Here is a 72089-nt window from a genome sequence, read left to right on the forward strand (position 1 = left end):
ATTTTTTATGTGATATTAACATGTTAAACACAAGCCTCATGCCAAAAATTAAGTCCAGAAGGTAATAAATGACATGTGTATAAAAATGAACAAAGGCAGCATCCAAATGTGTGACACACATTGTCACACCATATATTCATGTGTCTAAAACAGAGATGAAAAATGCTAAAAATGCCAAACAAAAGCCAAAAGATCATGTTATGTGTCATGAATGAGCATGTTAAATTTCATGGCAATTGGACAATTAATGAGCATTTCACAATTAATTGAATGAAGCATGGTAGATTTGCATACATGTTCAAACATCAGTTCACATTCAAAAATCCAGAAATGATAAAATCACACAAATGACATCTAAAAATAAAAGACATCAATACAATCAAGTGAAAAAAAATTGGGAGCAATTTGGATTTATTTCCTATTTTTTATGATTTTTGAAGGTTGAATGAAAATATTGAAATATTATGAAATAATGCATGGCAATTTAGAGGGAAAGAAAAGATTTGAATTAAAAATGGCAATGTGCATCAACCAGATTCGAACTCAGGCCAGGCAAGTACACAAAGTAGCGCTAAAAAATAAATCACAAAACAACATTGCGCTGGAATCGAACTCGCGTGGCCAAGGATACCAAGCGCTCCACAACAAATTAATTCAAAAGCGCGCTAGGACAGAATCGAACCCGCTCGCTGGAGGTGCAAAGCGCGCAAGGCCAAGACTCGAACCCGCTCGGCCAAGGTCTTGACACAACATGAAACGCAGCGTTTTGCTGCATAACCCTAGCCACCGCACCAGACGCCGGAACTTTTTTTTCCAGAATTTTACAAACTATATACCGTTGGAAAGGTCTTTCAATGTACATTCCAGATCCATGATTATCTAAGCCTAATTCCTAATATATTTTCTGGATCGAAGCAAAGAAGTTTCATGTGCAAAACTTTAAATCAACATATCTCATTCAATATTCATCCAAATTCAACAAAATTCATATCAGAATCATCAGCATTCAAAGACCTACAAGATCATGGCAATAGAATGAAGAATTATGAGATTCGAATTTTCATCAACCTGAACTTGCAGTGACCAAATGCTTGTGGTTAAGCCTTCTCCAGCTCCAGATCTCCTTCTTCACTCTTGCTATGAAGCTTTGAACAGGAATCAGCACTTGAATCCTCTTGAATCTTGTTGAACTTCAAACTTCCATTGACATGTGAGTGCTTGAATCTACACGAAGTCTTGCTCAAATGCCACGAAAAATGGATGAATCATACTTCAAACTCCATGAGGATGAAGGATTTATGAAGAAATTGTGTGCTTGTGTGGAGAATTTTTGAATTTCAATGAGAGAGAATTTTGGAGGGAAAAGAAAATTCTAGATCTAGAATGTGAAAACTGATCCAATTCTGTTATGATTAGCCTTATATACTCCTCCTTAATCATGTTGTAATTAAGTTTAAGCATGGCTAATGAAAAATTAACAAAATATGGAGTGTGATGCAAAATTGGTAAGTGCACCTTATGCATGGCAAAATGGACGTGAACAGTACACATGCATGGTTCAAATACACTTAAAATCATCTCATGAACACAATTGGATTGGAATTAAGCATGTATGATGCACCAAATTTAAATTCTTCATTTTCCCTCCAAAAAGCTCATGTATGCACCAATGGTCATGTGAGATTTTTTCATGCAATGCAATGATAGATTTGGAAAATATAGGTCATGAGAAGCATTTTGCAAAAAGAGTGGCTCAATTTGGAGTTATGAATCAAAAGTTATGGCACTTTGAAGTTTCATGCACACTTGGTGATCATTTGTTCATAACTCCTCAACCCTTCATCAGATGCTCATGATCTTGGACTTTTTGGAAATGTGAGAGAAAGATCTTCAACTTTCATGATGACCAAAATTTCATTTGAATCTTCTTTGATGTTGGAAAGTCAAGTTGAAAGTGGACCAAAAACTTACCATTTTTGGAAACTTGAAATTACAGGTCACTTTCCATTTCGGGAAACTTTTGATCTGACTTCAAAATCTTCAAGGTAGATGTTTGACATGATGAATAAGCCTCTTTTGGAAATGAATGAAGTGTCTCAAACCATTTCTCCACCTCAAAGCCCTCAGTTGACTGCAAAGTTGACTTGTGTAGGTCCTCATATGACCTGAATATGCACTGATCAGCTTGAGCCTCAACCACTTGGGGAATTTGCACAGAAATGAAACCCTTGGTGATGATAGAACCATGATGATGGTGATATACCCTTGCCAACAATATGATACTCAACCTTTGAAGAATCAAGAAACCCTGATTGAAGTGCACACCCTCAGATGGCTGATCATCAATCCATGAAAACCCTTAGGCCTGAATCTTTTAACCTCTCTATCTTCTGAAAAAGACTTTGGAGGATGACTTTATTGTTTCCACATGATATGCAATATGCAAATGCCTAATGTCCTAAAACATGAAATGCAATATGCTAAACTAGTCCCAAGAAGAGGAGGGCAAATTTTGAGGTGTTATAGCTGCCCCTATTCAATCCACTGTGAACCTGTCGATATGAACAACCTCGGCTTTCAGATGATCAGGGTGAAAAGTGGTTGAATACCAAGAACAGACGAACAATTTGTGCTCCGCTGGGGATTATTATTATTTTTTTTTGCTTTTCTCGAACCCCACAACTTTTCAATTTTTTTTCTTTTTTTTCTCGCGCAGATGATCCCTGATCGCCGCATTTGGACCCCGATAACTTCATGCCAATCTTGCTGCCAAACAATGAACCTCGTTCTCCATTTTCTTGTGATAATTCCGCTGGCAACGTCGGAAATAACACCAAACACCACTCTGATGGCGACATATCAGAGGGTACACCTCCACAACAGGAAGGTAATCATGCGCATTTCTTACTCCGAAGACACCCATAACGACTTCTCTTGGCCTCGCCAAAGTCTAAGGTGACACATGATCAGAAGACAATCCTGAGGACCTCATCCCGGATACCATCTTCAACTCCAATCTCCAGTTGAACCCCGTTCTCCAGAAAATGCCCCGCACTTCCCTTTCTCCATTTGAACCTCACTCTCCAGAAAATGCCCTGCACTTCCCTTTCTCCCTTTGAACCTCGCTCTCCAGAAAATGCCCTGCACTTCCCTTTCTCCATTTGAACCTCGCTCTCCAGAAAATGCCCAGCACTTCCCTTTCTCCATTTGAACCTCGCTCTCCATTTTCCATGCTAATTTCGTTGGCAATGCTGGAAATAACACCAACCACCACTCTGATGGCGACATATCAGAGGGTATTCGACCAGACATTTACCAATGACTGGGAAGAAACTCGACGTTTACTGACATCGAACAATGATGTTTACTGACACCAAAGAAAAGATACTCGACCAGACATTTACCAATGACTGGGAAGGAACTCGACGTTTACTGACATCGAACAATGATGTTTACTGACACCAAAGAAAAGATACTCGACCAGACATTTACCAATGACTGGGAAGGAACTCGACGTTTACTGACATCGAACAATGATGTTTACTGACATCGAACAATGATGTTTACTGACATCGAACAATGATGTTTACTAACACCAAAGAAGGGATATTCGACCAGACATTTACCAATGACTGGGAAGGAACTCGACGTTTACTGACATCGAACAATGATGTTTACTGACATCGAACAATGATGTTTACTGACATCGAACAATGATGTTTACTGACATCGAACAATGATGTTTACTGACATCGAACGATGATGTTTACTGACATCGAACAATGATGTTTACTGACATCGAACAATGATGTTTACTGACATCGAACAATGATGTTTACTGACATCGAACAATGATGTTTACTGACACCAAAGAAAAGATACTCGACCAGACATTTACCAATGACTGGGAAGGAACTCGACGTTTACTGACATCGAACAATGATGTTTACTGACACCAAAGAAAAGATACTCGACCAGACATTTACCAATGACTGGGAAGGAAATCGACGTTTACTGACATCGAGTTGAAAGTGGACCAAAAACTTGCCATTTTTGGAAACTTGAAATTACAGGTCATTTTCCATTTTGGGAAACTTTTGATCTGACTTCAAAATCTTCAAGGTAGATGTTTGACATGATGAATAAGCCTCTTTTGGACATGAATGAAGTGTCTTAAACCATTTCTCCACCTCAAAGCCCTCAGTTGACTGCACAGTTGACTTGTATAGGTCCTCAGATGACCTGAATATGCACTGATCAGCTTGAGCCTCAACCACTTGGGGAATTTGCACAGAAATGAAACCCTTGGTGATGATAGAACCATGATGATGGTGATATACCCTTGCCAACAAGATGATACTCAACCTTTGAAGAATCAAGAAACCCTGATTGAAGTGCACACCCTCAGATGGCTGATCATCAATCCATGAAAACCCTAAGGCCTGAATCTTTTAACCTCTCTATCTTCTGAAAAAGACTTTGGAGGATGACTTTATTGTTTCCACATGATATGCAATATGCAAATGCCTAATGTCCTAAAACATGAAATGCAATATGCTAAACTAGTCCCAAGAAGAGGAAGGCAAATTTTGAGGTGTTACAAAGGGTTAGTGAAACACGATAAGCATTTTTTTCATGGATAACAGTATGGTTTCAGAAACCTCAAACCCTGTGGCATACACTTCAGAAATTAAACGATTAGGCATTCAAGGCATTATTTATACATTCATACATAATTATGAACCCGTGGGCAAAAACCTAATGAAATTCATCCATCATACCTCAAACATTCAGAGTATTCAACTTCAAAACACAAAGGTAATGGGAATAAGGGCAAACCTGATTGGAGAGCTTGATTGAAATTGAGTTGCACCCGTGAGGTTTACAAAACAATCTTTAGGGTTTATGTGAGGCAGAGGTGATTCTGTGCAGTTGAGTTCCCTTCAGGGTTTGGAGGCTGCTCTGAGTTCTCTGTCAGGTTTCTCTCCAGGTTTTGTCCAGGGTTTTGTTTCAAGGAAACCTCAGAGTATTTTGCTTCTCTTCCTTTTTCTGTCTCTTTTGTTTCAATGAAACTCTAGTATTTATAGGCTAAAATTGGTAGCTTAGTGGGCTTTTGAGAGAGGTCCAAGTTTGAGATTTTTTCTTTTATTTATTTAATTATTTAATTATTTATTTATTTATTTAAAAAAAAAAATCGTTTTTTTTTTCGTTTTTTTTTTTTTTAAAATAAAGTTTCTTGTATCTGATTCTGATTGACATGATGAAATACAATATGAAATGTTAAATGACCTAAAAATGAATGCATGAATGAGGAGGGCAAATTTTGGGGTGTTACAGCTGCCCTTATTCAGTCATCAGCTAACCCGAGCAGGATGAAAGCGAACAGCTTATCAGACAAACAGGGTGAGCTGTGATTGAATACCAAAGACAGACCGAAAATTTGCGCTCCGAGAACACCACAAAAATGCTGAAATACACCGCACTGTTTCTCTTCCGATCCTCTGGCTGAATCTGAATCAGTCTTTTGACTTAATCTGGAGTTTCGATCCTCTGGCTGAATCTATACTCAATTTAGTCCTCTGGTTGGATGTTAATTTTGATCCTCGGGATGGATACGATTTTGATCCTCGGGCTGGATACGATTTTGTTTCGATTCTCTGGCTGAATCCATGATCTTTGATTCTCTGGCTGAATCTTCTTCGATCTTCTGGCTAGATCTGAATTGTTTCGATTCTCTGGCTGAATCTATTTCTGGTCTTCGGGCTAGACCTGACTTCGATCTTCTGGCTAGATCTGGATTGATTTGATGATAAATTCCCATCATCAGGATCTCGCATCTGGGGCATGCGCTGATTGACCCTCTTTCGAAATCTACAGTCTTCATGTTAGATATGCAGCTTCGAGAATATCCCACTTTTGGGCTTCGTACATATTCTTCAGGCTAGAACATGTTATAATGACTCTTCGATTAGACTTTGTTTTTTAAATGCGATCCGCGGGCTGGATCCTCTTGTAGGTTGATTTTCTGTTGAGCTGTCAATCTATTCCTCCAGCTGGCTTGCTGGGGAAATAACGCTCGTAGTCGATTCTCTGGCCGAATCTTCGAAATGACCCTCAGGCTGGATCTCTGGAAAACGATTCTCAGGCTGAATCTTCGAAATGACCCTCAGGCTGGATCTCTGGAACAACGATTCTCAGGCTGAATCTTCGAAATGACCCTCAGGCTGGATCTCTGGAACAACGATTCTCAGGCTGAATCTTCAAAAATGACCCTCAGGTTGGATCACTGGAAAACGATTCTCAGGCTGAATCTTCAAAATGACCCTCAGGCTGGATCACTCACACTTGATCCTCTGGCTGGATCTCATGACTTTGGTTGTAAAGTAATTCTTCAGTCTGCTTGGAAGAACCTGTTTATCAGCTTATGTGTATGCTTGATATGATATGCATGCAAATGCAAATGTTATGCATGGTGTAAAAAGAAATCTGCTTGGGGAAGCAAACTCCAGTAGGGAACGGATCATTGTATCAATCCTTGAATGCTCTGTGGGGAACGATCCGTCTGCCGGGACCGGGGAGCCACCGAAAATAAATCGGCCTTTTTTGAAAAGTTGACCTTGCTGGGGAAGTATCAACTATGGAAACTTTGCTTGGCGAGGCTCTGCGAGGAAAGCACTTCCTGGGGAAATGTCGTAGGAATCGACCTTTGCTTGGGATATGAACTTGCTAATCGTCCTCAGGCTGGGGATTAAAACAAATCTGTTAAAAAAATAATCTGCTGGGGACGAGATGAACACTGGGAACACCACCCTCTTGTCTGTTGGGTATGCGACTACTCCGCTGTTGCTGGGAAGATACAGTCTGGCACTGTCGACTCCGCTGGGGATATACAGTCTGGATACTGTCAACTCTACTGGGGATATACAGTCTGGATACTGTCAACTCTACTGGGGAACCTGCTCTGCAGAGGAGAGGCTTTGTCAACCGCTTGGGGGTGAGGATTCATGACTTGGCATCCGGTTCCTGTGACCTGTAACCAAAAAAATACACGTATGCCCCGGGGAATTACTCGTTTTGAATTCACCGTCCGGGATTAAGCACATTCAAAGCAATTTTGACTGTTTTCCTGTGCAAATCATCTGCAAAAGCCACCATTACATTCAGATGCAATATGTTTCCTCAAGAATTCAGACATCTTTTGCAAACAAACTGATAAATGAAAAGTAAAGAGGCTTTTTAACTGAATTATTCGACTTTTGTTGGTTGAAAAATTTGTGCCAGGAATAGGCGAGTACATCAGGAAGCTGATCCCTGGAAAGAGGCGATCGCTATAAATTGAACAAAAGAAAACTATCCTAATGGCAATGTGGATACGGGGTCCCACTGAGTTTCAACTCTGCTATGGCTCGTATGTCCTCAAGACGCTCTGCTCATCTTGCTTTCTGAAGTGGATGGTTAGACGATCTTTAACCTTCGAAGATTGCCGGATTGAATGAAACGGTGATATAACACAGGTGAACTCAGGTTACAATCATTCGCTTATTCCCTAACTTTTGCGTGGACCGCCCTTTTGGGTTTTCAATCCACCGGGATACCCTTTTTTGCCTGAGCCACCCTTCCGGGTTTTCGACTCACCGGGTGTACATTTTTTTATTATTTTTTATATCCCTAATTTTCGCCCGAACCTCTTTGTTCTCTTTTTTTGGTTCGTCGGGATGCCCTTTTTTGCCTGGACTCTTCTTTTTAATGTCCAGCGGGTCTATTTTATGCGAAGTATTTTTTAACTGCGTCTGAGTTGACAGTGGATGGGAAGTCTTTGCCATCCATGGTTGTTAGCATCAAAGCTCCGTCAGAGAAAAACTCTTTTAACCACGTATGGACCCTCATAGTTCGGTGTCCATTTGCCCCTGTGATCTGTGTTGGGAGGAAGAATTCTTTTGAGTACCAATTCACCGACTTGATACTCCCGAGGGCGCACTTTCTGATCAAATGCTCTCTTCATTCGTCTCCGATATAGTTTGCCATGGCATATAGCTGCTAGTCTCTTTTCCTTAACTAGGCTTAGCTGATTGTATCGAGAACGAACCCATTCTGCTTCGTCTGGCTTCATTGTTGGTGTAGGGAAGAGTTATTCTGGCACAAAATGGCATATGAACCCCCTCCGGCGTGATCAACACTGCACCAACTCCGCGACCATAGACGTTGACCGCCCCATCAAACATCATAATCCATTTGGATTCAGGGTCAGGCCCCTCCTCCGGGAGTGGTTCCTCGCAACCTTTCGATTTGAGAAACATGATGTCCTCATCAGGAAAGTCGAACCTCATAGGTTGGTAATCATCAATCGGTTACTCGGCAAGATAGTCTGACAAGACACTTCCTTTGATGGCTTTTTGTGAAGTGTATTGGATGTCATACTCTATTAGCATCATTTGCCACCTAGCAACCCTTCCGGTAAACGCTGGCTCTTCAAAAATATACTTGACTTGATCCATCTTTGATATCAATAGAGTCGTGTGAGTCAACATATACTGTCTTAGTCGGCGAGCAGCCCATGCCCAAGCGCAGCAAGTTTTCTCGAGCAGTGAGTATCTTTGTTCACAGTCGGTAAACTTTTTGCTAAGGTAGTATATTGCATGCTCTTTTCGACCTGACTCGTCATGCTGACCGAGCGCACAACCCATTGACCTTTCTAACACAGTTAAGTACATGATCAACGGTCTTCCCTCTACTGGAGGCATTAGAATCGGGGCTCCTGCAAATACTCTTTTATTCTTTCAAAGGCTTTCTGACAATCATCATTCCAACTGACCTCTTGCTCTTTTCTCAGCATTTTGAACAATGGCTCGCATGTGGCTGTAAGATTAGATATGAACCTTGAAATGTAGTTCAATCTGCCCAGGAGGCCACGAACCTCTCTTTCTGTTTTAGGTGCAGGCATTTCTTGAAACCTGGCATATCTTGATAGGACTGATCAATCGTTCTTTCACCTCGGCCTGTAGACTGGCCCCGATCTTGATTTCTTTCTTGTCGTCTTCGGTACCAATGTTGACGGTCTCAATCACCTCCTGATAAGGTGTAATAGCTCGGTCCTCCTGTTTCAACAACCTGGCTAACTCTTCAGGCAATTCACAATCTTCCTCAACCTCTTCTTCGGCTTGATAGATAGGATTGTCGAAGTCATACTTGGCCATAGCAGTGTCGTTAGCAGTGAGATCCGGGTGATCAGTTTTACGAGGTGTTTTTTGGAAAGAAAAACGAAAAAGAAACATGAAAAAGAAACATTGCCGTTTTTATAAAAGTAAAAATAATTGAAAGAAAGAGAACACAACATTGTTTGCAAAAGCTGTCCTTTATTGATGATGAAAATAATTGCAAAATGTAACTAAATGGGTGGCCCTACAGATGAGTCATTACACCTTGGTCAAAGTGTAAGACTTTATTATGCATGTGATAAAAGGAAAACAATAAAAATTACTCCTTCAGTAGAGTAAACCGGACGACTTTTTCAGACGACCAATTGTCGAGCTTTTCTCCTGGGACACACGGGCGAATCCAGCTATCTAAGTCACAGTCGCTGTCAGCTTTGTCTTCATCTGCAGCATTGACGGTGTGGGGAGAAACCAAACCCCCGCTGGAGAAAGTACCGGCTTCATTCTTCTGAGACCCCGGAGTATACCCCAATCCAAACTTGTCTTCTTTTATGATTGGCTCCACAAATTTGCCCCAGCCTGTTGGTGTAAGCCCTAGAGGCCAATACATTTTGGTACTTGTATCGAATAATAAAAGGCATTCTCTTTATTATGGTTGATTAATAAAGTCCCTGGAATAGATAGTCCGTTTAATGTATTAAGTGTGACTTAATCATGAGAACACATTAAACATAAGGACACTATTTCTAAAGTATCCGTAGTCGAGCTTTAGTGTGAAGTGGGATAACATTAAAGCATTAAGACTATTATGTTTGTAGACTGATGATTACATCTCATGGATCATGGATAAAGAGTTATCAAGTCTTAAACGTAGGTATGAATATTAGGAGTAATATTTATACCGGATCGACCCGCTATGAGAATACTATATAGAAAGTTATGCAAGGTGTCATAAGTTATTCTCATGGTGATAATAGTGTATTCCACTCTTCGACCTGAAACCACTATGGATCCTAGATGTAGAGTCGAGTGCTTTATTGCTGATCCAACGTTGTCCGTAACTGGATAACCATAAAGACAGTTGATGGGTACTCCACGAAGCATGCTGAGGGACATGAGTGACCTAGATGGAATTTGCCCATCCTGCATAACAGGATAAATGTCTATGGGCCCAATATTGAACTGGACAAGGATGACACGGTCTATGCCTTGTGTTCAATATAGACATAGGGGCAAAAGGGTAATTATACACATAATTATTATCACAGATGGTTTTGTCAGATCACATGACATTTTCGTGTCTTGGGTAGCAGTGATGTGTTGCTAGATACCGCTCACTGTTTATTATATTAAATGCGTGATTTAATATAATTGCCAACGCCGCGAAAACCTACAGGGTCACACACAAAGGACGGATTGATGAGAGATAGAGTAACTAAGGAATACCGTAAGGTACAGTGCCCTTAAGTGGATTATAGAACATCGTAAGGTACGGTGTACTTGAGTAGAATACGAAATATGGTAAGGTACCATGGGCTTAAGTGATTTTGGGCATATTATAAGATATGGGCCAAAATACACTTAAGTGGGCTTTTAGCTTGAAGCCCACACAAGTGGTTCTATAAATAGAACCCTTGTGCAGAAGCACAAAGTGAGGTTGCATTATTTTCGTTTTCTCATTTTCTCTCTCTCTCACTCAAAGCCTTCATTCGTACCAGCTAGCACTGAGATTGAAGGAATCCGTTCGTGTGGACTGAGTAGAGACGTTGTCATCGTTCAACGTTCGTGATCGCTTCGTGGATCTGCATCAAAGGTTTTGATCGTCACAAGAGATCTGCACCAAAGGTTTCAACCGTCACAAGAGGTAAATATTCTATCACTGATCATGACCATTCGTAAGGATCTCTAAAGGAGAAAATTTTAATTTCCGCTGCGCTTTGGGTCGCAATTCTCCTTCACAGCCTTGGGCATTACCAACCTTAACCACTTCAACAGCTTGCTTGTATGAAGAGATAGAAGTCCCGACCTTCTCAGACTCAGGTGAAAAGACAGCTTCGGGCGCGACCTCACTGATGTTTATGGCTTCGAAGCCCTGACACAACATCTCATGCATCTCGCCATCCATCTCCACATACTTAAATGTAGACAGGTGGCTAACAAAAATATCCTCTTCACCACAGACGGTGACGATCTGACCTTCTAGTCCATATTTGAGCTTCTGGTGGAGAGTAGAAGTAACAGCACCGACAACATGAATCCAGGGCCGACCTAGCAGACAGCTATAGGCAGGCTGGATATCCATCACATAAAAGGTACTCTTGAATACCTGTGGTCCAATCTTAACTGGCAACTCAACTTCGCCACAGACAGCTCGCTTAGAGCCATCAAAAGCCCTCACAACTAAATTACTTGGCTTCAGGGTGGCGTCATCACAATCCAACTTCATCAAGGCTTTCTTTGGAAGAACATTCAGAGAAGAGCATGTATCAACCAAAACATGGGAAAGCACCGTCCCTTTGCATTCCATTGTGATATGCAAGGCTTTGTTGTGATTCCTGCCCTCAGACGTCAGGTCATAATCGGTGAAACCTAGCGCATGGCTAGTGTGTACATTTGAAACTACCGACTCCAGCTGGTTAACAGTTATCTCTGGTGGAACATAGGCCATATTCAGTACTTTTAACAAGGCTGCTCTGTGTGCCTCAGAGCACATCAATAGTGAGAGAATGGAGATCTTTGAGGGTGTCTGATTTAGCTGGTCGACTACCTTGTAGTCACTTTTCTTGATAATCCTCATAAACTCATCCACTTCCTTCTCGAATGCGGTCTTAGGAGGAGCTTCCTCGGTAGTAACCTCTTTGGTGGATACCTGTTTTCCTTTAGCCTTGGCAGTTGTCTCAGCTTCAGCATTCGTGCGCAATGTTGATGGTGCAAATAGGCGTCCACTGCGAGTGAAGCCACCAATTCCTCCAACATTGTCTACAACGGAGCTACCAATGTCAATGTCTTCTTCGTTAACTTTCTGCCCCTGGCAGTAGATATCAGCCCCATAGTGCCACGGGATAGCACTGTCTTTCTCATACGGAACAGGTCCTGGTACCGTGATGGTGACCGGACCAACCAAAACCGGTTGAGGGTTGTCAGAGTAAATTGGTGCTGGACTTTCTGGGAAATATATTGTCATCGGAGCGGGTCTCTCGGGAACATATATTTCTTCAGGAGTGAAATAAAACGTTACTGTCGACACATCATTCTTCACTGGACGAGTCTGATCGAACTGAAGACAACCTTCATCCATCAGTTGCTGAATACCCTTTCTCAAACTATCACATCCGTTCTCGGCAGCTTGACAATTTCCGCACTCTTCCCCACAGCCCGAGAAAATCTGTCCTTTCAAAAGTCAGTCTTTAACTACCGATAGCGAAGTCTTCACTTTAGCCACATCAGAAACCAAATTCAAAGTTTCCCCACTATCAACAACATTAATCCTCTACCCGCCGTGAGTTGGCATCGGGTTTTGGATAACATTAGGCACCGGAGAAAAATTGATAGCCTGGGCATCTCTCAAATCTTGTACCTTTAGCTAGAGAGCCTTGCAATTATCTGTAGTATGGCCAGGCGCGTTGGAGTGAAAAGCACATCTGGCGTTGACATCATAACCTCTAGGCAAATTATAGGGATCGTTTGGTGGAGCCAGAGTTCTCAACGTAACCAGATTCATGTCAATCAGCTTGGGAAGTAACACAGAATAAGGCATTGGGATTGGTTCAATGACCCGGTCCATCTGCCTCGGACGTTGTTGATAGTGTCTCTGCTGACCCGGATTACCTCCTTGTTGTTGATTGTTGTACCTGGGTTGCTGTTGCGGATGACACTGCGGTTGAGGAACAGGTGTTGGAATAGTGACTGCGGCCACTTGATCTTGATAATAATTAGGGCGTCCTCTGCCCCTGCCTCTGCCGGCATATACAACGCTCGTCTCACCTTCTCTTCTTCACTGACCGTTACCAGCAAACGGTTTCTTGGGAACTGATGAGTTGGAAGCACTGTTGTCTTGAATTCGGCCCATCTTCAACAGACTCTCGATCCTTTCTCCAGCAATCACTATCTCTGCAAAGCTGATTGCCGGGCAAGCAGCCAATCTCTCGATATAATTGCCTTGAAGAGTGTTCATGAACATGTCCGCCATCTCCCTTTCAGACATAGGGGGTTGGACGGATGCAGCAATCTGTCTCCAACGCTGAGCATATTCTCTAATGGTTTCCTTGGCAGTCTGAGACATTCCTTGCAACAAGGTCCGATTTGGAGCCATGTCCAAGTTGTATTGATATTGCTTGACAAAAGCCTCTGCCAAGTCTTTCCAGCTCTTGATGGTAGTGCGAGACAAATGAGAATACCATTCACGAGAAGCTCCAGTTAGACTATCTTCAAAATAGTACATCCACAGCTTTTCATCTTCCGTGTGAGCTCCCAACCTTCCCAGATAAGATTGGAGATGAGTGCGTGGGCAAGAAGCCCCGTTGTATTTCTCAAAAGTAGGGGGTTTGAACTTGTGAGGGATCCTTACTCCCTGAACCAGACCAAGATTGGTGACATCAAAACCTAAGGAATTTTGAGACTCCAAAGATTTGAGCTTCTCATCAAGCTCATCCATACGGCGAGTGGTCTCGAGGGCCTCGTCGTGTAAAGAAAATTGATCATACTGACTGTTGATTCTAAGAGTTGGCAGCAATTTTGGTAAAACAAAGAGTGTTCACAAGATGTCATGTGTGATGTCTTAACATGAGATATCCTATGTACCTGCTGGAGTTGAAGAACATATGCAAGCAGGATTGTTTCAGAATGCCATATACATTGACAAGGCTTCTGATATTGGTTGTACCTGCTAGAGCTTAAATGGAAGACATATGCTGCAGGATTGTTTCAGTTGACATACTCATTGTCATGGTAACTGATATGGCTGTACCTGCTATAAAAGGAAACTGGATTATGCAGGATTTTTCCAGATGTCAGACCCGATGTCTTGACATCTTGTACACAGAACATTCAGTATGAATGTCTGGTGTTTTGTGATTGCACAATTGGTGGCAATCATTGGTTGATTGAAGATATGGCTAGCTGGCGCATTCTTTCAGGGATATCAACCAGATTTGTTTATTTTCCAAGGAGATCTTTACAGCTGATATGAAAAGATTTGATTGGAAAATATATCTAGGGTTTTCAAGGTGTCCTTTTCTTCTATAAAAAGGGACTTAGAAAACCTGATTGTACACACAACCAAGACTGAGCGAAATTTAGAGAGAGAGCTAGGGTTTGTGTCTGTAGGTCATTCAAGTCATCCATTGATGATTGAATTGGACTGATTTGTCTTCTTGATCAAAGCTTTGAAGCAAGATCAAGAGTGTGTCTTCTGATTGAAACTGTGAAGTAAAATCAAGAATATTGTAATTGAAAAGTATTTTCTTTTCACAAGGGATTACTGTTTTCAATCACGGGTATGTGATTGTAAGGGAAGTGAGTGGGTTCTCATATCTAAGAGTGCTTAGGTAGAAATTGCACGGGTAGAGATTAGGTGAGAAAGACTGTAACTTGGTGAAGTGTACGGATAGTCTTTGAACTAATTCTATTATAGTGGATTTCCTTCCTGGCTTGGTAGCCCCCAGACGTAGGTGAGTTGCACCGAACTGGGTTAACAATTGCTCGTGTTATTTGCTTTACCATTCTGTTTTTGTTTATCCATTGTGTATAACCAGATATCAGTGTCGTAACATTATCTTCGACATCTTATATCTGATACCAGAATTTCAATTGGTATCAGAGCAGGCATCCTGCTCTGGTTCTGGGTGAGATCTAGGGGCAATACTTTCTGGTACAGTGGAAAGAGATGGAGGATCTGTTCATAGGCCACCAATTTTGGATGGTTCTAACTATGACTATTGGAAACCTAGAATGGTAGCTTTTTTAAAATCCCTTGATAACAAGGCTTGGAAAGCTGTGCTAACAGGTTGGGTGCATCCTGTCATTACTAAAGAAGGAGTAGCCACCACTGAGAAGAAGCCTGAAGAATAATGGTCCAAGGAGGAGGATGATCTCGCTCTGGGAAATTCTAAAGCTTTGAATGCCATCTTCAATGGAGTGGACAAGAATATTTTCAGGCTGATAAATAACTGTGAAATAGCCAAAGAGGCTTGGGATACTCTCAAGACCACTCATGAAGGCACATCTAGGGTAAAGATGTCGAGACTTCAGCTGCTCACCTCCAAGTTTGAAAACTTAAGAATGAAAGAAGATGAAAATATTCAGGAATTTTACATGAGCATTCTTGAAATTGCCAATGCCTCTGGAGCCTTGGGCGAAAAGATGTCAGATGAAAAGCTTGTAAGAAAAATATTAAGATCACTCCCCAAGAGATTTGCTATGAAAGTCACAGCCATAGAAGAATCTCAAGACATCTCAAATATGAGAGTGGATGAGCTAATTGGGTCCCTCCAAACATTTGAGATGGGAATATATGATGGAACGGAAAAGAAGGCCAAGAGCATAGCATTTATGTCAAACACTGAAGAGGAAGATGAGGTAGATGGTCATGACATTGATGGAGATCTGACAAATGAGACAGCAATGCTGGGAAGACAGTTCAACAGACTAATGAAAAAGGTAGACTTCAGAGCTAAGGGCAATGTCAAAAACATCACTTCTGACATCAATAAATCCAACAGCTTTGGTAAGACCACGAAGCCTGAAGAGAAGCCCAAAGAAGTTCAGTGCTATGAGTGTAATGGATATGGTCATATTAAAACTGAATGTGGGACCTATCTCAGGAAACAAAAGAGGAGCCTTGCAGCCTCTTGGTATGATGGAAGTGAAACTGAAGAAGCCACAAATCATGTGAATGCTTTGACAGGAAGATGGGGGTCTGAGGAAGAGTCAATGGATGATGAAAGATCCGTTGAAGAGCTGGACACTACCTACAAAGAGTTGTGCCACAGAAGGGCAGGAGTGTGCAGACAGGTTGAAAGACAGAAGCAAGTGATAGCTCAGCTGAAAAATGAGAAGAAAGAGTATATGGAAACCATCTTAAAATTGGAAACTGAGGCTGTATTCTTGAATTCCAAATTAGATGAGATGACTAAGTATGTAAAAATGCTTAACAATGGATCTGCCACCCTAGACAAGATTCTCCAGACTGGGCAAATAACTGGAAACAAATCTGGCATTGGATTCAAGGCTGAGTGCAGTTGCAAATCAAAATCCAAACCTAAGAGCAGCCACGGTAAAAACAAACCTGAGATGTCACATCAGATGTCACAACAGCAGAAAGGGAACCATCAAAGATGGAAATGCCAATACTGTGGAAAATTTGGCCACCTGAAGCCCTTCTGTTATAAGCTACATGGCTATCCTGGTCCTCTTCAGTCCCAACACCAATCTAGGACCAAACATCACAAGACTATCAGCAGAAAGCAATGGGCTCTTAAGACAAAGGTCACAAGTCTAATAGCCTACACTTCCCTCAGAGTCTCAGCCAAAGAAGATTGGTATTTTGACAGTGGGTGCTCTAGACATATGAATGGGAACAAAAACCTGCTGACTGAACTTCATCCTCATGCCATGAGTTATGTTACATTTGGTGATGGTGCAAAAGGTGAAATCAAGGGAATGGGTAGGCTGGATTTCCCTGGAGTCCCTGACCTTGATGATGTTCTACTTGTTAAGGGATTAACTGCTAATCTTATAAGCATCAGTCAACTATGTGATCAAGGTCTTAATGTGAACTTCACAAAAACTGAATGTCTGATTACTAACAAAGAAAATAAAGTAATCATGAAGGGAGTTAGGTCCAAAGACAACTGCTACATGTGGAGCTCTCAAGAAACTGGATACTCTTCAATGCGTACCTTAGCCAAAGAAGAAGAAGTGAAGATATGGCATCAAAGGTTGGGTCATCTGCACCTGAAAGGTATGAAGAGAATCATATCAGTAGAAGCAGTTAGAGGGATTCCCAACTTAAAAATTGATGAGGGTAAAATCTTTGGAGAATGTCAGATTGGAAAACAAACAAGGATGTCACACCAGAAGCTCAGACATGACACAACTACCAAAGTCCTAGAACTACTTCATATGGACTTAATGGGACCCATGCAGGTAGAAAGCCTTGGTGGTAAGAAATATGCATATGTGGTGGTGGATGATTTCTCCAGATACACCTGGATCAATTTTATAAGAGAAAAATCTGATGTGTTTGAAGTCTTTAAGGAGCTGTGTCTGAAACTTCAAAGGGAAAAAGAAAGCCCTGTTATCAAAATTAGAAGTGATCATGGAAAGGAGTTTGAAAACAGCAAATTTGCTGAATTTTGCTCTTCAGAAGGAATTCATCATGAATTCTCATCTCCCATCACTCCCTAGCAAAATGGTGTGGTGGAAAGAAAAAATAGGACTCTGCAAGAATCAGCCAGAGCTATGATTCATGCTAAGAAGTTACCCTATCATTTTTGGGCTGAAGCCATGAACACAGCCTGCTATGTCCACAACAGAGTGACATTAAACAAAGGGACTCCCACAACTCTCTATGAAGTCTGGAAAGGAAGAAAACCTACAGTAAAATACTTCCATGAATTTGGTAGCAAATGTTATATCTTAGCTGACCGTGAGCAAAGAAGGAAGATGGATCCCAAAAGTGATGAAGGAATATTTTTGGGCTATTCAACAAACAGCAGAGCTTACAGGGTCTTCAATTCCAGAACTAATGTGTTGATGGAATCCATTAATGTAGTAGTTGATGATCAACAGACTGATGTCACAGACGATGTCGAGACATCTCTGAATGATTCTCCAGCTGACTCCTCAGATATGAATAAGGAAGAAGAACCACCACAAGCTGAACCTGAAGATGACAAAATCAACAAGGGACCCTCTATCAGAATTCAGAAGGATCATCCCAAAGACCTTATCATAGGAGACCCAGATAAAGGAGTCACTACTAGATCAAGAGAAGCTATCTCACATGGCTGCTTTGTGTCAAAGATTGAACCCAGAAATATCAAGGAAGCCTTGACTGATGAGTTCTGGATCAATGCCATGCAAGAAGAACTAGGTCAATTCAAAAGGAATGAAGTATGGGAATTGGTTCCTAGACCTGAAGGAGTAAATGTCATAGGTACAAAGTGGGTATACAAGAATAAATCTGATGAACAAGGGGTTGTTACTAAAAACAAAGCTAGATTGGTAGCCCAAGGATATACTCAAGTTGAAGGGGTTGACTTTGATGAAACTTTTGCTCCTGTAGCTCGCCTTGAGTCCATTAGATTACTGCTTGGAGTGGCATGTATTCTGAAATTCAAACTGTTTCAGATGGATGTGAAAAGTGCCTTTCTAAATGGCTACCTAAATGAAGAAGTATATGTTGAACAGCCTAAAGGCTTCACAGATCCAAACCTTCCGAAACATGTGTACAGATTGAAGAAAGCCCTCTATGGGTTAAAACAAGCTCCCAGGGCTTGGTATGAGAGGCTCACAGTGTTCCTCACTGACAATGGATACAGGAAAGGAGGTATTGACAAAACTCTGTTTGTGAAGAATGAAGGAGGGAAGCTCATGGTGGCACAAATACATGTAGATGACATAGTATTTGGTGGAATGTCAGAACAGATGGTTGAACACTTTGTTAGACAAATGCAATCTGAGTTTGAAATGAGCCTTGTTGGAGAACTAACTTACTTTCTTGGGCTACAAGTCAAACAGATGGAAGACTCTATTTTTTTTTATCTCAAAGCAAGTATGCCAAGAACATTGTGAAGAAGTTTGGCATGGAGAATGCAAGCCATAAAAGAACTCATGCTCCTACACATGTAAAAATCTCCAAAGATGAAAATGGTGTCAGTGTAGATCAAAGTCTATACACAAGCATGATAGGAAGTCTGCTATATCTCACAGCAAGCAGACCTGACATTGCATTTGTTGTTGGTGTGTGTGCTAGATATCAAGCTGAACCAAAAGTCAGTCACATAAACCAAGTGAAGAGAATACTGAAATATGTCAATGGCACCAGTGACTATGGGATGTTATACACTCATGGATCTGGATCTATGTTGACTGGGTACTATGATGCAGACTGGGCTGGGAGTGCTGATGATAGGAAGAGCACATCAGGAGGATGCTTCTTCTTAGGGAACAATCTGATTTCATGGTTCAGTAAGAAACAGAATTGTGTATCTCTATCCACTGCTGAAGCTGAGTACATAGCAGCGGGAAGTAGTTGTTCTCAACTGGTCTGGATGAAACAAATATTGTCTGAATACAATGTCACACAAGAAGTCATGACATTATACTGTGATAACCTGAGTGCTATAAATATTTCCAAGAATCCTATTCAGCACAGCAGGACAAAGCATATTGACATCAGGCATCACTTCATCAGAGAACTTGTGGAAGAGAAGATCATAGCACTGGAGCATGTTCCTACAGAAGGGCAATTAGCTGACATATTCACAAAAGCTTTGGATGCCAATCAATTTGAATGTTTAAGAGGAAAATTGGGGATTTGTGTGTATGAGAACTTATAGCAATCAAAGGGGTGTGTGGTTAGTTCTCACAAAAAGAGGTTGAAGATAGGTGAGGAATGGTATGGTGAAAGAGGTAAGGAGTGTAAAGATGCTATAAGATTTGCTCACCTTTGGTCAATTTTGACTAAAAAGGGGGAGAAGTGTTGTTATGGAAGCTGTATGTGGCTGTACTGGAGGACAACTATTATTGGAAGAAGTGCACAGGTGCTACAACAGTATGGTTGTCTGTTTACAGATGTCAAACATGATGTCTGATATGGTGCACAGGAGCTGATGGTGAAGCAGATGTCAGTATGACATTCTGTCTGGTACAGGTACTGGAGTTCAGTAGCTTCTTTGAATGCACAGTTTGAGGGGGAGAAGAAGTACCCTTGTGCATGTGTGCATTTGTGTGTCTTACGAGTTGCATCCATAACTAGTAATTCTATTGATTGTTGCACAGATTGAGGGGGAGGAGAAGTACCCTTGTGCATATGTGTATTACTAGTAGCCATAGCTAGTAATTGTTTTGCTTCTGCTGCTGATTAAACTACTGTTATGTGGTTTAACTGCTGATAGTTTAACTTGTGAACAAAAAGGACAGATATATGTTTTAGCCAAAATTTGCCAAAGGGGGAGTTTGTTGATTCTAAGAGTTGGCAGCAATTTTGGTAAAACAAAGAGTGTTCACAAGATGTCATGTGTGATGTCTTAACATGAGATATCCTATGTACCTGCTGGAGTTGAAGAACATATGCAAGCAGGATTGTTTCAGAATGCCATATACATTGACAAGGCTTCTGATATTGGTTGTACCTGCTAGAGCTTAAATGGAAGACATATGCTGCAGGATTGTTTCAGTTGACATACTCATTGTCATGGTAACTGATATGGCTGTACCTGCTATAAAAGGAAACTGGATTATGCAGGATTTTTCCAGATGTCAGACCCGATGTCTTGACATCTTGTACACAGAACATTCAGTATGAATGTCTGGTGTTTTGTGATTGCACAATTGGTGGCAATCATTGGTTGATTGAAGATATGGCTAGCTGGCGCATTCTTTCAGGGATATCAACCAGATTTGTTTATTTTCCAAGGAGATCTTTACAGCTGATATGAAAAGATTTGATTGGAAAATATATCTAGGGTTTTCAAGGTGTCCTTTTCTTCTATAAAAAGGGACTTAGAAAACCTGATTGTACACACAACCAAGACTGAGTGAAATTTAGAGAGAGAGCTAGGGTTTGTGTCTGTAGGTCATTCAAGTCATCCATTGATGATTGAATTGGACTGATTTGTCTTCTTGATCAAAGCTTTGAAGCAAGATCAAGAGTGTGTCTTCTTGATTGAAACTGTGAAGTAAAATCAAGAATATTGTAATTGAAAAGTATTTTCTTTTCATAAGGGATTACTGTTTTCAATCACGGGTGTGTGATTGTAAGGGAAGTGAGTGGGTTCTCATATCTAAGAGTGCTTAGGTAGAAATTGCACGGGTAGAGATTAGGTGAGAAAGACTATAACTTGGTGAAGTGTACGGATAGTCTTTGAACTAATTCTATTATAGTGGATTTCTTTCCTGGCTTGGTAGCCCCCAGACGTAGGTGAGTTGCACCGAACTGGGTTAAGAATTGCTCGTGTTATTTGCTTTACCATTCTGTTTTTGTTTATCCATTGTGTATAACCAGATATCAGTGTCGTAACATTATCTTCGAAATCTTATATCTGATACCAGAATTTCACTTACAATCTTCAGTAAGGGGCGCCCGTTAATTCGAATCCCTTGATTCACATTGTATCTTCCACCAATACCATTCCCAACATTTCCCGTGTTGCCAACATTACCCGGGTTTCCATCAGCATTTGCGTTACCAGTGTTCACAGGGTTATCAGCATTCCTAGGGTTACCAGGGTTTCCCTCAGCATTTGGTATCTCCAAATCTGGATCGGGCCTCGGTTGCTCAACCAATTCCCTCAGCTTTTCTTGGCCTACTGCCATACCAGTCATCAATGTCATGAACTGATCCATCCTTTCACGCATATCAGCCAGTTCTTTCTGTATCTGGTCCATTGCTAGTCGTGGACGGTTTTCCTTTGTCGGGTACCTGTGAACTCGCTTGGGACCAATAACTGCCTGAAACAGGGAACGAACATTAGACACTGCGGTGACACCTGCAAAACAAACGAGGGTTAGTATGCATGGTATGCGATGCACTGCTTATTCGATTTTAAGGCCCCCCTTAAAAAGGGAATACCCTGCAAATGAATAAGCATGAGATGTTGGATGCAAATATGCAGATCATGTTATGCAATGCAATGGCATGTCAATCAGAATTGCTGGATCCGCTTGAACATCTGTCAGGTTGCACTGCCTGGAGAGAAACTAAGAGGATCAAGCAAAGCACACCAAACAAAGGTCATGGGATGGATCATGTTATCCTTAATATCAACCATCCATTTTGGTGGATTATGGTTTACACCTTATCAACACCCAAGTTTCATTGATATTAAGGATACCTGAACGGATCGACCATGAATCAAGGGTTTGTTGCAAGTCACGAGCATGGAGTTTAGGTTAAGAACCACCCAAAGGGAGTGTACTAAGGTTTAAACCTGCCAAACATGTTCTACAAAAAGGTTCCCATAGTCATAATCCCATCTTTCGGATATTATCGGAGGAACGACTACTCGTATTCCAAAAATATTCTCAAGAGAGACTCTTATGAGTGTAGTATCGCGTAACAATCGTATCAAATCTTACACTTGAACGACTTTCGCGCTACATCCTACGAATAGGCCAAGATGGGTTTGGTAAACTAAGGTCCTTGGCTTCTAAGGTCTATATTGGAAAAAGTAATGTCTAACCACAACTTACTTGTGTGACATTATTGATCTCAACATGACCTCCACCAAGTGAATGGGCTTGCAAGTCAACTTGCTAAGGAATAACTCCACACAAGTCAACAAGACTATGCCATTCTCCTATCTTAATTGCATTCGAGTTCGGGTATAGAGCTCATCTCACAAACAGAACCAGCAGATACGGCAGTCATATGTACACAATGCAATAAAGTAGGTAACTGCTGAAAGATAAATAACTGTACAAAAGAATAAACACCCAATAAACAAACAACCTACAAAAGCTAGGAGGGACTCGCTCAGGGAAACCGACTCCCCAACAGAGTCGCCAACTGTCGCAACCTGAAAAATGGAATGCGAAAAAAAACAACCGGCGAAGATTCCCCAGCAGAGTCGCCAGCTGTCGCAACCTGAAAAATGGAATGCGAAAAAAACAATCGGCGAAGAAAGACAGGAGAGTCGCCACCGTGCGTTATTTATCCCAAAGGAGGGAAAGGAAACGCTCGAAGTAAACCTGGAAAAAGGAAAGGACAAGACAGGGTCTCGCAACCAAATCTTGGGTTCGGGAGTCGATTATGCGAAGGGAAGGTATTAGCACCCCTACGCATCCGTAGTACTCTACGGGATCCACTTTTGTAGTTCTTGTCTAAAGGGTGTGAGTTTATCTAATGTGTTATTTACTAAAAAAAGGGGGTCAAAAGAAAATGACTCGCACGGATGTCGCATCCACTGCATATGTATCTCATCTGAATATGAGAATCAGAGTCTTCGTAGCTCGGCTGACCTATGGGTTGGGGGGATGTGTGCTCGCTAAGACATCGCGTCTTATGCCTACGTATCTCATCTGGAATGAGAATCAGAACAAGCCGTAGTTCGGCTAACTACGGGGTTATGGATTGGGTTTTGGACGAACGACGTTACTACACAATCTACTGGATGCTCGACCTTTGGAGACTTACTCGTCTGTAGTAGAAGGAGTTAACGTGTTCTTAGGAGAAGAAAAATCAATGAGTTGGTAGGGTTAGGGATGCTCATGCAAAAAGGCAGTCCTTGACGAAGGAACCTGTAAAAATATATATATATATACACAAAAACATTGCCTCCTATCGAGGTCTTCCAACTAGGAAAGCAGTAAAATGCGGGAAAAATGTAAAAGTACCACACGGATAAAGATCCGAAGTAACAGTAATTAACGGAACAAGGAAACCCTGAGATCCTTCCAAGCTAACACCATCAAAGAAAGTGAGTCAGTACAGGTAATCGGAATGAAACCTTCAGGTGGTATCCCACAAATAAAGTGGAACACCAGGCAAGCTATCCCTGCAAGAGTATGTGAGCCCTCACAAAAACTCAACAAAAGGGTTAGTGAAACACGATAAGCATTTTTTTCATGGATAACAGTATGGTTTCAGAAACCTCAAACCCTGTGGCATACACTTCAGAAATTAAACGATTAGGCATTCAAGGCATTATTTATACATTCATACATAATTATGAACCCGTAGGCAAAAACCTAAATTCATCCATCATACCTCAAACATTCAGAGTACTCAACTTCAAAACACAAAGGTAATGGGAATAAGGGCAAACCTGATTGGAGAGCTTGATTGAAATTGAGTTGCACCCGTGAGGTTTACAAAACAATCTTTAGGGTTTATGTGAGGCAGAGGTGATTCTGTGCAGTTGAGTTCCCTTCAGGGTTTGGAGGCTGCTCTGAGTTCTCTGTCAGGTTTTGTTTTAAGGAAACCTCAGAGTATTTTGCTTCTCTTCCTTTTTCTGTCTCTTTTGTTTCAATGAAACTCTAGTATTTATAGGCTAATATTGGTAGCTTAGTGGGCTTTTGAGAGAGGTCCAAGTTTGAGATTTTTTCTTTTATTTATTTAATTATTTATTTATTTATTTAAATTTTTTTTTTCATTTTTTTTTCTTTTTTCGTTTTTTTTATTTTTTTATTTTTTTATTTTTTTTTAAAATAAAGTTTCTTGGATCTGATTCTGATTGACATGATGAAATGCAATATGAAATGTTAAATGACCTAAAAATGAATGCATGAATGAGGAGGGCAAATTTTGGGGTGTTATAGGAAGGAGGAAAAAAATGAGTTTTGAGAGGTTGGAGAAGGCAAAAATGGGAGATTTAGGGATTCTGTCCCGTAAATGGTAGAGACCCCATGGCGCCCGCCATGAGGCTATGACGCCCGCCATGAGTCCGGACTTGGTGTTTGGGCCGAGCTTGTTCCTTGCTCTTGGGCTACAACTTTTTCCTCATTTTGCAAAGGGGGTGTACATAGGCTTCCATAACATGCTGTTTTTTTTTTTAATTTTGATTAAGCTTGATAAATGACAAAATAAAAAAAGTAAAGTAAAGTAAAAAGGAAATAAAAAACCTAATAATAGTAACACACACACACACACACACACACACACACACACATATATATATATATATATATATATATATATATATATATATACATATATATATATATATATATATATATATATATATATATATATATATATATATATATATATATATATATATATATATATATATATATATATATATATATATATATATATATATATATATATAGTAATAAGTCACGGGTCGAGAGATGCTAGGAAAGGAAAAGCAAGCATAAAGTCAAAAAGAAAAGAAACACAACTAAGTCCAATAATGGGAAATAAGTAAAGCAAACAACATCACTTAGTCAGTGATATCATCAATGTCCAGGGAATAATGGAGTCTCCTCAACTTCAGATCCTCGGAGCTCTGCAATCTGGTGTCTAAGGTCAGCGATCTCATTGTTCAGTATATCGGTTTCAGTGGCATGTGCGGCATCTGACACTTCGACCTACAAAGCAACGTCAGCAAGCTCCTGGTGGAGTTGGGCTATCTCCATACGAAGCTTAACAAGCTCATAATGCATGCTTGGACTCTGAAGATTTGGATTATTGGTGAGGATTTTGATCCTGGTAGGTGCTGGATGATACTCTGCTTCAGGTGGGATTCTCTGCTCATCTACTGTCTCGTCTTGGCCTTCTATGGCATAGGCACAATTGGTCTGATTGTATACACAAGTTACCTGAGGGTCTGGTAAAGTAAAGTAATGGATAGTCTCACCCTTGATCAAGAGCCTGTATTGGTCTGGGTGGAAAGAAGATCTCCTCATGAGGCCACGGTCCAGACAGAAGTCAATATCCATCAAAGTATAACTGCAGTAAGATGTTAGGTGAAATAGACTTCTATCAAGTCCTAGGGCGGATGCTATATGGGTTACCGTGCTTCCAACATGTATAGGACTCACAGCGGAGCGAGCATTAATATAGAGACTCTCGATCAGAAAATCCCCGCAAGCTACTGGGCGTGACTGAGTGGTACAATACATGAAGAAAATCTCTTTAGCACTTACGTGTGTATCAGTTTCACTCTTCCCCAGGCAGAGTATGAAAATATAAATCGAAATAGTAAAAGTGAAGTAAAGGGAAAAGGAATCATGGGTTGCCTCCCATGCAGCGCTTGTTTAACGTCGTTAGCTTGACGATTTGAACTTTATATATCAAAGGTAGGAACCGGAGGGTCGATCAGAGTATGGCCAAGGCATTCTGTGGGGATGTCACCTCCTTGATATTGCTTCAGTCTTTGTCCATTTACCACAAACGGATTACAGGAATTGTTCCGGATTTCAACTGCTCCAGATTTGAGGATTTTGGAAACTTTAAAGGGGCCTGTCCATCTCGAACACAGCTTACCTGGAAAAAGTCGTAATCTGGAATTGAAAAGGAGAACAGAGTCGCCTATATTAAAGTCCTTTTTCACGATCCTTTTGTCATGCCATGCTTTGGTTCTTTCTTTGTATATAATGGCATTCTCGTAAGCGTTCTGGCGGAGTTCCTCCAATTTGTGGATATCGAGGATTCGCTTCTCGCCAGATGTTAGGTAATCCAAATTCAGGGTCTTGATGGGCCAATATGCTTTGTGCTTAAGTTCAAAAGGTAAGTGACATGACTTTCCATAGACTAACTGGTATGGTATAGTTCCAATAGGGGTTTTGTAAGCAGTTCTGTAAGCCCGCAATGCTTCTGTTAGCTTTTCAGACCAATCTTTTCTGGATATTGAAATAGTTTTTTCCAAGATTTGCTTAATCTCTCTGTTTGATACTTCCACTTGACCATTAGTCTGGGGATGATATGGTGTTGCTACTCTGTGTTTTACTCCATACTTTCTAAAGAGTTTATCGAATATCCTGGATATAAAATGTGATCCACCATCACTTATGACAAGTCGTGGTACTCCAAATCTGGGGAAAATATTGTTTTTAAACAACTTGATGACTACTCTTGTGTCGTTAGTGGGTGAGGCTATAACTTCTATCCATTTGGACATATAGTCAACGACTACCAAAATATACTTGTTTCCCATCGAAGATGGAAAAGGTCCCATGAAATCAATACCCCAAACATCAAATAATTCCACTTCTTGGATGTTCTTCAAAGGCATTTCGTCGTGTCTTGAGATGTTTCCAGCGCGCTGGCACCGGTCACATTGGACAATATAAGTATGAACATCACGCCATAGTGTTGGCCAATAAAGACCAACTTGAAGGATCTTAGCGTATGTCTTGGATGTTCTTGAATGCCCACCATAGGGTGAAAAGTGACAATGCTCTATGATATTTCTAACTTCTTCTTCCGGGACGCAACGTCGAAAAATGTTATTTGTTCCTCTCTTAAAAAGGAGTGGTTCGTCCCAATAGAAATGTCTTACATCTTTAAAGAACTTCTTCTTTTGTTGATAATTGAGGTCAGGTGGTATGATATCAGCGGCTAGATAATTCACAAAAACAACGTACCATGGTACTCTGCTAATCTCTGAAACTGTTCCAAGGTTGTCTTTATCAGGTTCAAGGGGAGCGATATCTAACTTAGCTATCAATCTGTCATAGGTGAAATCATCATTTATAGGTAAATGGTCTGGCTTCAAATGCTCTAGTCTGGAAAGATGGTCAGCAACTATGTTTTCTGTTCCTTTTTTGTCTCGGATATCTAAGTCAAACTCTTATAGAAAAAGGATCCATCTGAGTAACCTAGATTTCACATCCTTTTTGCTTAGAAGGTAACAGATAGCTGCATGGTCTGTATAGACTATAATCTTAGATCCGACAAGATAAAACCTAAATTTATCAATTGCAAGAACTACAGCTAGGAGTTCCTTCTCTGTTGTCGTATAATTGAGTTGAGCGACATCTAGGGTTCTACTAGCGTAATATATCACATGTAATTTCTTGTTTTTTCTTTGTCCTAAAACAGCTCCTACAGCAAAATCGCTAGCATCACACATTATTTCAAAAGGTTGAGTCCAATCCGGAGTTTGTAAAATAGGTGTTGAAATTAACGCTTGTTTCAAATGATTAAAGGCTTCGATACATTTTTCATTGAAAATGAATTCAACGTCTTTCATCAGAAGGCCGGTCAGGGGTTTTGTTATTTTAGAGAAATCTTTGATAAAGCGTCGGTAAAAACCGGCGTGTCCAAGAAAACTTCGGACTTCTCTAACAGTCTTAGGAGGGTTAAGGTTTTTTATCACTTCTATCTTTGCTTTGTCGACCTCAATGCCTCTTTCAGATATTATATGTCCTAACACTATGCCTTCTTTAACCATAAAGTGGCACTTCTCCCAGTTTAATACAAGGTTAACTTCTACGCGTCTTTCTAGGATTTTCTCAAGATTAATGAGGCAATTCTCAAAGTCAAACCCACATACCGAGAAATCATCCATGAACACTTCCGTAATTCCGTCGAGATAATCTGCGAAGATTGACATCATACAACATTGGAAAGTAGTTGTCGCATTGCAGAGTCCAAAGGACATTCGTCTGTAAGCAAATGTTCTGTAAGGACAGGTGAAAGTTGTTTTCTCTTGATCCTCGGGGTGTATGGGTATTTGGAAAAATCCAGAATATCCATCCAAATAACAAAAGTAAGAGTGTCTGGAAAGACGCTCAAGCATTTGATCTATGAATGGAAGGGGGAAATGGTCTTTCCTAGCAGTTTAAGGACTTCCTTCTTTACCACCTCACTCATTACAGGGTTGATTCTTCTCTGATGTTCTCTGGAAGGTTTTGAATCCTCCTCTAGCGAGATCCTGTGCATACACACGGATGTGCTTATACCTTTTAAATCAGAGATGTTGTATCCTAAGGCAGAGGGGTATCTTCGTAAAACATTCAAGAGTTGGTTTGTCTCGTCTTGGTTTAAGGTGGCACTAACTATTACTGGGCGGTTCATTTCTTTATCCAAAAACTCGTATCTTAGGTTCTTGGGCAATTCCTTAAGTTCTTGAGCTGGTTTTTGAGAGTAGGTGAAAGGTCTGGAGTAAGGGCAAAACATTCGTTAGTGTGAGGTTCCGTTTCCTTTAGCTTGTCATCCTTTTCATTCGGGTTGAAAATGGTTCGATCATGGGTTCTTCTTGATCAAATTCCCTTATGCATTCATCTATGATATCAATCGCGTAACATACGTCTCCTATGATTGGTGCCATTAGGAACTTTGATAGAATAAACTCTATCTTTTCATCTCCTACTTCGAAAGTTAATTTTCCTCTTTTAACATCTATTATAGCTCCAGTTGTTGATAAAAATGGTCTACCTAAAAGGATAGGGATATCGTCGTCTTCCTTGATATCCATGACCACAAAGTCTGTCGGGATGTAAAGTTGACCGATCCTAACGGGGATGTCTTCTAATATGCCTAAAGGATACTTAACAGATCTATCGGCTAATTGGAGGGATATCTCAGTTGGTTGTAATTCTCCTAAGTTTAACCTTTTACACACAACTAAGGGAATTAAACTCACACTAGCGCCTAAGTTAAGTCTAGGAAAGCTTTGTCGATCACATGACTCCCTAGAATGCAAGGTATAGAAAAACTCCCAGGGTCTTTCTCATTCTTAGTAAGTTTATTCTCGGAAATAAAGTTGCATTCCAAGGGTTTGGGATCGTCAAGCCTATGCTTGTTGGTTAAGATGTCTTTGAGAAATTTGGTGTAAGATGGAATTTGGGTGATGGCTTCGGTGAAAGGAATCTCTACATGAAGCTTTTCTATTACTTTTATAAACTTTTGGTATTGGTTATCGATTTTGGTTTGTTTAAGTCTTTGCGGATTGTTAGATACCCAAAAGTGCTTATTTGAGCTATCAAATATGGGTATCTTTCACTCCATTTCCTTGCTAAAGTGTTCGAAACCACCTTTGTTTTAGATGAAATGCAATACAATGATAAACGATCTTGGTACCTTTGATTTGTGTGTTATTGTGCAGGAAGTAGGCATGAAATAATAGAAAATGAAGACACAAGAAATTTGGAAAAGGGATCAAATAAAACAAGCATTCATCAGCTTGCTCGCTAGGCGAGGGCTGTGGCGAAGGACTCGCTAGGCGAGCGTCCAGCGAGAGCCCAGCGAAAAGCTCCAGTATTTTACAGTGGCAAACATCACCACACTCGCTAGGCGAGCTTCCAGCGAGGTGTGTAGCGAACACGTCCAGACTTGGTGAAAAGCGCAGCCAGCACTCACTCGCTAGGCGAGCCATTAGCGAGCTCCCCGCGAGCATTCCAGTAGCAAAACCTCTCAAGCTCGCTGGAGCGAAGGTTGAAGCGTGACCTTCGCCTAGCGAAGGTTTTGTTCGCTCAGCGAACATGACAGTCTGGCAAAGGTTGTTTCTCTGGGCGCAGGTGCCTCAGGTGCCTCATTTAGGGGCTCGCTAGGCGAAGCAGTCTGCTCGCCTAGCGAACATGACAGCTCAGTAGCAGCTCTATAAGTAGCAAGGGCTACTTTTTGGAGCCATACCTTACCTTCCATACTTTTGTACTTTTTTAGATATTTTCCAGCTTTTGCTCTAGAGATCTTTTGTGACCTAGAAATCATTTCTCTTTATCTCTTAACCATCTTTCACAAAAAGAAGGTGGATTCCCATCCAATCTCGATTATTCGACTCGGATGTTGATCAACCTTCTTCCGAAACTTGTTGACCAAGCTACCATGAAAATGAGTAGCTAAGTCCTTCATTTTGTCAAGGTTAGATGTAGATGATCATTAGCTTTGTGTGTAAATGTAAGGATCTTCATTTGTAAACTCTTTAATGGTGAATATATGGTGAAAACTTTGTTCTTATTGAAAACTCTTTGTGTTGCTTTATGATCGAGAGATGTTTACCAACTCTTAACCTAGGTTTTCATCCAATCTTGTTTGTTAGCTAGAGATAGTAATGAATGATTTTGTTCACCATAAGGTTGAACTAAAAAGTTGTCATTTTGATAGATTGTGTTAGAGATAAACAATGGATCAAAATGGGAAAACTCACAATGTGTGTTAGAGATAAACACATTGGGAGGACTTTGTGAAATAGTTTATCATCTAAAGGAGTTTATAAGTTTTGTTGATCGAACATATACATGCAAAGTGATCGTCGAACCCTAACTTTGGCAATATTTCTCAAATATTAAAACCAAAACTTTTACCGCATTTTATTACACTTTTATGCAAGATACCGTGACAAATACCAAAACCCCATTGTTACCTTAAGCTAAGAATTAAAACAACTGTCGAAAGGCGGTGATATCTCACAATCCCTGTGGAGACGATAACAAAAACCCGACACTTAAAATTACACTCAACACGGATATGGGATTGGTGGTTTGTACGGGGGTGGTGGTTTGTAAGTTTTATCCTTGGCTTCTTCTTCTTGGTCGGTTTGTTTTTCGGGTTCCACTGGTTCCCCTACTTGGTTGGTAGGTATATTTTCTTTAGAAGCTTTGGACTCGCTCATTGCTGGGTTATAAGGCCCTTCGTAAGCGGTCCCACTTCGTAATGCGATAGCGTTAGCTTGCCCTCGAGGGTTGAGTTGAGGTTGTCCAGGGAATTGTCCTCCATGTGTAGTTTGCGGGGCTTGGTTTTGTGCTACCTGTGAGATCTGGGTTTCAAGCATCTTATTGTGAGTAATTATCTGATCAACCTTAGTCCCTAATTGCGTTATCAGTTCGTTTACGTGAATGTTCTGGTTTAGGAATTCTTTATTTTGCTGAGTCTGGCCTGATATAAAGTTCTCCATGATCTTCTCAAGGTTAGGCTTTTGGGGCACAACTTGCATAGGTTGATTTGGTTTTTGGGCTTGAAAACCTTGTGGTCTTTGAGGTGCAAAATTTTGGACATGGTTTTGGTTTTTATAGGAAAAATTCGGGTGATTCTTCCATCCAGGGTTGTAAGTGTTTGAAAATGGGTTACCTTGGGCGTAATTTACTTGGTCGGTGTTCAGGTCGTTCAAAAGGTCACATTTCGCCGATTCGTGTCCTTTAGATCCACAAAGTTCACACTCTGTGTGGACTACCGCTGCGGTGTTAGAGTTTGTAAAAATATGTTCGACCTTAAGGGCTAAAGCGTCCATTTTCGCTTGCATCATGTCCATAGAACTTATCTCATGTCTTCCACCTTGGGTCTCCTTTTTCTCTACTGATGCTCGTTCAGTTCCTCATTGGTAATGGTTTTGGGCCATATCCTCAATTAGGTCACAAGCTTCAGGGTAAGGTTTGTTCATCAGCGCGCCACCAACGGCAGCGTCGATGCTCATCTTTGTGTTATAATGGAGTCCATTATAGAAGGTATGAACGATCAACCATTGTTCTAGGCCATGGTGTGGACAGACTCTTAACAACTCCATGTATCTCTCCCAAGCTTCAAAAAGTGATTCTCCTTTATTTTGAGTAAATATAGTTATATGGTTTCGAAGAACAGCAGTCTTACTAGGGGGAAAATATCTAGCAAGGAATACTCTCCTAAGGTCTTCCCAGGTAGTTATTGAGTTAGCTGGAAGTGAATCTAACCACGAACTGCTCTATCTCTGAGGGAGAAAGGAAATAATCTTAAACGAATCGCATCAGGTGAAGCACCGTTGGATTTAAAGGTGTCGGCCAGTTAGATAAAGACTTTTAAATGTTGATTTCGGTTCTCAGTAGCGAGACCCGTGAATTGGTTCTGTTGCACTAATTGCAGGTAAGATGGTTTTAGTTCGAAATTGTTGGCAGGAATGAGAGGGTTTACTATACTAGAACTAGGTTCCTCGTCAGAGGGTTGGGCAAATTCCTTAAGAGGTCTCCGATCGCGATTCTCGACCATAGCTTTCTTAATTCGGACGAGTAAGAGGCGTGTACGAGTGTAACATTCGGGTTCCGCTAAAGGATATACTAAATTTCCGGTACTATGGGTTCTTCGCATTTACCGGCTAATAATGCCTTAGTCTAGATGGTGTACCAACAGGGTACGAAATTTGATGAAGTTGTTCCCCGGCAATGGCGCCAAAAAACTTGGTCGCTATATTCGCAAGTGCACGAATCACGTCAGAGTAATATAAAAGATTATCGATCCCACAGAGACCAAATCGTCAATCTATTGATTACTATTGTTACGATGTTTATCTAAGGCGGTACAAATGAGATATTGATGTCAGAAAATAACAGTAAATAAAGAAAATGATAAATACAATGCAGATAAAGATAGGCTTGAATGTATTTTACGTCAATTAAACGATGCTTCGATTGTCTAAATAGAACTACCTATGGGGCAATATTTTCTACTCTTGAAAAGAATCCATTTAACAGGAACTGTCGCTTTCGCGTATTCAGAACCGAGTTTATCCTTAAATTAAGGCCTTTTATTGTCACTTATAAAAGGTGCGCAGAATGCTAAAGTAGTAAACCTATTTTTAAGAAATAAGACTCGTAAGCTTAGTTGAAAAGTGATTTTGATTCGGAAAATTTACCCAAGGAGTTTCCTGATTTTAAATCTATCAACGCATCCGAAAACAATTTCAAAAATCGTTTTTCCTTAAAGTGATAAAAATTCCTAGTTAACTAAGCCAGGGTGCTTTTGCACTCCTTGAGTAGTTAAAATTAACCAAGTTTGTTTCAGAAAACTGAATTAAAAATCAAAACAGCACCTAAAGCATTTCTACAGATGCAATATGTGAAACATCTCTTTAACCGCGATCCTTACATTCTAACCTTTGAAAGATTTAGCCAGACATGGTAATACAAACAAATACAACGATATTGAACATGATGAAAAGAAGTTTATAATGTAAGGCGTGAAGAACAAGTAAAGAGTGTAAAACAATTAAAACGAGCAATAAAGATAATGGCGAGAAAATTAAATAAAGTAAAGACAATGGCAGGAATTTAAATAAAGTAAAGACAATGGCAGGAAATTAAATAAAGTAAAGCATGACAAGTAAAATTAAAAGGTTATTAAATTAGAACCTGCTCCAAACGGAGGCTTTAAATCTGGTACAAGGAAATAAATGAACCTTTGACTTTGAAAATAAAGATGACGGCAAAATCAAAGTGCTCCAACTCAATTACACTAAGGTGTGATAACCCCTCTGTAACACCTCAAAATTTGCCCTCCTCTCTTGGGACTAGCTTAGAATATTGCATTGCATTTCTTAGGTCATTAGTCATTAGCATATTGCATATCATATGGCTACATTGAGCAAGTCATCCTCCTAGGTCTTGATCAGAAGATAAAGAGGTTAAGATGCAAGCTAGGGTTTCATTGGATTGATCACTGACCATCTGAGGGTTTGTGACTCAAATTAGGGTTTCTTGATTCTCAAGGAGGTTGAGCTTTATCTTGGTTGAAATGGTACATCATCATCATCATGGCTTTGTCATCACCAAGAGATCCCTTGTGCTTGATCAGATACCTTGAGATTAGGGTTTTGACCTCTGGTCAACCCTAATCAGTTGTATTGGGCCAACCAGGGCTTGTGAAGGAGATGGGGTTTTCAGTGGATATGGGGATCATCACATGGTTATATTGAGCTTATGGAAGCTAGGGTTTCATGGTTGAGCCATTTCATCAGGAGTTTGAGGCTCAAGTTCATCAGTCAAGCTGAAATTCATCTATCAGTCAGAAAAGTCAACTGTGGTCAACTGTGCCTAGATTGATGGATTTGGAGGAGGGAGAGGGTTAGAGACACTTCTTTCATGTCTAAACAAGTTTCATTTGACATTTCAAACATCAAGAATGAAGAAAATAAAGTCAGATGGAAACTTTCCAAAAATAGAAAGTGACTTGTAATTGAAAAATTGCCAAAAATGGAAAGTTTTGCTCCTCAAAATTACATGTCCAATAATGCTTCAAATGAAATTTTGTCCAACATGAAAGTTGAAGATCTTGCTCTCACCTTTCCAAAAAGTCCAAGAACACTCATTTCTCATGTGTGGTTGGCAAGTTGTGATCAAATCATTTTCAGAAAAAGTTGAAATTCAAGGTGCTATAACTTTTGAATGGAAAGGCCAAATTGGGTGATTCTTTTTTGAGCAAACCACATTTGACATGAACTTTCATGATGCATCATCACATTTCATCAAAAGTCATCATAGCAAAAGTCCATTTTTCAGGTGTTCATTTTGTATTTTGGTGGGAAAAAAGGTGTTTTTGAAAAATACATGTAATTTTCACTCAAAACCATTTCCAACACATCATAAACAGAAAATTGGACTTGTTTGGACTGCATTTGCACTGTTACATTGGCTGCATTTTGAAAAGGGCATTTTGGCCAAAACACTTAAAACTTCATTTCACTAATTCACATCACATTTGCTTAATCTTGATTAACATTTGGATTAGCATATGGTATAAAGGCTCTAATCATAACTGTTTCTCCTAATCACAATCTCATTTCTCAGATCTAACAGAAAATCACCAAAATTCTCTCAATTTTCTTCAAGCTTTTTCACACTTGTTTCACCATTTCCATTGAATTTCTTCACTCTTTTTGCTTGTTCTTGTGTGGTCCATCATCTACAGGTAGTGTTGATCATCTGTTTGAAGCAAAATCGTGGCCAAACTTGAAGAATTGGAACTGTTGCATCCAAGTTCATCCATGGCAGCTTGAGCATTCTTGGATCTGGAGCTGTGTTGAGCTGAAGTACCTCTTCCATTCACTTCCTAGAGCATCATTCAACTTCTGTTTTGGCAATTGGCACCTTGAATCCACCGAATCCAACACTGCATCATCACTAAGGTCAGAATTCGATCGATATAATTCTTGAAATTAGGCTGTGGATCTTGTAGATCTTACTTTGTAGATCACGCAGAACTTTAGATTGAGAATTTTCATGATGAATTGAGCGAGTTATTGCGATTTGAATCTTGACATGTTAAAATATTTTTGCTCGATTTGTGAAGCATGAGTAGATTTAGGTTAAATGCTTGTTAGATTCATGATGTATGTTGAACGCCGGTCATTTTGATATAAGGCATGATGATTTTCGTGATGATTTTGTCCTTGATGATTTCTGGAATGATGAACTCGTATGAATGCTCAAAATTTCGTTCCAAAAGCGCTGTTTGATCCATATTTCCTGGCCTGGCGTTTGAATTCCTGTTTCCCGCGGTATTGAGCCAATAGCAGGTTGACACCGCGTTAAGTGAAACGCGGCGTTTCACTCTCGCTGCCACATAATTACAAAATTGCCATTATCAGCATTTATTTTATTTCATTTCATTTTTTCCTTTTCAATTTTATTTCATTTCAATCATCCATCTTTAAAAATTCATAACTCCTTCAAAAATAATCCAAATCTGATGCAATTTTTTGTGCCATTCTCCTTGTGATGTGCTGGATTTTATGGTGATTTTTAATCAAATTGTGCACGTGTGGAAAAATTATTTGGCTAGGGATTGTTTGAATGTGTCTTTTGTGCACCATGCTTACTCTTTCATTCATGAAATGATGATACTTCATTAGAAATTCTTGAAATTTTTTGTGCATATTCTAGACTCATTTCTGGTGATTTTGGTATATGGTTTGCTAATTTTGCATTTCTGGATTAGGAGATATGATGTGATCTTCATGAGTGTGACAATGTATGTCACACTATGCTTTGTTCATGTTCTTGATTTTAATTTCCATGCTTATGCTATGCCAATTGCTCTAATATTTTTCATGTGATTACTTCTGTATGTCTAGTTTGAGCATGATTTTTTGTAGATTTTTTTGATTCATTTCCTATTTGATTGGGATTTTCTTTGCTGTTTAGTCATTTTTTGAACTTTTGTGGAGTGTTCAACTTACATGACTTGTGAAATTCCCATGCCTTATCACATGAAGCTGAAACTTTGTGGATTGATTATTAACATGTTTAATTTCATTTTGGCTTTGGTGTGGTTCATTTATCTTATGCCATTTCTGTTTTATACTTGCCTAAAGTTGATACATGATTTGTGGCCTTGTTTGGACTTGTATAAGCATGACTTGACTTAGTGAATTTAATTTCCATACTTCCTCTGGTCCAAATAGCATGAAAATTGGTATGTTGCTCAGTGAATGTGTTCTGTTTAAGCTTGAATTTTCTGGGAATTTATTGAGCTATTTTGGTATTGGTTTGATTGTGATCATTCTGTTTGGTCCTTTGAGGTTCCCAATTGCATGTTTTGTGCTTTTTCCTTCATGAAATGATAATGATGAATGATATGAATGTGGAACCACTTGGGTTTGATTCTTAATTGTTTGATCTTGATTCTTGTTGAGTTTCACTTGCTGTTTTAAATTTTTCATCTCCTTTGGACCCTAGGCTTGTCCTAGTGGTCTTGTTTCTCATGTTTGAATGTGATTTTCAGGTTGAAGAAGCAAATGCTTTAAGGAGATTAATTCAAGTTGATTGAGTTTGGTTTATATGCTTGTTATGAACTAACTTGGTTTATTTTGTAGGATGCTTGGCTCACTTGAGTGGATTGTGCTTTGCATAGTGCATTGTCTGATTGTGTTGACTGTTGGTTCTTATGTTGTTTGTTTTGACTTTGTGATTGGTATACTGACTGTATTTGATTGATTTCAGGTACATTAGTTGCTAATAGTTCCTTGAGAACTTGCTTGTGCTGCTGCTTGGTTGTATAAACCAATTGAGGTAGAATTTCTTTTCTCCATGTAGTCTGGAAGACCTGGCCTGTTACTTGGCCAGGCACCTGTCTGAAGTCCTCCTTAAGAGGAAATGATTGTGCTTGTTTATTTTTGTCCCCAAGCAGGAAAAGACCTTGATTAAGGCAATTGGCAGATACAAGAGATGTGAAATCCATCTCCTGCTCTTCTGTTGAGTCGTCCCTTTGCTCACACAACTGGTGTTGATGCATTGTGGACAGTAACCCAAGATCTTGTACAGTTGTACAGTTGAGTCAGAGTCATGAGTGTAGAAGGGTTCCCACTTTCTGAACCCACACTCCTTTGTCTGAAGCTCTCCCTGGCCAGGGATAAGAGCTGTGAGGCATACCCCTCACTCCCATTTCATCTGGCTTCACCCTGACTCTCAATGTCAGGGTTAAGAGCTAACATCACCTGACACAGTTGTGTTGCTTTTGCAACTTAACCCTTGATTGAGCCCACCTTGTCTGGATATAGTGTGTGCTAATTGCGAATGCTTGCTTTGTTTTGATTATGCTTGCATGCTTTGCTTTGCCTGTTTAGGATTAGCTTGCTGCCTGTGCAAGTTAGGATAGAAACCATAACATAGGGCAATGATGCATGATAACATCTAGGCTCGAGTCCAGCTCCCTAGTAGTGTGTCTCCCTTTGTATCTGGTTAGGTGAGAATTTCTTTCCCGTTCAGGGGAACTACGTCGCCCTGATCCTCATACCAGATGAGGTACGTAGGCAGGAGGTCGTGCGAGATCTCTCCGGGCACCTTTTTCTCTTTTTGTGTGTGTTTGCTTGACAGTTGCTAGGCTCGAGTTCCCGACTCCTTAGTAGCTTGTCTGCTTGTTAACCCTCTTGTGTGTCAGGATATGGATGTAAGACCAGCGATTGGCTGTCCGTATCCTGAGTGTGTTTTGTTTGGTTCGGAAGCTGATGTAAGTCCAGCGATTGGCGTTCGGGTTCCATGTTTGCCCGTGTTTGTGTGTGTTTTGTTTCGGCGTGCGTGAGCCGAACTACGGTAGCTCTGATTCTTGTTCCAGACGAGATACGTAGGCATAGGATGCGATATCCTAGCGAGCCCCCTCCCCTTTTCCTCCACCTGTGTTGTCTTCAGTGTGTGTGTGTGATGTTTGTTTTAGCAACCTTTTCCTATCTTTTAGAGCGTGGATCCCGTCGAGTACGACGGATGCGTAGGGGTGCTAATACCTTCCCTACGCATAACCGACTCCCGATCCCATTCTCTCTGGTCGCGAGACCATGTTCTTTCCAGGTTTACTCTGAGCGTTTCCTTTCCCTCTTTTGGGATAAATAACGCACGGTGGCGACTCTGTGTTGTTTTTGTTTCAGCCCGCCGATTGTTTTTCGCGGATGCGACAGCTGGCGACTCTGCTGGGGACTTACAAGATGTTGACCTGTGCTGGTCCATCTTCCCTAAGCGAGTCTCTCCTAGCGTTCTAGGATAGGGTTTAGGTTGCTTGTGCCGCTTTATTTATTGCATTGATTATTCTGATTGTGTATATATTTGCATAAATACTTGCATGCATCATACTATCATGTTGCCGTCCTCTGTGCAGGTGGTTCCACTGTTTTGGGGTGGGTGTTCTGAGTGGGGCTAAAACCCAGGCCCGAGTATACACCTAGGATTAGTGTGGTCTCATGTTGCCTCTTTCATGTTAGGTCAACATGTGTTTGGCAGCGTGATGTACCACAAGCCGGACGAGGTTCTTGTGAGGGAATTCTTCCTCTGTGGAGTATCCACTTTGGTTGAATGACTTCATCTGAGCTATTGACTTTGGTGACCGATCATTTCCCGGATCTTTGGTTTAGACGATCTCAGGAGAGCTACAATGGCACACCCGAAAGGGCAAACCCATTGAGTATCTCTGCCCGATTGTCGAGACCATTATCCGCCTTAGGATAACCTGATTAGAATTTACCTGTGAGGGGAGGGTGATTCTTACAGATGCATGTTCAGATGGTGACTTTGATGGTGACTATTGGTTCCGTTGATCAGAGTCATATTTATAAGTCGGATTTATGGGCATCTATTTCTGAGACGCCGGAGTGCTGTCCGAGTTATTTATCAGTGGGGATCCGTTTATTTCAGGATTCCCTAGGCCGATTCAGAGATGGTTATGAGTATCTGCTCAGAGTTTGTCTGATGATGATGATGATGTATCTGTCTTCCGTTTATTTCGGAACCTTGAGTTGGATTTGTGGTTACATTTTCCTTCAGATGGTTGTGATCGGTTCAGAGATCAGGGTTTCAGTGCAACAGATGTTCAGATGACTTGGAGGATGGCAATGCATTGCATTCATTCATCAGCATCATCACATTCCGCATTTATCTGCATCTAACACATGTTTATCCATATGCAGGGACATTTTTGATCGAGATCCTGGTCGAGAGACTTTTTGCTCAGTTATGAGGACCGGTTTGAAGGACGATGTTGTTTACAGCTTCTTTGACCCAGAGATCGGTGTGCTGAGAGATATGATAGCATTGATTACACCCGACCGTGTGGGGATGTTCCGTGAGGCATACGGTGGTATTTTGAAGTTGGTGTTCAGGCTCACAGACAGTGACAGGAGCGCCATTCATACTCTTCTCCAGTTCTATGACCCGGGTCTGAGATGTTTTGTGTTCCCGGACTATTTGTTGGGACCTCTGATGGAGGATTATGCTAGCATTCTGGGTATTCAGATCCGAGATCAGATTCCTTTCTGTGCTATTAGGGGAGAGCCTGATGTCCTTGGGATTTCTCGGGCTCTTTATTTGAGTCCGGAGATGGTCAAGGAGGGTTTGAAGGAGAAGGGCAAGTTACCTGGTTTTCACTTGAGTTTCTTGGAGGCTAAGACCAAGGAGCATGCTGCTGTGGGGAATTGGAAGACCGTCTGTGCCTTGATTGCTGTGAGCATTTATGGGACCATTTTGTTTCCTAATCAGAAGAACTTCGTGGACAATAATGCTATCAGGTTGTTCATACAGAGGAACCTTATTCCTACTCTGATCGGAGATGTCTATTACTCGGTTCATAACAGGAACGAGAAGCGGCGTGGTGGCTTGATCCGGTGTTGTGCTCAGTTGCTGTTCAGATGGTTTATGGGGTATTTGCCTTCCCGAGGTGCTTTTGCTTTTCTGGATCCCACGGTCAAGTGGTCAGTTAGGTTGATGGGTTTGCGGGCTGCTGATATAGCGTGGACTCATAATGGTATGGCCGGACGAGATTTCATATATAGCTGTGGGAGTCTTCCCAATGTGCCTCTTGTGGGAGTTCAGGGTTGCATCAATTACAATCTGGTGCTTCTCAGGAGGCAGATGGGGTTTGCTGTAGAGGGTCCTCCTCTCAGTCGGGAGATTCATGAGTCTTTCTATTTCCCGATTGAGGGCAATCAGGCCAAGCTGAGGCAAGTATTGGATGAGTGGCGTGACATCCAGAGAAAGGGCAAAGTTCCTTATGGCAAGGTTAACAGCCGGTATTTTCCTCTATTTGATGATTGGCTTCGGAAGAGAATAGAGCTCACACATTTGCCATTTCCGGGAGGTGATCCTTGGTGTCCTATGATTGAGGGTCCGCGTTCTTCTGTCAGTATGGAAGAATTCCTCGAGATGAAGAGAGCCAGAGATCAGCTGCAGGCGGAGAAAATTGAATTGGAGATGAGTGTTGCTTGAATTCAGATGGCTAATCAGGAGATGAGAGTGAGGATGGAAGATCAAGACAAGCGACATGCCCTGGAAGCAAAGCGCTTTGAGATGGATACTGCCTATTATGGGAAGATCAGCCAAGCCTTAGCGTCATCTACAAAGGAGCACGACATCACTAAGGAGAAGCTAGCCAGAGCCTCAAAGGTCATTGAAGACGAGAAGAGGAGGCAAATCCTCGTGAGAGATCAGAGAGACGCCAGAGCCAGGGGCCTTGCTGCAGAATGGGAAGCAGAGAAAGCGAAGATCATCGACGAAAGGGATCATTACATCATTGAGAGAGATCATTACTTCAGGCAGATGAAGATTCACCAGAAGGAGGTGGGGAGATTACAGCAAGAGAACACCGAGCTCAGGTTCGCCGCAGAGTTCGCGAAGATGGTTGATGAGATAGGGCCTTCTGTGGGACCCTCGTCAGGATAGATCTTTATCATTTGTGTGGATTACCGTCAGGCTTGTTGACAGAATTCATTTGCTTGTATTTCCTTTTTGATTCTGGAGAATTGTATCTGATTTGTATCAGTTGTGATGTATGACTTTGGCACTCTTGTGCAATTTTGCTATGTGATGGTTATTTTCATTCAGTGATCAATCTTCAAGCTTTATTTGCTTTATCGTATGCACTCACACAGCACTCACACATGGTTGGGCGGTATTTTGCTAAATCATATATCTCTGATCTGTATGACGAAATCAAATGATGAATGTCAGAATATTGCTGCCGGATTGTTATATGTCTCGATGAAGCCAGGATCAAGAGACAAAGTGTTCCTCATGTGGATAAACACTGCATTCATGCATGAACATAATAACTTGTGTTTTATTTTGCAGGTATCAGTTCTAACGTGCTTGATTGTTTCAGGAATCATTGCTCGCGCTCGTAGAGTTGTACTTTTGCACTCAACACGCCCTCACAGATACTTTACTCGATGCAATACTCCCAGATTGATGGATCTCCCAAACACATATATCCTCGAGCTGAAGGACAAGATGAGCGAACTGATCAACATCATGCAAGGGTTTGCAGTTGGTCAGAAAGCGCTGGCTGACAAGGTTGAGAAGCTCGAGCGGGCTTCAGCGGCTAATAGTGGTGTGAACCTGGATGGTGTCTCCAACCAGGGGCTGGGTGGTTCTCGAGATGGTGGCAAGAGAACAACTGGGGTATAGTGAATAATGCTGCTGGTTTTGGCACTACTGGTGGTCAACCTGGTCAGAATCTGAAGGACAGTCTATTCCCGCCTTTCTTCGGGGTTGAAGATGACAGAGAGGAAGACAGAGAAGCGGATCAGTTTTCCATGCACAACGAACCGTTTGGTCAGTACGGTGCCCAACCACAGAATAAAGAGATTCAGTTGCTGGCTGAAAAGATTAGGGCTTTGGAGAGTTATGCCACTCCTGGGGTGGTCAACATGTCGAACATGGGGTTGGTAGAGGGGATTGTGATCCCGCAGAAATTCAAAGCGCCCACGTTTGATCGATATAATGGGAGTTCCTGCCCCGAGACTCATCTGCAAGCATTTGTCCGTAAGATCTCTGCTTACACCATGGACCAAAAGCTGTGGATGTATTTCTTCCAGGACAGCCTGTCCGGAGGCTCATTGGAATGGTACACCAAGCTTAAGTCATCGGATATCAAGAGCTGGCAAGATCTAGGGGATGCCTTCTTTAAACAGTATCAGTTCAACGCTGATATGGCTCCGAGTCGTACCCAGCTGCAGGGTATGTCTCAGAAGAATAATGAAGGGTTTAAAGAATACGCTCAAAGATGGAGGGAGTTGGCTGCCAGAGTGCAACCTCCATTGGTGGACAGGGAGATGTCTGATCTCTTTATGGGTACCCTGCAAGGGGCGTTTGCTGAGAGGATGGTCGGTTGTCCGGTCACCAATTTTTCAGATATAGTTGTGGCTGGTGAGAGGATAGAGAGCTGGCTGAAGCTCGGGAAGATTCAGGGTAATGCTTCGTCTTCAGGATCGAAGAAGCCCTTTGGTAATGGCCAGAGGAAGAAGGAGGGTGATACCGGCGCGATCTATGCTCAGAGAGGACCCAGTAGGGATCGTTACTTCCAGCACACTGCTGCGGTAACTATTCCTGCTGACAATCAGCCTGCACAACAGCAACAACAACAACCTCAACAACAAAGACAACCATTTCAGCAGAGGCCACAGAGGGCTGGTTATCAGGTGCGGGGGAGGATGAATGATAGGCAGTTTGACAGGCCGCCTGTGACTTACTCCTTCTTGTTGAAGAAATTGCAAGACTTGGGGCTGGTACAGTTGCGAACTCTGGCACCTTTGAGACCTGATCAGAGGCCAGCCAATTATGATGAGAATGCTAAATGTGAATTCCATTCAGGTGCTCCCGGGCATAACGTAGAGAACTGCAAAGCTTTTAAGCACGTGGTTCAAGACCTGGTGGATTCAAAGGCGATCAACTTCGCACCATCTCCCAACGTGAATGCTAATCCCATGCCCGCACATGGTCAAAGGGGGGTGAATGCTATTTCGGAGGAGAACAGAGTGGGGCTGTTGTCTGTTGATCAACTGAAGACTCCGTTGGCTGAGGTTAAACGGCAGTTGTTGTTGAATGGGGTTCATCCGGGCTGCGGTGTTGATTGCGCTGTGTGCACTATTTCTGTCAATGGATGTGAATTGTTGAGAGAGACTGTCCAGGGACTGATGGACAATGGAAGTATTCTGATTGAGAGGGCTGATATGGGAAAAGAAGAGGTCTCCACCATAACGATATACTTTGACCCGGTTGATTTGTCAACCCTGGCGGAAGCGGCTCCAGTTACCATCACGGTACCTGGGCCAATTCCGTATGACAAAGATGATGCCGTGCCATGGCATTATGGGGGAGAGGTCTACTGTAATGGTGAGAAAGTAGAAGATCAGACTGCAAGTGAAACCACCGTTTCAAAGGTGGATAATGCCGGTACCAGTGGTTTCACTCGCAGTGGAAGACTATTTGCTCCTGATGCCTTGAGGGGAGGAGAAGGAGAAAAAGAGAGAAAAGAAAAGGCCGAGGCTTTAGCCAGGGCGAAAGGAAAACAAGTGATTAGTGATGGTACTCCAGTGGTGACACCGGCGCCTGGAGGGTCGGAAGAAAAGCTTGATGATGATGCAGAAGAATTCTTAAGAATCATCAAGAAGTCTGAGTACAAACTTGTTGACCATCTGCAGCAAACTCCCTCCAAAATTTCGATTCTATCCTTGCTGTTAAGCTCTGAGGGGCATAGGGAGGCTTTGTTGAAGATTTTGAAGAAAGCCTATGTGCCTCAAGAGATAACCATCAACCAGTTGGAGACGGTAGTGTCTAATGTGCATGCCAGCCATGGGTTGGGTTTTACTGACATGGATCTGACTGTAGATGGGAGGAATCATAACCGGGCTTTACACATTGCGATGGAATGCAAAGGAGCCGTGCTTTCGCATGTGCTGGTTGATACCGGCTCCTCATTGAATGTGCTGCCAAAGAAGGCTCTGGCTAAGCTGAATTGTGACGGGTTGATCCTGACTCCCACCGATCTGATAGTGCGGGCATTCGATGGGTCGAAGCGGGCCGTGTTCGGAGAAGTTGAGCTTCCTGTGAAGATAGGCCCAGAGGTGTTCAAGTCGACTTTCTATGTCATGGATATCCAGCCGGCATACAGTTGCCTGTTGGGTCGCCCATGGATCCATGCTGCTGGGGCAGTGACCTCGACTTTGCACCAAAAGCTGAAATATATCTGGGAAGGACAAGTTGTCACAGTCTGCGGAGAAGAGGACATCTTTGTCAGCCACCTGTCTTCATTCAAATACGTTGAAATGGACGGTGAGATATGGGAGACGCCGAGTCAAGCTTTCGAAACCGTTAAGGTAGAGAATGCTCTGGTTGCCAAAGAGGAGGAGAAACCGTCCATTGCTTCGTATAAGCAGGCCGCCGAGGTGGTGAAGAATGGAGAGGCTCCTGGTTGGGGTAGGATGATGGACATCTCCGCCAAGAAAGACCGCTTCGGAGTGGGGTACCAGCCGGGCCGAGGCTCTGGACAAGGAAGAGGACGTCGTACGTCAGTCACGTTCACCAGTGCCGGAATGCTGGATCCGGATCACATCTGCATGATGAGTGAGGAAGCTGATAGCGACTGCGAAATTGACCAATGGATAAAGCCGTGCGCACCAGGGATGGAAATCCAGAATTGGAAGGCTGAAAGGATCATCCGGGTCACTCTGCTGGAAGAGTAATATTTTTCCTGTTTTGATTTTATATGCATGAAAGCCATACGTGTTGCCCGACACGTAATGGTTCATTGTAAGGGCCACCTCATGTTTAATTTTGCAAGTTTTGCATCATCAATAAAAGGATGTTTTTCAGTTAAAAGCGGTGTTCCCTGTTTTTCATTTATTTTTGCAGTTTAAAAATAAAAACAAAATAAAAATGGCAATGTTTTCATTTTTCTTTTTCAATTTGTCTCGTTCCGGTTCTAAAGCAATGCATGAATCCACATTCATGCAGATGCGATCATTCTCCGGATCTCATTGATAACAACCCTGTTACACCCTCATATGACTTCGACAATCCGATCTATCAAGCCGAAGAAGAAGGCGAAGAAGATTGTGAACTGCCAGGGGAATTAGCCAGGTTGTTGAAACAAGAGGAGAAGGTGATTCAGCCGCACGAGGAGCAAATTGAAATTGTGAATCTGGGTACCGACGAGGTCAAGAAAGAGGTGAAAATCGGGGCTGCTTTGGAGGAAAGTGTCAAGAGCAGAATGGTAGCACTGTTGAAAGAATATGTTGATATCTTTGCCTGGTCTTATCAAGATATGCCAGGGTTGGATACCGATATTGTTGTGCACAAGCTACCGTTGAGAGCAGATTGTCCTCCAGTGAAGCAGAAATTGCGCAGAACTCGACCTGACATGGCGATGAAGATTAAAGAAGAGGTGCAGAAGCAGTGGGATGCTGGTTTCCTTGCTGTCACTAATTATCCGCCTTGGGTTGCAAATATTGTGCCAGTCCCGAAGAAGGATGGTAAAGTGAGAATGTGTGTGGACTACCGAGATTTGAACAGAGCTAGTCCGAAGGATGATTTCCCACTACCTCACATTGATGTGTTGGTAGATAATACAGCTCAATTCTCGGTGTTTTCCTTCATGGATGGCTTTTCTGGCTATAATCAAATCAAAATGTCGCCAGAGGATATGGAGAAAACAACGTTCATCACACCGTGGGGCACCTTTTGTTATAAGGTGATGCCATTCGGTCTCAAGAACGCCGGTGCAACTTATCAGAGAGCCATGGTGACTTTGTTTCATGATATGATTCATCATGAAATTGAATGCTATGTTGATGACATGATAGCAAAGTCCCAGACAGAAGAGGGACATTTGGTAGATCTGGCCAAATTGTTCGACCGGCTGAGACAGTTCAGACTGAGGTTGAATCCGAACAAGTGCACGTTCGGAGTGCGGTCCGGTAAATTGCTGGGGTTCATAGTAAGTGAGAAAGGAATCGAGGTTGATCCTGCTAAAGTAAAAGCAATAAGAGAAATGCCTGAACCGAGAACAGAGAAAGAGGTTCGTGGTTTCTTAGGTAGATTGAACTACATTTCACGGTTCATATCTCATCTAACAGCCACGTGTGAACCTATATTCAAGTTGTTGAGAAAAGATCAGACGGTCAGGTGGAATAATGATTGCCAAGCGGCATTTGAAAAAATAAAAGAGTATTTGCAGGAGCCTCCGATTCTGATGCCTCCTGTGGAGGGGCGACCGTTAATTCAGTACTTGACAGTCCTCGAGGGGTCTATGGGGTGTGTATTGGGGCAGCATGACGAGTCTGGTCGAAAAGAGCATGCCATATACTACCTTAGCAAAAAGTTTACCGACTGTGAAACAAGATATTCACTGCTCGAGAAAACTTGCTGTGCTTTGGTCTGGGCTGCTCGCCGACTGAGGCAGTACATGCTGGTTCATACCACTTTATTGATTTCCAAGATGGATCCAATCAAGTACATTTTTGAGAAGCCAGCATTGACCGGACGGGTTGCGAGGTGGCAAATGATTTTGACAGAATATGATATACAGTATACCTCTCAGAAGGCGATCAAGGGGAGTGTATTGTCTGATTACCTCGCCCAGCAACCCATTGATGATTATCAACCGATGAAGTTTGAATTCCCTGATGAGGACATCATGTTTCTCAAATCGAAAGATTGCGAGGAACCGATCCCGGAGGAGGGGCCTGACCCTGAATCCGAATGGATTCTGATGTTTGATGGGGCCGTTAATGTGAATGGTAGCGGTGTTGGTGCTGTTTTGGTTACGCCGAAAGGATCCCACATTCCTTTTGCTGCCCAGCTAACATTTGAGTGCACCAACAACGTGGCTGAATATGAAGCTTGCATATTGGGGATTGAAGAGGCGATTGATTTGAGGATCAAGAACCTTGTCATATATGGAGATTCAACTCTGGTTGTAAATCAAGTTAACGGAAAATGGTATACGCATCAATCTCATTTAGTTCCATACCGGGATTATACGAGGAGATTGTTGACGTTTTTCACCAAGGTGAAGATGTATCATGTGCCTAGAGAGGAGAATCCTTTGGCAGATGCTTTGGCTACTCTGGCCGCCTTGATTAAGGTACAATGGTGGAATCAGTTCCCCAGTGTGGAGGTAGGTCGTCTGGATAGACCGACTTATGTGTTTGCTGTTGATACAGCGTCTGATGATGAGAAGCCGTGGTATTACGATATCAAGCGCTATCTAGAGACTCAAGAGTATCCTGAGGGAGCATCTAAGAAGGACCGAAAGACTCTGCGGAGGTTGGCCATGGTGTTTTATCTGAATAAGGATGGGGTTCTGTATAAGAGGAATTTCGATTGGGTCTTGCTCAGATGTGTTGATGACAAGGAAGCAAGCCAATTGATGAAAGAAGTCCATGAGGGATCGTTCGGTACCCATGCCAGTGGAAATGCAATGGTAAAGAAGCTGCTGAGGGCAGGTTATTATTGGATGACAATGGAGGCCCAATGTTTTAATTACGTGCGGAAGTGTCATAAATGCCAGATTTATGCTGACAAGGTGCACGTGCCTCCAAATCCGTTGAGCTTAATGTCGTCCCCATGGCCGTTTGCTATGTGGGGCATTGATATGATCGGAAAGATTGAGCCTACGGCTTCGAATGGGCACCGATTCATATTAGTGGCCATTGACTACTTCACCAAGTGGGTTGAAGCAGCCTCTTATACGAATGTGACAAAGCAGGTCGTCGCCAGATTTCTCAAGAGAGACATCATTTGCCGATATGGGGTTCCTGAGAGAATCATTACTGATAATGGTTCTAATCTGAACAATAAGATGATGGCAGAACTGTGTCGGGAATTCAAGATCGAACATCACAATTCTTCTCCCTATCGTCCGAAGATGAATGGGGCGGTTGAGGCAGCCAACAAGAATATTAAGAAGATTGTGCAAAAGATGGTGGTGACCTATAAAGATTGGCATGAGATGTTGCCGTTTGTATTGCATGGGTATCGAACGTCGGTGCGTACATCTACTGGGGCAACGCCTTTCTCTTTGGTATATGGAATGGAAGCGGTGCTACCAGTTGAGGTTCAGATTCCCTCTTTGAGAGTCCTGATGGACGTGAAATTGCAAGAGGCGGAATGGGTAAGGACCCGGTACGAAGAGTTGAGCCTAATAGAAGAGAAGAGGCTGGCAGCCATCTGTCATGGGCAGTTATACCAGCAGCGGATGAAGCGTGCTTTTGGCAGAAAGGTACGACCTCGTGTGTATCATGTGGGAGATATGGTGCTGAAAAGGATCCTTCCTCCTCAAAACGATCGTAGGGGCAGGTGGACACCCAATTATGAAGGTCCATTCGTGGTCAAGAAGGTTTTCTCTGGCGGAGCCTTGTTGTTGACGACCATGGATGGTGAAGATTTTCCATCCCCTGTGAATGCGGACGCAGTTAAAAAATACTTCGTATAAAGAGACCCGCTGGACGAAAAGAATAAAATAGTCCCGGCAAAAATGGGCATCCCGGCGAACCAAAAACAGAAAGAAAGGTTCGGGCAAAAATTAGGGATATAAAAAGAAAAACTGTACACCCGGCAAGTCGAAAACCTGAAAAGGCGGCTTGGGCAAAAAAGGGTATCCCGGTGGGCTGAAAACCCGAAAGGGCGGTCCAGGCAAAAGAGGGATTGAAACGAACAACTGCGTCTGACATGATCGTTTGCGCTTTGGTTAAAGCATCATGGATAATACCCGGTAGGGGTCAGTCGGAATCGTCTTGTTCAGAAGGCAGAAAGCACGGAGAGTCTGAGGACATATGGGGTGTAACTGAGTTGGAACTCGATGAGATCACGGGTTTCACATTGCCATTAGGATAGATTTTCCTGTTGTGCGCAATTACCTCTTTTCAGGAATTGCTTCCTTTGTATTGCTCAATTTGAGCCACACTTTTTCAATCAATAAAATGCATATTCAGTTAAATAATTTTGTTTTTGTTTTTCATTACCGCTTTGATTGCAAAAACATCCGATTATTTTTGATAAAGAATCTTGCATTTTTAGACATACAGGTCCCTTCCAATGCATGTTTATAAGATTGAAAGCTTGAAATCTTATTCGGAAGGTTGAGTGACCCAAGTGTTGAAATCTTGACACGTCTGGGGCACGGTTTTATCTAACGATCTCTTTTGCAGGTGCTGTTAGATATTTTCACTCACTTGCAGGTTGTGATGTGGAAGCTTTGACAAAAGAATCCCCGTGGAGTCCGATCAGGGACGAATGGATAAGAAGAACGGTGAAAAGACGGCGAAGACGTACGACGGTCCTGAGAATTAATCAAGAAGACTCTTCAAAGTCTGAAAATTGAAAAGTCTGTCTCAGTCCCCAGGAGTTCGCTCTCCGTCGAGTGTGGAGCGGTGGGGAATACAAGATGATGGAGCAGAAAAGGTCCAGACGAGTCTGGGAGTTCTCAAAATTGGAAAGCTGACATGGGATTTGGATGATGAATACCAATGGGTCGACGAGTCGACGGGTGTTCAGTACCAGAGTTTCCTCATCTCCTCAAGCAGAGTCGTGAGGACTATTTCCCCAGCAGATTCAAGGTCTGTGGCTTCCCTAGCAGGGTCAGGATGGTTATCCCCAGCAGGTTTCAGATCGATGCTTCCCCAGTCGCCAGGCCTGAAGGTTGTTATTTCCCAGCGGAGGTATCTGTGGTTGGTGGTTTCCCAAACAGAGTCTGGAGTGTTGCATCCCCAGCAAGTCTAAGACTGGTGTTTCCCCACAGAGTGCATTGGTGGTTCTTTCCCCAGCAACTCCCCCAAGCGGATCGGGGGCAAAGGAGGTTTTTCCCCAGCAAGGGTTGCTTTTTCCCAGCAGCAGTGCTATTCCCCAGCAGGGTGGAGATTGGAGTATTGGCGAGTTCCTCAGCAGAGTGTCTCGAGCTCCCCAGAAGAGTCCCTTGAGGGGGATACCTTTTTATGCATTCATCATGTAGAATAAGCATAGTATATTGCATAAAAAAAAAAAGAAGTAAATCGTGTAGCATTTCCATAATTATGGAGCATTACGCAGAAAAATCAGTCATGCATCATATTGCAAGCATAGACTAGTCTCAAGCCGTGGTTACCGTTTGAGATATGGTTTTGCCAGTGGGTGAAGATGCTATTCAAGCCGTGGTTACCGTTTGAGGAGTGGTTTCACTAGTTGGAAAATCAGCAGCATTGCAAGTATCAGCTATTCAAGCCGTGGTTACCGCTTGAGGTTTGGTTTCGCCGGATGGTGAAGATGTTACTCTGAGGAGTTTAACATCATGACGTCAGAACCAATGTTCCCCAGTAGTGCGATACTGGAGGAAACCTTTCCGTCGGGCAGAGATGGAAACATGACGCGATCAGCGCGACTCGAGCCGTGGTTACCGCTTGAGATTTGGTTTCACCGGATGGTGAAGATGTTACTCTGAGGAGTCTAGCGTCATGATGTCAGGTCAGCAATGTTCCCCAGTAGTGCGATATTGGAGGAAATCTTTCCGTCGGGCGGAGATGGAAATGAAATCAAAGGACATTACGCGATCAGCGCGACGATCGGGGTTCAGATGGAGAAAGGGAAATGTTGAGACATTTTCTGGAGATCGGGGTTCAAATGGAGAAAAGGAAATGATGAGGCATTTTCTGGAGATCGGGGTTCAAATGGAGATTGGAGTTGAAGATTATATCCGGGATGAGGTCCTCAGGATTATCTTCTGTTCATGTGTCACCTTAGACTTTGGCTGAGGCCAACGGAGGTCGTTATGGGTGTCTTCTGAAGAAGAGATGCACATGTTACCTTCCTTTTGTGAAGGTGTACCCTCTGATATGTCGCCCTCAGAGTGGTGTTTGGTGTTATTTCCGACGTTGCCAGCGGAATTATCACAAGAAAGTGGAGAACGGGGTTCAAACGGAGAAAGGGAAATGTTTAGACATTTTCTGGAGAACGGGGTTCAAACGGAGAAAGGGAAATGTTGAGGCATTTTCTGGAGAACGGGGTTCACAATGGCGATCACAAGTTATCGTCGGGCGACCGGGGTTCAAATGGAGAATGGGGTTCATTATTTTGGCAAATAAAATGTCGGGGTTCAAATGCAGTGATCCGGGATCATTTGCGCGAAGGAAAATTTCGAGGTTCAAGAAAAGTGAAAGGAAAAGGAGAGATAATAATTCCCAGCGGATATGTGGTGTTCAGGCCATGGTTATCCCTGTGTTACCATTTATTTTGGTATACAGGTCGACATTCCTGTTTCGGTGATCAGGCCGACTGTCTCCGTACCAGATGGATTTTTCTTCAAGGTTGTTTCTGTGCCGATTCTGACAGGCATTGTTAATTATTTCCCATCAGAGTGCAAATTGTTCGTCTGTTCTTGGTATTCAATCACTCTTCATCCTGGTCATCTGAAAGCCGAGGCTATTCATATCGACAGGTTCACAGTGGATTGAATAGGGGTAGCTGTAACACCTCAAAATTTGCCCTCCTCTCTTGGGACTAGCTTAGCATATTGCATTGCATTTCTTAGGTAATTAGTCATTAGCATATTGCATATCATATGGCTACATTGAGCAAGTCATCCTCCTAGGTCTTGATCAGAAGATAAAGAGGTTAAGATGCAAGCTAGGGTTTCATTGGATTGATCACTGACCATCTGAGGGTTTGTGACTCAAATTAGGGTTTCTTGATTCTCAAGGAGGTTGAGCTTTATCTTGGTTGAAATGGTACATCATCATCATCATGGCTTTGTCATCACCAAGAGATCCCTTGTGCTTGATCAGATACCTTGAGATTAGGGTTTTGACCTCTGGTCAACCCTAATCAGTTGTATTGGGCCAATCAGGGCTTGTGAAGGAGATGGGGTTTTCAGTGGATATGGGGATCATCACATGGTTATATTGAGCTTATGGAAGCTAGGGTTTCATGGTTGAGCCATTTCATCAGGAGTTTGAGGCTCAAGTTCATCAGTCAAGCTGAAATTCATCTATCAGTCAGAAAAGTCAACTGTTGTCAACTGTGCCTGGATTGATGGATTTGGAGGAGGGAGAGGGTTAGAAACACTTCTTTCATGTCTAAACAAGTTTCATTTAACATTTCAAACATCAAGAATGAAGAAAATAAAGTCAGATGGAAACTTTCCAAAAATAGAAAGTGACTTGTAATTGAAAAATTGCCAAAAATGGAAAATTTTGCTCCTCAAAATTACATGTCCAAGAATGCTTCAAATGAAATTTTGTCCAACATGAAAGTTGAAGATCTTGCTCTCACCTTTCCAAAAAGTCCAAGAACACTCATTTCTCATGTGTGGTTGGCAAGTTGTGATCAAATCATTTTGAGAAAAAGTTGAAATTCAAGGTGCTATAACTTTTGAATGGAAAGGCCAAATTGGGTGATTCTTTTTTGAGCAAACCACATTTGACATGAACTTTCATGATGCATCATCACATTTCATCAAAAGTCATCATAGCAAAAGTCCATTTTTCAGGTGTTCATTTTGTATTTTGGTGGGAAAAAAGGTGTTTTTGAAAAATACATGTAATTTTCACTCAAAACCATTTCCAACACATCATAAATAGAAAATTGGACTTGTTTGGATTGCATTTGCACTGTTACATTGGCTGCATTTTGAAAAGGGCATTTTGGCCAAAACACTTAAAACTTCATTTCACTAATTCACATCACATTTGCTTAATCTTGATTAACATTTGGATTAGCATATGGTATAAAGGCTCTAATCATAACTGTTTCTCCTAATCACAATCTCATTTCTCAGATCTAACAGAAAATCACCAAAATTCTCTCAATTTTCTTCAAGCTTTTTCACACTTGTTTCACCATTTCTATTGAATTTCTTCACTCTTTTTGCTTGTTCTTGTGTGGTCCATCATCTACAGGTAGTGTTGATCATCTGTTTGAAGCAAAATCGTGGCCAAACTTGAAGAATTGGAACTGTTGCATCCAAGTTCATCCATGGCAGCTTGAGCATTCTTGGATCTGGAGCTGTGTTGAGCTGAAGTACCTCTTCCATTCACTTCCTAGAGCATCATTCAACTTCTGTTTTGGCAATTGGCACCTTGAATCCACCGAATCCAACACTGCATCATCACTAAGGTCAGAATTCGATCGATACAATTCTTGAAATTAGGCTGTGGATCTTGTAGATCTTACTTTGTAGATCACGCAGAACTTTAGATTGAGAATTTTCATGATGAATTGAGCGAGTTATTGCGATTTGAATCTTGACATGTTAAAATATTTTTGCTCGATTTGTGAAGCATGAGTAGATTTAGGTTAAATGCTTGTTAGATTCATGATGTATGTTGAACGCCGGTCATTTTGATATAAGGCATGATGATTTTCGTGATGATTTTGTCCTTGATGATTTCTGGAATGATGAACTCGTATGAATGCTCAAAATTTCGTTCCAAAAGCGCTGTTTGATCCATGATTTTTTGAGCATGATTTTTGGAATGATGAACTCGTATGAATGCTCATGATTTCGTTCCAAATGTCTAGTTTGAGCATGATTTTTTGTAGATTTTTTTGATTCATTTCCTATTTGATTGGGATTTTCTTTGCTGTTTAGTCATTTTTTGAACTTTTGTGGAGTGTTCAACTTACATGACTTGTGAAATTCCCATGCCTTATCACATGAAGCTGAAACTTTGTGGATTGATTCTTAACATGTTTAATTTCATTTTGGCTTTGGTGTGGTTCATTTATCTTATGCCATTTCTGTTTTATACTTGCCTAAAGTTGATACATGATTTGTGGCCTTGTTTGGACTTGTATAAGCATGACTTGACTTAGTGAATTTAATTTCCATACTTCCTCTGGTCCAAATAGCATGAAAATTGGTATGTTGCTCAGTGAATGTGTTCTGTTTAAGCTTGAATTTTCTGGGAATTTATTGAGCTATTTTGGTATTAGTTTGATTGTGATCATTCTGTTTGGTCCTTTGAGGTTCCCAATTGCATGTTTTGTGCTTTTTCCTTCATGAAATGATAATGATGAATGATATGAATGTGGAACCACTTGGGTTTGATTCTTAATTGTTTGATCTTGATTCTTGTTGAGTTTCACTTGCTGTTTTAAATTTTTCATCTCCTTTGGACCCTAGGCTTGTCCTAGTGGTCTTGTTTCTCATGTTTGAATGTGATTTTCAGGTTGAAGAAGCAAATGCTTTAAGGAGATTAATTCAAGTTGATTGAGTTTGGTTTATATGCTTGTTGTGAACTAACTTGGTTTATTTTGTAGGATGCTTGGCTCACTTGAGTGGATTGTGCTTTGCATAGTGCATTGTCTGATTGTGTTGACTGTTGGTTCTTATGATGTTTGTTTTGACTTTGTGATTGGTATACTGACTGTATTTGATTGATTTCAGGTACATTAGTTGCTAATAGTTCCTTGAGAACTTGCTTGTGCTGCTGCTTGGTTGTATAAACCAATTGAGGTAGAATTTCTTTTCTCCATGTAGTCTGGAAGACCTGGCCTGTTACTTGGCCAGGCACCTGTCTGAAGTCCTCCTTAAGAGGCAATGATTGTGCTTGTTTATTTTTGTCCCCAAGCAGGAAAAGACCTTGATTAAGGCAATTGGCAGATACAAGAGATGTGCAATCCATCTCCTGCTCTTCTGTTGAGTCGTCCCTTTGCTCACACAACTGGTGTTGATGCATTGTGGACAGTAACCCAAGATCTTGTACAGTTGTACAGTTGAGTCAGAGTCATGAGTGTAGAAGGGTTCCCACTTTCTGAACCCACACTCCTTTGTCTGAAGCTCTCCCTGGCCAGGGATAAGAGCTGTGAGGCACACCCCTCACTCCCATTTCATCTGGCTTCACCCTGACTCTCAATGTCAGGGTTAAGAGCTAACATCACCTGACACAGTTGTGTTGCTTTTGCAACTTAACCCTTGATTGAGCCCACCTTGTCTGGATATAGTGTGTGCTAATTGCGAATGCTTGCTTTGTTTTGATTATGCTTGCATGCTTTGCTTTGCCTGTTTAGGATTAGCTTGCTGCCTGTGCAAGTTAGGATAGAAACCATAACATAGGGCAATGATGCATGATAACATCTAGGCTCGAGTCCAGCTCCCTAGTAGTGTGTCTCCCTTTGTATCTGGTTAGGTGAGAATTTCTTTCCCGTTCAGGGGAACTACGTCGCCCTGATCCTCATACCAGATGAGGTACGTAGGCAGGAGGTCGTGCGAGATCTCTCCGGGCACATTTTTCTCTTTTTGTGTGTGTTTGCTTGACAGTTGCTAGGCTCGAGTTCCCGACTCCTTAGTAGCTTGTCTGCTTGTTAACCCTCTTGTGTGTCAGGATATGGATGTAAGACCAGCGATTGGCGGTCCGTATCCTGAGTGTGTTTTGTTTGGTTCGGAAGCTGATGTAAGTCCAGCGATTGGCGTTCAGGTTCCATGTTTGCCCGTGTTTGTGTGTGTTTTGTTTCGGCGTGCGTGAGCCGAACTACGGTAGCTCTGATTCTCGTTCCAGACGAGATACGTAGGCATAGGATGCGATATCCTAGCGAGCCCTCTCCCCTTTTCCTCCACCTGTGTTGTCTTCAGTGTGTGTGTGTGATGTTTGTTTTAGCAACCTTTTCCTATCTTTTAGAGCGTGGATCCCGTCGAGTACGACGGATGCGTAGGGGTGCTAATACCTTCCCTACGCATAACCGACTCCCGATCCCATTCTCTCTGGTCGCGAGACCATGTTCTTTCCAGGTTTACTCTAAGCGTTTCCTTTCCCTCTTTTGGGATAAATAACGCACGGTGGCGGCTCTGTGTTGTTTTTGTTTCAGCCCGCCGGTTGTTTTTCGCGGATGCAACACCCTCGATGTGACGGATTACCACTTTTACAAATGATATTACAATCTTAGTGTTGTAAACTAAGTTGGATCCTTTGGAAGTGAACTAGAACGACCTATTTATAGAGGAACTCAACAGCATGCAAAGACCAGGATGCCCTTCAACTGCTATTTAGTGGGAATGTGGAATTCAAAGGTGGCGCCCGCCAAGTGAGTAAATGGGGAAGTTCATGGGATTGTGGCAGTTTCCTCCTGGTTGAGGGTTGATGTGTCATGGCTTCTCCTATAGCGGTCGCTATGCAGAACGCCACGAGTACAATATTTTCCGAAAACCCCACATTTTTGGTCTTTTTGCTTCGTTTCTTCTAAAAAGGTCCTGAAAGAGCTAAATAGCTGAAAACAACAAAAAAGAAAGCATAACACAAGCAAAATGATAAAAAAAAACCTAATAAACATGTGCAATCTGAGTCAAATACGCGGTGTGATTCAGCCCTGTAGTCAAAGCTAACATTGATTATGAAGAAACCTTCAGCCCTGTAGTCAAAGCTGTTTCTTCATAGTTGCCAAAGGATTTCAACAAACAACTGACATTGATTATGAAGAAACCTTCAGCCCTGTAGTCAAAGCTAGCACCGTTAGAATCATTCTTTCAATTGCAGTCCATCTCAATTGGGAAGTCAGGCAACTAAACATTAACAATACTTTCCTAAATGGATATCTCAAGGAAACAATGTTCATGCATCAACCTAAAGGATTTGTTGATCCAACCAGGCCTAATCACTTATGCAGGCTATCTAAAGCAATCTATGGACTAAAGCAAGCACCAAGAGCTTATTTTGATAGCCTTAAGGTTGCATTACTGAAGTGGGGTTTTCAAAACACAAAGAATGATTCCTCTCTTTTCCTCCTAAAAGGTAAAGATCACATTACTTTTCTACTTATCTATGTGGATGACATAATAATTATAGGAAGCAACACCAAGTTCCTTCAAGATTTCATCACTCAGCTTAATGATGTATTCTCTCTCAAAGACTTGGGTCAGCTAGACTACTTTCTGGGCATAGAAGTGAAAAGAGATACTAGTGGAATGTATCTCAAACAATCTAAGTACATCAGTGACTTACTGAGTAAATTCAAGATGGACAAAGCCTCACCATGTCCCACACCTATGATAGCAGGTAGGTAGTTCACAGTTGAGGGAGAGAAACTAGCTGACCCAATTGTGTTTAGACAAGCCATAGGTGCCTTACAATACTTGACTCACACAAGACCTGATCTAGAATTCTCTATTAACAAACTCAGCTAATACATGAGCTCACCAACACTTGAACACTGGCAAGGCATAAAAGTAATATTTAGGTATCTCCAAGGTACCATAAATCATTGCTTACACATCAAGTCATCCACTTATTTGGACATTCATGGCTTCTCTGATGCAGACTGGGCCACTAGTGTTGATTATAGGAAATCCATGGCTGGTCAATGTGTGTTCCTTGGTGAAACACTTGTTTCTTGGTCATCAAGGAAGCAAAAGGTTGTATCAAGATCAAGCACTGAGTCAGAATACAGAGCCCTAGTTGACCTAGCTACTGAAATAGCATGGATTCAGTCATTACTTGCTGAACTCCCACTTCCAAGGAAACCCATATTGTGGTGTGATAACTTGAGTGCCAAGGCACTAGCTTCAAATCCTCTCCTCCATGCTCGCTCCAAACACATTGAAATTGATATTCACTATATTAGAGATCAAGTACTACAAAATGAAGTTGTTGTGGTCTATGTTCCTACAACTGATCAAATTGCAGACTGCCTCACTAAGCCATTAAGCCACACACGTTTCAGCCAGCTCAGAGACAAACTTGGTGTTATCCACTCACCACCAGTTTGAAGGGGGAATTAGAAACATGATTCCTTAATATCAGCATCGTGTCCCTATAGTTTAATGTATAGTCAATAGCATTTATGTCGTGTCCCTATTGTTTAATGTATAGTCAATAGCATTTATATTCTAATTATAGACTAGAATATTATGTTTCCATATTCAGTGTATATCCATCAATACTAGCTTAATTGTAGGATCATGCTCTCCTTTTTCATCGGTATATATATGTGTATATTACTGATCAATAGAATCATTTCATAAGTTTATACATATTAAGATTTCGAGGCATACTTCCACAGATAATGCATGCACGTTAACTTATATTTTGTTCGTCCCTTAACCACATCGTATTGAGATATATTTTTTCTTGATATAAAGTTTTTACCTTCCATAGGAGTTGAGCCCAATGCCTAAGAAATATATACCATGATTCGTAAACATTACAATACATTTCACGAAAATCATGGTTGGTGGGTTTAAATGTGCAATCTTTATTTTCAAAGACGAAAGCAAATTGTGGACTAATCTTCCATCAAATGTCAACATTCCTCTAGGAAATAGAAACTAAAGTCTCAAAAATAAAGTGTGCGCATCCTCGAGTACAAGAATATGACTCAATCAAAAAGAGAGAAAAGTGAACCCCAAGTCATCAAAGTTAATAGAGATGTCAAACTTAATTTAAAATCAACACTTTAATTGTCTTTTAATTGTCTTTAAGGAGCATGCTCCTTTAACATTGAATTTATTTTATGATTTAAAAAAAAAATTAATTTAATTTATTAATTCAGTCCACATCCTACATAGTTAAATAATATAATGCTGCAAATAAAAGCTTGTTTGGTACATCGAAAATGAATATATCTAACCCTAGGTGTACCACTAACGGCAATAGCCACATTGATTGTGTACCATCATAATATTGGATTCCAAGTTTTCTTCCATTCGAATAATGAATAATAATAGGTGAATTAATTAAACTGTACTATTGCCATATTTGCACTGAAAAGAATCTTGACAAAATATATGTAACAAAGGAAGAAAACTGTTTATTTGGCTTTTAGTTTCACACACCACAAGCTATAGCTTCTCATTTTGGTTATACATATTGTCAAATTCAAAATATTTCATTAGAAATTTGCTACATTTTGATTAATTTATATGATATCTAGACACAGCACATGCGTGTGGCGTTGAAAAATAATGACATATATCTGTTTTTTTTTTAAACTTTAAATTGGACGGAGGAAAGATTCGTTTTAACGGAAAAATATGTATATTAGTCATAAAAAATATTTAATACGATTAATAAATCTATGTTGTGAGATCTCTACCGAGATTGCGAGATTCTGATTTCCTATGTGGATATCCACAATCTAGAAATGTGAGCGAATGATATTTACTTGGATGGAAATTGGAGCTTCAATTCATTATATACTAGTATTCATGCCGATGTTTATGAGCGTCTAAAAGTGTTTCCCAATTGTTTGAATTCTATGGTGTTAATTCTCTATTTTTGTGATTGACAGTAATTTTGGTAAAACTAACTTAGCAACAACATGTTGAACAAGATGTCTTAACATATGGATCCGACATCTTGTCTGATACAAGTCTACACTTCGTAACGGTTGGTTGATTAACAGATTACTGAATATTTTGGGAATATTAAGTAATCCTATGTGGCGTCCAAGATTGAGAAATCAGAGATTCTATTTGAATTTAAAGTTATTGTGTTTTTCTAAAGGTTGAGACATTATACAGCTGCCTTGCTGCGTGTTTAAAGCCCAAATCCAGTCCATACTTTGGTTATAAATAGAATGCAATAAACCTAATTTGAGCACAGATCAAATATTGTTTTAGTGAGTTGTTACGCTTTGAGTGTTCTTGTTAATTATGAGCCTTTCTAATATCATCTTGATATAAGAGTAGGATTGTCTCTATTGAGTTGTAAGTTCTGTCAATCACTCAGAAACTTTTAAGCATTGAGTGATTGTGTGTCTGTGAAGTGTGACTTTTGAAACTTTCATAATTGTTTTGATTCATCACTGTTGTGATTGAAATGGAAGTGAGAAGGGTTTCATACCTAGGTATGTCTTAGGTAGAAGTTAAGCACGAGTAGTGATTAGGGAGTAGATTGTAAACTGGAGATAGTTTGCTGAAGGTCTACAAACTGATACTATTTAGTGGATTTTCTCCCTGGCTTGGTAGCTCCTAGATGTAGGTGTTGTTGTACACCGAACTAGGTTAACAACTCTGTGTGTTATGTTACTTTCTGTTCTCATATCTGTATATTCTAGTGTCATTGTGTTTTGATCAAATATCAGTGTCTCGACATCTCTTAGGACATCTGATATCTGCATACTAAAATTTCAATTGGTCTCAGAGTCGGCATCCTGCTCTATGTTTGGGTGAGATTCATGGAAGATACTTTCTGGTACAATGGATAAGGAAGGGGAATTTGTGAACAGACCATCCATACTTGATGGAACCAACTATGACTATTGGAAAACATGTATGTTGGCCTTTATTAAATCCATGGACAACAAGGCTTGGAAATTTATGGTTGTGGCGCGCTAGGTGTAACACTGTTGGTATAAGGTTAGAGTGTCGGGTTTTTGTTATCGTCTCCACAGGGATTGTGAGATATCGCCGCTGTTCGACAGTTGTTTAGTTCTTAACTCGTAGTAACAAGGGGGGTTTTGGTTTTAGGTCACGGTAGCTTGCATAAAAAGTAAGAAAGAGCGGTAAAAGCTTTGGTTTTAAGATTTGGGAAATATTGTCAAAGTTAGGGTTCGACGATCACTTTGCATGCATATGTTCGATCAACAAAACTCATAAACTCCTTTAGATGATAAACTATTTCACAAAGTCCTCCCAATGTGTTTATCTCTAACACACATTGTGGGTTTTCCCATTTTGATCCATTGTTGATCTCTCACACAATCTATCAAAATGACAACTTTTTGGTTCAACTTTATGGTGAACAAAATCATTCATTACTATCTCTAGCTAACAAACAAGATTGGATGAAAACCTAGGTAAAGAGTTGGAAAACATCTCTCGATCATAAACCAACACAAAGAGTTATCAATAAAACAAAGTTTTCACCATACATTCATCATTAAAGAGTTTACAAATGAAGATCATCCCATATACATACAAAGCTTATGATCATCTACATCTAACCTTGACAAAATGAAGGACTTAGCTACTCATTTTCATGGTAGCTTGTACAACAAGTTTCGGTTGAAGGTTGATCAACATCCGAGTCGAAGAATCGAGATTGGATGGGAATCCACCTTCTTTTTGTAGAATATTGTTAAGAGATGAAGAGAAATGAGAAAATGGGTTTCTAGGTTACAAAAATATGATCCCAAGAAATGCTGAAAAATATCTAAAAATGCTAAGTGTCCTTTCCAAAAAGTAGCCCCTGCTACTTATAGTACTGGTTCCTGAGCTGTAATGCTCGCTAGGCGAGCAGAATGGTTCGCCTAGCGAGCCCCAAAATAGGCCACCTGAGGCACCTGCGCCCAGAGAAATATCTAAGTCCAGATTTCATGTGTTCGCTAGGCGAAGAATCCCGCTAGGCGAAGCCCACACTTCCTCTTTCGCTCCAGTGAGTTTTGATATTTTGCTACTGGAATTGCTCGCTGGGAGCTCGCCTAGCGAGTAAGTGCTAGCTATGGTTTTGTCCAAGTCTGGGATTGTTCGCTACTTCCTTCGCCACAGCGAGTTTGATCATTTTGCTACTGTAAAATTCTGGGAATGTTCGCTGGCAGCTAGCTGGGTGCTCGCCTAACGAGCACTTCGCTACATTACTCGCCTAGCGAGCATGCTGATGATTGCTTCCTTTCTTGGTTCCTTTGCCAACTTTCTTGTGTCTTTGTTTTCTACTCTTTCATGCCTAATTCCTGATTAATAACACACAAATTAAGGGTACCAAGATCATTTCACATTGTATTGCAAATCATCAAAAGCAAGGGCGGTTTCGAACACTTTAACTACAAAAAGGAGTGAAAGATGCCCACATTTGATAGCTCAAATAAGCCCTTTTGGGCATCTAACAACTCTCCCCAACTAGATTCTTGCTTGCCCTCAAGCAAAGTATGCCTCTTGAAGGACAAAAGTATTTGCTTAAAGAAAAAGGTTTCTCCGAAATCGGATAAAATGGCTCAAACACAAGAGAATCAACCAGACACAAGTTCCCAATGGTTAGAATAACATAATACACAAGAACTAAAACTTTATAGCAATGCAAAACATGTAACAATCCACAACAATGTTATCCTGAATGAATCACCCTATCTCTCCTCTTCGAATAAGGATTGAAGAAATTACGCGTTTGCAACCGCGGGGACAATCTCTCTCTCCAACAAACAATGTAAAAGACAATTCAATTCATACAATGTCTAACAATTATAAATGAAAATGCGGAAGCGCGAAGATCACTAAGGTCTTTTCCGGTTGTAGCTTGGTTAGGTTTACAAACAAGGGTCATATCTAAGGCCATTGAAAACGAAATTGTCGATGCAAAAGAGACATTCACTGTACAAGCTATTCACACATCTCAACTTCGTTCCACTTGTTTCTCATTTGAAACCTCACAACTCTTATTTCACAACTCAATTTTGTTTTTCATTATTTTTCTTCCAAGCAAGCATTCGTTTTCATTTTCTCTATTTTTTTCTTTTCTTTTCACATCGTATTCACACAACAGATGTTTCTCTTTTCTAATTTTTTTCAATGCTTGCTCGGTTTTTCAAGAGTTGTGGCACTTACCGATTCTCATTTTCATTCTCCCCAACTTATCTTTTACTCACCCTAAGTGAATGCTCTTGACTTTTTACGGCAAAAGAACAATTACCAAAAATTTCAGGGTTTCAAGAAAAAAGATTTTTGACATCTCGCCTTATTTCAAGCAGAGATTCAGCTGTTTAAGCTCAAAGGGGTTCACGAATACTCTCTCTGCTCACGAGTAAGTTGTATTTGGAACTGGTTGTGCTCTAAAGAAAACAAGCGCCTTGATCATTTCTAATTGCTTCCACAAATTCACAATAATACAAGACAAAGCATGAATCAAATGAATCAACAAAGTTTATTAGAATCCAGCATTTCAGTGTACAATGGAGGTTTCCTCACAATTTGTGGTTTTAAGTCCTAAGTGAATCATTCATTCAATTATGTTGCAAAAAGAACAATATTTAATTACGAAAAGAGTAAAGTTCTTAATGCATTCTAAAATTCTAACCGGAGGTAACATGTACCTTAGCATTATTCGCTTGTTTATTTTTATCATTGCCATCCAAGCTCGGATGCACCTTCATTGGATACTTCTTTGAGGAGCAACCAATCTAGAAGGTTTGACACTCAACAACCAAAAATTTATTAAACAAAAGAAATTAAACCAAACACAATAATTTAAAAACATAAACAATAATCATTACTTCAAAATGCTGAAAATATGCGTGAGGGACAAAACACCCCAAAAGTACATAACCAAAACCAAAATACTACAAATCTGAAAATACAATAAAATAAAACATAACATAAATAAAAACTTAGTCCTCATAGGACTCATAACTCTCATCACTACTGGCTTCAGAACCGGAACCATCCTCATCATCACCATCATCATCATCATCAGCAGCACCAGAAGTATCAGCACCAGATGCACCAGCACCCGCCCCCTCTCCGAAAACAGGCCTGTCCACAGGCCAGCTAGCGTGCTGCAAGAACTGCTCACGCGTCATCATCGGATGCTCTCCGGAAGGGTCACGTACCTGCAACTGTAACAACTGCATAGAATCGTGAATATCAATCATGGCGCGCTGAGTTGTTGCCATCCAATCCCAATTATAATTACAGACAGCCTGCTGGAAAGGATCAAATCCTTGAGCAAAAGTACCAGGACCATCAGAAGCCCCGGTATCATCAGCAGCTGCACTACTCCTGAAGTTCTTGGGCTTACATGGAATTGATAGAGGTGATTTTGTGCAAGTGAGAGTAAGTCTGATCCTTATATTCAGACTTAAAACAAAATAACAGGTTTTGGCCCAAATGAGTGGCCCTGTGAAACAGAATTAAAGTTTTGTCATGCTACGCTCGCTACTGCCTTCGCCTAGCGAGCAGCTAGCGAATCAGCTCGCTACTGCCTTCGCCTAGCGAGCTGCTAGCTGATGCGGTCAATATCTTGATGCTGTGTTCGCAAGTATACGAACGCGTCAGAGTAATATAAAAGATTGTCGAATCCACAGAGACCAAGTGTCAATCTATCGTTATCTATTGTTATGGTGTTTATCAAAGGCAATCGAAATAGGTGTTTTTGTAGTGTGCAATGAAAACTAAAGTTTCGGATATAATTAATAAAGACAGGGTCGAATGTAATTCACGTAATCGATTGATAATCCAAGTACTTACTAGTAGAACTACTTATGGGCGGTGTTTCCTACTTTGAAAAGAACTAATTTAACAGGAACTGTCGCTTTCGCGTATTCAGAACCGAGTTGTACTCCCTAATCAAACCCTCTTATTGTCACTTATAAAAAGACGCGCATTGCGTTAGAGTAGTAAACCTATTTTTAAGAAATATAGTATCTTGACTAAGTTGAAAAGTATTATAACCTGGATTTCTTAACCAAAAGAGGTTCTTACGAACCAGACTCTAAACTTATAAACGCGTCCGAAAATAGTTTTAAAATCTCTTTTCTTCTTAATGTTAAAATCTCCTAATGAACTAAACAAAGCGCTTTCGTTGTTTTTGAAATAGTTAAAAACAATTAAGTTTAAAAAGACGTTGGACGGCTTTCGATCTTACCCAACGGAATTGAAGTGCGGGAAAACTTAATTTGAAAGTTAAAATAGCCCTTAAGTGTTTCTACGAACAGTTGTACGGATTACTAGTTTAATTACGATCCTTACATTCTGACCTTATAAATTTAGCTAGACATGGTAAAGTAAAAGTGCATTAAAGTAAATAAAAGTAGTGCGAGTGCGGAAAGTAAATAATTTAAAGCTGAGTGCGAGGAAATAAATAAAAGTAAAGCGAGTGCGGGAAATAAATAAAGTAAAAGCGAGTGCGGGAAATAAATAATTTAAAGCGAGTGCGGGAAATAAATAAAGTAAAAGCGAGTGCGGGAAATAAATAAAGTAAAGGCGAGTGCAGGAAATAAATAATTTAAAGCGAGTGCGAGGAAATAAATAATTTAAAGCGAGTGCTGGAAATAAATAATTTAAAGCGAGTGCGAGAAATAAATAAAATAAAAGCGAGTGCGGGAAATAAATAAAGTAAAGGCGAGTGCAGGAAATAAATAAAGTAAAGGCGAGTAATAAAAACCTGCTCCAATCGAGGGGCTGAGTAAATTGCAATGCGGAAAAGAAAATGGCGGCAGGATTAAGTTCCTTCCAAAGTGCTCCAAACTCGATTACAGACTCTATCACAGACTTGATTACACGATTGTGGTAACACTCCAATGCGAAGCGATTACCACTATAAAATACTGAATATATGCCTAAGTGAAACAAAGTTGCTTCTGAGTTTGCCTCTGCTCTAAGTTTGGATGGTTGTAAAAGTGAATTCGCGTTTCTATTTATAAGCAAGTAAAAAGATGGAAATGACTTGGATGCCCTTCACTTGAAAATAGGAGGGAACCGTTTTTCCTCTTGTGGCGCCCGCCACAAGGCCATGGCGCCCGCCACAAGCACAATATGGGGCGCCTTAGTGGAAGTAGTGGGAAAACGTGGGAGTTGATGGAAGTTGAATTTGACACGTCATGGCTTGGTCTGTGGCGCCCGCCATTGGGTAGGCCATAAGAGCAAAATGCTGAATTTTAGGGTTTTTGGCTCTTTTTCGCTCCTTTTCTCGATCGGGGCTCCGATTAAAGTAAAAACCTGAAAACAAAGAAAAACATAACAATAACACAACAAAATGATAATAAAACAACTAGAATGCATGTGAAATCGGAGTCGAAAATACGTAAATTTCAGTGCGATTAAACTCTGCCACACTTAAACCTTTGCTTGTCCTCAAGCAAAACATTGAAAAGCTCATAAAAGAAAATTTGTGTAAACGAGTGCTTCAGGTAAAATTTCTAAGTTCAAGTCGGGATGCAGTGATAGGTACTAACTGAGTGAACCAAGGGTATCATGATGACACTAATCCGCAAATACGGACATAAACTTCATTCCTATATTAACCAACCCATATTGTCCCACAATACCTAAGCCTGCCTCTTCATCTCTTTTTATATCCTTTTCATTCAGGCGCAATCACATTAAGCCCGTTATCCGTACATGCTTCATAGTAGAGTGGCCTGTTAGTGATTATGATCAGAGCTTGGGGTTTCTGGCACATAAACATGTGTAAACCCTTTTATTGGACCCAACTGTAGTTGTGGGGGATCGGATCGTAATCCGCCCTACCGAGTTCAGTGCCAGATACCTCTGAACCAACTAGTAGTGGGTACTGCTTTTCTTTTTCTTTTTCTTTTTGTAGCAATTTTTTACAATTCTTTGGTTTAAATGACTTTGTGAGGGTCACCTATACCGGAGTTGCCTTTTTGCTTTCTTTTATTTTTTTATTTTTTTCTGGATCATTCACTTATTTGCATCGGTCCCCTACGTAGAGGATGCGTAGGCCGGAGCTAACTGCTGAGATAAACTACTAAGGACTTATACGGAAATGATGATTAAGGCCATGGTATATGGGGTTTCGGGAATGATTCATATATTTACGAAGCTTATGGTGTTAAAACAGATACTGATGTTTCGCAAAGTTCTCCCAAGCCACCGCATCCTTACTCAAAACATGTCCTTAAAACCTGAAAACTTTCGAAATAACACTATTTTCTTTTGCAATTTTTTTTTATTTTTTTTGGTGGGGCTAAAGGTATGGGGAGGTAGGATTGTACTAAAGATCTACTATATTTGGTGACTCGTCAGACTCATGCATTATACTAAAAAGCAAAATAAACAACTAAAAGGAAATAAACTATCTAAAAACAGCAAAGAAAAAACGATAAACGAGAAAAGCAATAAAGAAAAGACGATAGAGTCTCCTCCCACACTTAAATCGAACATTGTCCCCAATGTTTCAAAATAAGAGAAGGAAGAGTTACCTGGGAACCTATTGCTGACCACTAGTGTCCTCGCCATCCTGAGGTGGACGACGGGATCGGGTACGACGACGATCTCTCTGATCCATCCTCGCCTGCAGGGCATCCTGAGCGGTCCTCACCTCTCGAAGGTTACCTATAATGGAACCTTGAGTGGCTTCAATTAGTGCCATGTGTCTCTGGTGATAGTTTTGTTGACGGGCTTGTGAGTCTGTGATCACTTGCAGAGACTGTAGAACAGTGTCATAGGACCTGTCTGTCCTCCACTGCGATTCTTGCATGAAGTTCATATTATCCGTCATTTGTTGCTGGAGGGTAGAGAGTAGGTTGTCACGCCTTTGCTCTCTAGCCAGGTGGTCACGCCACATCTCCTCTATAATATAGAAGCCAGGAGCGGTACCTGCAGAAGAAGAAGATGGTGCGGTGTGTGGTGGTGAAGGATGATGGGGGGACACATGTGGTACGGGAGATCTCTCTCTCCGATCATATTCATCATCGGTGTCATGTCCCGCCTCATCAGGAATGTTAGGAGGAAGAGGACCCAAAACAGGTGGAGCATCTAAATCGTAGGTCCAATTCCTCTCATCACGTATATCTGTACGTCTAGTGCAAGGCAGAATAATAGATGGGATGGCTACACCATGAACCATAAGTGTATAACCTCCTTCTCTCCTTGAGCGGCACAATTTCATGTCTCTCAGAAATTTTAAGTTAATTGTGCGAGGAGGTAAGGGGTCTAGGGTAGCCATCTCATTGTTCAAGTTAAGTGCCCGAGCAATAGACGTAATCAATCCACCAAAAGAAATCGGTCCCGCCTTATTCAGAGTTAAAATCATATGGACGAGCATGAACGGAACCGAATTAATTCGCCTATTTGTGAGGCTTCCTTGCAAATATAGAAGCTCTCTAGCATTAACCTTATTTGGATTCTCCCGGCCAAAAATAGTGCATGCCAACAGATATCTAAAAACTCTGATGGCCGGGTTATGGATAGTTGAGGCAAGAACTCCTCCAAAAGAGTTTATGGAAGTGTTTGATAAACACTCCCAGAAGGAAAATACCTCAACAGACCATTCGGAATCCAAAGGGGCCTCACAAATAGCACCTTCCCCATGAGGGATCCCTAACAAGCTGGCTAGTTCATCGATACTGAATTGATATTCAACAGCAAACATTCTAAATTTGACAGTACCGACTGTGCTAGCAGTGTTAGGGTTGACAATATTAATTAAGGAACTCAAAAATTCGATTGTCAACCGCTCATAGGTGGGTTCTTTGTTGATAAAGAAATTATGCAAACCTAAGTTGTCTAATAAATGGAAAATGCTATGGTAGATACCTAAAGTGTAGAGACAGTTTTCGTCAACATACCTTATCGGGAGGATTTCCCGATTTTGCAACCGTTCAATAATTTTTCTTTGTCTCTCCCCCGGTTTCCCTCCTCGAAGAATGAATCCGTTAAACTCCATTTGAATGCTCTTGAAGAAGATGAAGTGGTTGGTGAAAAGGTTGGATTTTTACAAAATCCGACGGATGAAATTGAAAATGGAAAGTGGAATAATGATTTGTGTGGTGTGGTGGTTAGGAAAGTATGAGCTTTTTGTGGGTTCAAGGATGTTTTTCCAAGGTGAAAAAATGGGTTTGGGAGGTTGTAAGTTGCAAAAATGGTGAAGAAAAGGGGTCTGCCCCGACCATTTACAGACGCTGTGGCGGGCGCCACAGGTCCTATGGCGGGCGCCACAAGGCAAAATCTGGTTGGGCCAGATTTTGGTCCTTTGGTTTGGGCTTCTCTTGTCTTTTGGCTTTGAGGGGTCTGGATAGCATTTGTCTTGTGATTCTCCTAGTTTCTTTGACTTGCATAATTTTATAAAAGTAAAAACGAAAATAAAAAGTGAAACTGAAACAAAAACAAAAACAGAAATTAAATATAAATAAATAAATAACTGAAAAATTAAAATGCAAATAAAATAAACATAAAATATATATAGATAAAAATAGAAATACTAATGTATAGTAGTAGTTTATATAATATTCAAATGCGATAATAATGAGTAATGCAAATACGAGAAATATATAAAAGAGAAATAAAATGAAATGAAATGGTGAGATCAGGTAGTAGGGGTGTCGTCTGCCTGAGTGGATCCACGGAGCACGACTATCTCCTGCCTGAGCTCTGCGATCTCCTGATATAGACAATCGGCTTCAGTAGCATGGGTGAGATCAGACACTCCCATCTGTAAAGTTAAGTCCGCCACTTCCTGTCTAAGCTCTGCAATCTCTCTACGGCACTCAGCAATCTGGGTGCGTATGTCGGGTGTCTGCAATGAATGATTATTAGAGAAAACAGTGATTCTAGGAGATGGTGGTGTAGGCGTGTATTCAGCAACGGGTGGCGATCTCGGTGCCTCGACGGTCTCTCCCTGGCCCTCTAGAGCATAACTCTAATTCGCTGGATCATGCACACTGGTCATCATAGGGTCTGGCAGTGTGAAATAATGGATAGCCTCACTGTCGACTAGCAATCGGAACTGACATGGGTGGAAAGAGGCTCTCCTCATCAATCCTCTAGTCAAACAGAAATCGATGTCCATGGTAGTGTATCCACAGTAGGTCCGAAGATGCAACAACTTGCGAGACAGACCTAAAGCGACAGCAATCTGTGTGATGATTCCACCAACATGGATGACTCCTTTGGTGGATCTGGAGATACCGCTGAGATTGTTTAATAAAAAGTTCCCACATGCTACTGGGCGAGACTGGGATGCACAAAATAATAGGAAGATCTCCTCTTCACTCAGTAGTGCCTCTGCATCCGGTCTTCCCAGGAAGGAATGTGCTAATATCATCTGAAAATATCTGAAGGTTGGGTTATGTATGACATAAGATAGCTGCGTAGATGGATCCTGGCTTCCGCCACCTGATACATCACTCCAAAACTTCTCCACTTCCTTACCCAGGAAATATCCCATAGGTGTCTCCGGGATAGCACCAGGAGTGGTCTGGAAACCCAATAAGTCGCCGAACTCTTTCTGGCTGAAAGAGTACTCAACTCCGAAAAGCCTGAAAGCAGCATACCCATCTGGTCTAGAATATGGGTCATAGTCGAATGAACTCGGGAACTCCAAAGTCAGGTTCCTATATGCGTTACTCAAGTCATCAGCAAATTCGTCCCAGTGGAGCTGGTGGCTAAGGAATCGGATACTAGGCTCGATACCCAGTGCCTCCATACAATGCTGATCAGGGTAACGTGTGGGTGCCATAGGGCGCTGATACAGGGCAATGTAGCGCTCCCTCTGAGCATTATCTCTATAGGCAACATGCATGTCATCGAAACCCTGCATCCTGTAAAAGTTAAGAAAGTGATCCTGAAAATGCAAACCATTCAAACTTTTAGTCTCTATGCAAAATATGATAAAATAAAATAAAATTAAATAAATGCGAAAAAGTAAAATGAAAGAAAAACCATGGGTTGCCTCCCACGCAGCGCTTGTTTAACGTCAATAGCTTGACGATTAGAATTTATACACCTGTAATAGTAGGGATTGGTGGATCAATCAGGGTGTGGCTTGAGTAGTATGCTGGAATGTCTCCTCCTTCGTAGAGCTTCAGTCTTTGTCCATTTATAATGAATGGACTACAGGTATCGTTCTTGATTTCTACGGCTCCGGATCTCAGAATCTTGGATACTTCGAAAGGACCAGTCCATCTTGAACGTAGCTTTCCAGGGAAGAGTCGTAACCTAGTGTTGAAAAGGAGAACAGAATCGCCTATATTGAAGTTTTTCTTTACTATTCTTTTGTCGTGATAGGCTTTTGTCCTCTCTTTATATATTTTTGCATTCTCGTAGGCAGATTGCCTAAGTTCTTCTAGTTCATGAATGTCTAGGATACGCTTTTCTCCAGCGGCTAGGTAGTCTAAATTCAAAGTTTTAATGGCCCAATATGCCTTATGCTCTAATTCGAATGGTAAGTGACATGAATTTCCATAGACTAGTTGGTAAGGAGTAGTTCCTATAGGGGTTTTGAAAGCGGTTCTATAGGCCCATAATGCTTCTTGAAGCTTCTGAGACCAGTCTCTCCTAGAAATAGAAACAGTTTTCTCTAGGATTTGTTTTATCTCCCTATTAGACACTTCTACTTGGCCACTAGTCTGTGGGTGGTACGGTGTTGCTACTCTATGCCTAACTCCATATTTTCTTAAAAGTTTGTCAAATATTCTTGATATAAAGTGTGATCCTCCATCGCTTATGACTAAACGTGGTGTTCCAAATCTAGGGAATATATAGTTTTTAAATAGTTTGATTACTACCCTAGTGTCGTTTGTGGGTGCAGCTATAGCTTCAATCCACTTAGACACATAGTCTACAGCTACTAAGATGTACCTATTTCCTAAGGATGGTGGAAAAGGTCCCATGAAATCTATACCCCATACGTCAAAGAGTTCTATTTCCTGAATGTTTCTTAAGGGCATTTCATCTCGTCTTGAAATGTTTCCAGTGCGTTGGCATCTATCACATTTGACAATGCAAGCATAGACATCACGCCACATGGTAGGCCA

At 41.1% G+C, this 72089-nt stretch overlaps 1 non-coding gene across 1 annotated transcript; it reads left to right on the top strand.

Moving 5' to 3' along the window:
• Window positions 1-32231: 32231 nt before the first annotated feature.
• LOC127088671 (small nucleolar RNA R71) lies at window positions 32232-32338 on the top strand. The gene has a single exon (XR_007790497.1). It is a non-coding gene; the product is annotated as a small nucleolar RNA R71 (small nucleolar RNA).
• Window positions 32339-72089: the final 39751 nt, after the last annotated feature.

This window comes from Lathyrus oleraceus, chromosome 5 (genome assembly GCF_024323335.1).
Source record: "Lathyrus oleraceus cultivar Zhongwan6 chromosome 5, CAAS_Psat_ZW6_1.0, whole genome shotgun sequence".
Lineage (NCBI taxonomy): Eukaryota > Viridiplantae > Streptophyta > Magnoliopsida > Fabales > Fabaceae > Lathyrus > Lathyrus oleraceus.